The sequence below is a fragment of the Mustelus asterias genome, chromosome 30, assembly GCF_964213995.1.
Source record: "Mustelus asterias chromosome 30, sMusAst1.hap1.1, whole genome shotgun sequence".
Taxonomy (NCBI): domain Eukaryota; kingdom Metazoa; phylum Chordata; class Chondrichthyes; order Carcharhiniformes; family Triakidae; genus Mustelus; species Mustelus asterias.
The window spans coordinates 1390413-1462205 of NC_135830.1; the positions used below are offsets into that span (position 1 = coordinate 1390413).

The 71793-nt window shown below is 45.2% G+C and overlaps 3 protein-coding genes across 11 annotated transcripts; 1 reads left to right on the forward strand and 2 right to left on the reverse strand.

Annotated features, from left to right (window-relative positions):
- Positions 1-9735: 9735 nt before the first annotated feature.
- On the reverse strand, positions 9736-37937 carry LOC144480877 (uncharacterized). 4 transcript variants are annotated; one of them, XM_078200505.1, is made up of 3 exons: positions 37886-37937; positions 15015-15247; positions 9736-11722 (listed from the first exon to the last, which is right to left on the reverse strand). In XM_078200505.1, coding segments are annotated over exons 2-3 (918 nt in total). In that variant the 5' UTR covers positions 15017-15247; positions 37886-37937; the 3' UTR covers positions 9736-10806. The 4 variants fall into 4 exon arrangements, with proteins under 4 accessions (XP_078056631.1, XP_078056630.1, XP_078056633.1 ...); XM_078200504.1 differs by lacking the exons at positions 15015-15247; positions 37886-37937 and adding an exon at positions 12031-12078; XM_078200507.1 differs by lacking the exons at positions 15015-15247; positions 37886-37937 and adding an exon at positions 12025-12072.
- On the reverse strand, positions 21764-47738 carry LOC144480882 (uncharacterized). Its single transcript, XM_078200516.1, has 4 exons — positions 47466-47738; positions 47109-47192; positions 40839-41822; positions 21764-25093 (listed from the first exon to the last, which is right to left on the reverse strand). Exons 3-4 carry the CDS (start codon positions 41699-41701, stop codon positions 24250-24252), a joined length of 1707 nt encoding a protein of 568 aa, XP_078056642.1. The 5' UTR covers positions 41702-41822; positions 47109-47192; positions 47466-47738; the 3' UTR covers positions 21764-24249.
- A 15793-nt stretch (positions 47739-63531) lies between these two features.
- On the forward strand, positions 63532-67640 carry LOC144480880 (uncharacterized). 6 transcript variants are annotated; one of them, XR_013495724.1, is made up of 4 exons: positions 63532-63626; positions 64000-64124; positions 65577-66851; positions 67237-67640. XR_013495724.1 is itself a non-coding variant. In XM_078200513.1 (3 exons), exon 3 carries the CDS (start codon positions 65678-65680, stop codon positions 66461-66463), a length of 786 nt encoding a protein of 261 aa, XP_078056639.1. In that variant the 5' UTR covers positions 63532-63626; positions 64000-64124; positions 65577-65677; the 3' UTR covers positions 66464-67118. The 6 variants fall into 6 exon arrangements, 4 of the variants coding, with proteins under 4 accessions (XP_078056639.1, XP_078056638.1, XP_078056640.1 ...); XR_013495723.1 differs by having other exon boundaries at positions 63538-63626; positions 64000-64275; XM_078200513.1 differs by lacking the exon at positions 67237-67640 and having other exon boundaries at positions 65577-67118.
- The last annotated feature ends 4153 nt before the right edge of the window (positions 67641-71793 follow it).

A 71793-nucleotide genomic window follows, 5' to 3' on the forward strand; every position in this document is an offset into this window, starting at 1 on the left:
TTAGTATCATCCGCAAACTTGCTAATCAGACCAGCTATGTTTTCTTCCAAGTCATTTATATATATTACAAACAGCAGAGGTCCCAGCACTGATCCCTGCAGAACACCACTCGTTACAGACCTCCATTCAGAAAAACACCCTCCACTGCTACCCTTTGTCTTCTATGGCCAAGCCAGTCCTGAATCCATTTTGCTGGTTCACCCCTGATCCCGTGAGATTTAATCTTTTGCACCAGCCTGCTATGAGGGACCTTGTCAAATGCTTCACTAAAGTCCATGTAGATAACATTGATATCCTTACCTCATCAAATATTTTTGTCACCCCCTCAAAAACCTCAATTAAATTAGTGAGACATGACCTCCCACATACAAAACCATGCTGTTTGTTGCGAGCAAGACCATTAAGTTCCAAATGTGTATGGATTCTATTCCTAAGAATTTTCTCAAACAATTTCACCATCACTGACGTCAAGCTCACTGGTCTATAATTACCTGGGTTATCTTTGCTACCCCTCTTAAATAACGGGACAACATAGAAACATAGAAAACAACAGCACAAACAGGCCCTTCGGCCCACAAGTTGTGCCGAACACATCCCTACCTTCTAGACCTACCTATAACCCTCCATCCTATTAAGCTCCATGTACTCATCCAGGAGTCTCTTAAAAGACCCTATTGAGTTTGCCTCCACCACCACTGATGGCAGCCAATTCCACTCGCCCACCACTCTCTGTGTGAAAAACTTACCCCTAACATTTCCCCTGTACCTACCCCCCAGCACCTGAAACCTGTGTCCTCTCGTAGCAGCCATTTCCACCCTGGGAAAAAGCCTCTGAGAGTCCACCCGATCTATGCCTCTCAACATCTTATACACCTCGATTAGGTCTCCTCTCATCCTTCGTCTCTCCAAGGAGAAAAGACCGAGCTTCCTCAGCCTATCCTCATATGGCATGCCACTCAATCCAGGCAACATCCTTGTAAATCTCCTCTGCACCCTTTCAATCTTTTCCACATCCTTCCTATAGTGAGGTGACCAGACCTGAGCACAGTACTCTAAGTGGGATCTGACGAGGGTCTTATATAGCTGCATCATTATCCCCGGACTCCTAAACTCAATCCCTCGATTGATAAAGGCCAGCACATCATACGCCTTCTTAACCACCTCCTCCACCTGCGGGGCCGATTGTAGAGTCCTATGGACCCAGACCCCAAGGTCCTTCTGATCCTCTACCGTACTAAGAGTCTTTCCCTTTATATTGTACTCCTTCATCCCATTTGACCTACCAAAATGGACCACAATGCATTTATCGAGGTTGAAGTCCATCTGCCACTTCTCCGCCCAGTCTTGCATCCTATCTATGTCCCTCTGTAACTTCTGACATCCCTCCAGACTATCCACAACCCCACCAACCTTCGTGTCGTCGGCAAACTTACCAACCCATCCCTCCACTTCCTCATCCAGGTCATTTATGAAAATGACAAAGAGCAAGAGTCCCAGAACAGATCCCTGGGGCGCACCACTGGTGACCGACCTCCATTTAGAAAAAGACTCATCTATACCCACTCTCTGCCTCCTTTGGGCAAGCCAGTTCTGGATCCACCGGGCAGCAGCCCCTTGGATCCCATGCCCTCTCACTTTTTCTAGAAGCCTTGCATGGGGGACCTTATCGAACACCTTGCTAAAATCCATATAAACCACATCTACCGCCTTCCCTTCGTCAATGTGTTTCGTCACATTTTTGAAGAACTCCACCAGACTCGTAAGGCACGATCTGCCCTTGACAAAGCCATGCTGAGTATTCTTGAGCATAGTAAACCTCTCTAAATGCTCATATATCCTGTCCCTCAGGATCTTCTCCATCAGTTTACCAACCACTGAGGTTAGACTCACCGGTCGGTAATTTCCTGGGCTATCCCTATTCCCCTTCTTGAAAATAGGAACCACATCCGCAATCCTCCAATCCTCTGGCACCTCTCCCGTTTCCATCGATGACGCAAAGATCATCGCCAGAGGCTCTGCAATCTCCTCCCTCGCCTCCCACAGTAACCTGGGGTATATCCCATCTGGACCCGGTGACTTATCTATCTTGATGCCATTCAAAGATTCCAGCACAGCTTCTTTCTTAAAGTCCACATACTCAATCCTTTCAGTCCACCGCACGCCCACAGTACATCCACCCAGGTCCTTCTCCTCTGTGAAAACCGAGGCAAAATACTCATTGAGCACCTCTGCCACTTCTACTGGTTCCGTACAGACTTTCCCGCCTTCACCTTTTATAGGCCCTATTCCGTCACGTCTCATCCTTTTACTCTTCACATATTTTTAGAATGCCTTAGGGTTCTCCTTAACCCTACCTGCCAGGGCCTTCTCGTGAACCCTTCTAGCTCTCCTAATTTCTTTCTTTAGTCCCTTCCTACACTCTTCTAAATCCTTATCTTCGCCAAGCTCTCTGAGCCTTTTGTACGCTTTCCTTTTCTTCTTGACTAGGTCCCGCAAAGCTCTCGTGCACCACGGTTCCTTTAACCGACCAACACCTCCCTGTCTGCTCGGAATGTTGTCCTGTCGAACTCTAGACAGACATTCCTTGAAAAACTGCCACCTCCCTTCAGTACATTTCCCCGAGAATACCTCCTTCCAATTTACTCCTCTAATTTGCTGTCTAATGTCTTCATATTTCCCCTTACTCCATATAAACACTTTCCTAGCTTGCCTGATCCTCTCTTTTTCCAATGCAAGCCTAAAGGAGATAGAGTTATGATCGCTATCCCCAAGATGCTCTCCCACTGAGAGATCTGACACCTGTCCATCTTCATTGGTCAGTATCAGATCAAGTACAGCCTCTCCTCTTGTAGGCTTGTCCACATGCTGTGTCAGGAAACCCTCCTGAACACACCTAATGAACTCTTCCCCATCCAATCCCCTTACCCTAGGGATATTCCAATCTATGTTTGGGAAATTAAAGTCTCCCATCACAACAACTCTGCTATTACTGCAACTCTCCAGGATCTGTTTCCCTATCTGCTCCTCCACCTCCCTGTTACTATTGGGCGGCCTATAGAAAACTCCCAGCAAAGTGACCGGTCCCTTCCCACTCTGAACTTCCACCCACAGAGACTCGGTGGACAATCCCTCCACAGCATACACCTTCTCTACAGCTGTGACACTATCCCTGATCAGCAGTGCCACCCCACTCCCTCTCTTGCCTCCCTCCCTGTCCTTCCTGAAACATCTGAATCCCGGCGCCTGGAGTATCCAGTCCTGTCCCTGAGACATCCAAGTCTCCGTAATGGCCACCACATCATACTTCCAGGCATCGATCCACGCTGTGAGCTCATCCCCTTTATTCACTATACTCCTGGCATTAAAGTAAACATATCTCAATCCTTTGGTCTGAGCTCTCCCCTTCTCTATTCCCTGTCCATCCGCCCTCTTGCACTGCCTATAACCCTTCTCTGTTTGCGAGCTACCTTCCTCACTCTCAGTCACCTCATTTTGATCCCCTCCCCCCAACCTATCTAGTTTAAACTCTCCCCAGTAGCCTTAGCCAACCTTCCTGCCAGGATATTGGTCCCCCTGGGATTCAAGTGCCACCCGTTTTTTGTGTACAGGTCACACCTGCCCCTGAAGAGGTCCCAATGGTCCAGGAACCTGAATCCCTGCCGCCTGCACCAGTCCCTCAGCCACACATTCATCCTCCACCTCACTCCATTCCTGTCCTCACATTGGCTATCCTCCAGTTCTCTGGGACCTTAGCAGTGGCCAATGACGAAATGAAGATTTCTGTTAGATGCCTAGAAATTTCATCTCTTTTCTCCCTCAGTAATCTGGGATAGATGCCATCGAGCCCTAGGGAATTGTCTACCTTAATGCTTTTTAATTCACCTAACAATTGCTCATTCGTAAAGATGACTTGTTCTAAAGGGTTTAGACACCCCTCCATGACATGATCAAATTGTTTCCCTCGAAGCCCAGCAATTTCACCTCTTGTCTCCATCAGTGATCTGGGATAGATGCCATCTGGCCCTGGGGATTTATCTACCTTAATGCTTTTTACTTCACCTCGTAATGGTGACTTGTGCTACCCTTCAGAGAAATCATCAATTGATCCCTTTCCTTTGTGAATACCAATGCAAAGTACTCATTAAGGATCTCATCCACTTCCTTTGGTTCCACACATAATTTCCTTCCTTTGTCCTTAAGGGGACCAACTCTTTCTCAAGCTACCCTCTTGTTCCTAATATATGTATAAAATGCCTTGGTATTCTCCCTAATCCTATCAGCCAAGGACATTTTGTGACCTCTTTTTGCCCTCCTAACTCCCTGTTTGAGCTATTTTTTACTTTTCCTGTATTCTTCAAATGCTTCATTTGTTTTTAGTTGCTTAGACCTCGTGTATACATCCTTTTTCTTTTTGACAAGACTCACAATTCCCTTGGTCATCCACGGTTTCTGGATCCTGCCTTTTCTTTCCTTCCTTTTCATTGGCATATGCCTATCCTGCATTCCGATCAACTGCTCCTTAAAAGACTCCCACATGCCAAATATGGATTTTCCCTCAAACAGTCTCTCCCAAACAACAGCCTCCAAATCCTGCCTGATCTGGTTGTAGTTAGCCTTCCCCCAATTTAGCACCTCCACCGTCGGACAATAATTGTCCTTTTCCATCAGTATCCGAAAGCTTATGGAATTGTGGTCACTGTTCACCACATGTTCCCCCACTGCAACTGTGATGACCTGGCCGGGCTCGTTCCCTAGTACGAGGTCTAGTATAGCCCCAACTCTAGTCGGACTATTCACATAACTATTCACAAAACACCTTCCTGGAAACACTTAACAAATTCCTCACCATCCGGATCCCTAGTCCTAAAGGATTTCCAGTCAATATGTGGAAAATTGAAGTCTCCCACTACACCAACCCTATTACTTCTACATCTGTCCAGAATCTGCTTACATAACCGTTCCTCAACTTCCTGTGGCTGTTGGGAGGCCTGTAGTATACCCCCATCATAGTGACTGCCCCCTTCCTGTTTCTGTTCCATCAATGTGTTCACACTGATGAGAAACCATTCAGATGCTCTCACTGTGGGACTGGGTTTAGGTGGTCATCAAACCTCACGGAACACCAGCGCATTCACATTGGGGAGAGTCCGTTTATCTGCTGAGTATGGAAGAGATTCCCTGATTCATCAAGCCTGAGTAGACACCAGCGCATTCACACTGACCACAGACTGGGATGGGAACTTGGAGGTGATGGTGTTCACATACTGGTCCTTCTGCGTGGTGGAGTTTGAGGGTTTGGATGATTCTATCAATGTTCTTGTTGAGTTGTAGATCTATAAGAGCCCTCCTCTTTATCCTTGCCTCTCCCAACTCCTTCTCTATTTTCTCCCAGAGATATTGTAGAGGGATGGATATCAACTAGCTTGTCAGACTAATTTGCTGGAATTTTTTGAGGATATAACAAGTGCAGTTGACAGAGGGGAACCGGTGGATGTGGTGTAATTAGATTTCCAGATAAGGTGCCTCACAAAAGGTTGCTGTATAAGATAAAGGTACATGGAGTTGGGGGTAAAGTGCTAGCGTGGATTGAGGATTGGCTATCTAACAGAAAGCAGAGAGTCGGAATAAATGGGTGCTTTTCCAGTTGGCAATCAGTGACTAGTGGCGTGCCGCTGGGATTGGTGCTGGGTCCTCAACTGTTTACCATATACATAGACGAGGGATATAGAGGGATATGGACCAAATGCCCACATTTGGTCCATATCCCTCTATATCCATCGTATCCATGTAACTGTCTCAATGCTTTTTTAAAAGACAAAATTGTACCTGCCTCTACTACTATCTCTGGCAGCTCGTTCCAGACACTCACCACCCTCTGTGTGAAAAAATTGCCCCTCTGGACACTTTTGTATCTCTCCCCTCTCACCTTAAACCTGTGTTCTCTAGTTTTAGACTCCCCTACCTTTGGGAAAAGATACTGACTATCTATCTTGTCTATGCCCATCATTATTTTATAGACCTCTATAAGATCACCCCTCAGCCTCCTACGCTCCAGAGAAAAAAGTCCCAGTCTATCCAGCCTCTCCTTAGAACTCAATCCATCAAGTCCTGGTGGCATCCCAGTAAATCAATTCTGCACTCTTTCTAGTTTAATAACATGCTTTCTATAATAGGGTGACCAGAACTGCACACAGTATTCCAAGTGTGGCCTTACCAATGTCCCGTACAACTCCAACAAGATGTCCCAACTCCTGTATTCAATGTTCTGACTGATGAAACCAAGCATGCCGAATGCCTTCTTCACCACTCTGTCCACCTGTGACTCCACTTTCAAGGAGCTATGAACATGTACCCGTAGATCCCTTTGTTCTGTAACTCTCCCCAACGCTCTACCATTAACTGAGTACGTCCTGCCCTGGTTCAATCTACCAAAAAGCATCATCTCACATTTGTCTAAATTAAACTCCATCTGCCATTTGTCAGCCTACTGGCCCAATTGATCAAGATCCCGTTGCAATTGGAGATAACTTTCTTCACTGTCCACTATGCCACCAATCTTGGTGTCATCTGCAAACTTCCTAACCATGCCACCTATATACTCATCCAAATCATTAATATAAATGAAAGATAACAGTGGACCCAGCACAGATCCCTGAGGCACACCGCTGGTCACAGGCCTCAGTTTGAAACACAACCCTCTATAACCACCCTCTGGCTTGTCAAGAAGCCAATTTTGTATCCATTTAGATACCTCACCCTGGATCCCCCATGAGATTTAACCTTATGCAACAGTCCGGAAAATGTGCTGGTGAGGTGGATTGGCCATGATAAATTCTCCCTCAGCATACCCGAACAGGCGACAAAGTGTGGCAACTAGGGGATTTTCACAGTAACTTCATTGCAGCGTTAATATAAGCCTACTTGTGACAGATAATTAAACTTTAAACTTTAAAACTAACTTTAAGTGGAAAGACCTATCACTTGTTTATCCTGTCACTCATCTGAATCCGATGAGGTCAGCCCCCATTCCTTGTTGGCATAACCTGCCACATTTGAACAAGTGTTAACAATGTTTAAGTTTGAACTGAGGAATTACTTTACTGTTCCGTGTGTGGATGAGGGTTCAGCCGACCATCTGACCTGTCAAGACATAAACACAGTCGAACTGGTAATGTGGGGACTGTGGGAAAGGATTCAATTACCCAATTGGCATTTTGTAGATTAATTTGCTATTTCCAACAACCTGGCTAAGGAAGTTTACAACATCTTTTAAATATAAAATAAATTGTTCGAAGACCCACTTTTGTTAACAAGTTATCCATGTTTTGGGATTCGAACTTCAGCCTTTCAGCCCGATTCACTGAGCTCGTTGTGAGAAGTCTGTTCAATTGTTAAAGTTAAGCTTTCTCTTCTTACTATTAATTATTGATAATTACTGTTAATTGACACATTGCTTTTGATCTTTCTGACTTGTTAACTTTCTACCTTCAGTGGTTTAATTTATCTTTTGAATTCATCATCTAAAGTGTTCATGCTTTCTTAGTCTTGTTGAATCTGTATTGATTTACAATTTATTGAAAACAATCTTCACCCCATAAATCGACTAAATTGCCATGAAGTGGCAACTGTCACAGAGACCAGTGTCTGTAACAGGTTGGACAGTGAGGGGAATTAGGTTGTATATCATAGAAACCTTACAGTGCAGAAGGAGGCCATTTGGCCCATCGAGTCTGCACCGACCACAATCCCACCCAGGCCCTACCCTCACATATTTTACCCGCTAATCCCTCTAACCTACGCATCTCAGGACTGGGGAAAATGAGCACATTCTTCATCAGAATAATGATCTTTTAATATTCCATGTGAAACAAATTGTATAAGAATCTCAAATCCACCTCTGCATGTCATTGGGTCAGGGAAACTGTTAGTTTTCACACACTATACATGGACACTGCAGAAACTCCTACATCTAATTTAGTATTGATTTTCCTAACACAAGAGTTTTCAAAAGAGAATTGGACAATGATTCGAAAAGGAGAAAACTCAGGATTATTTAGAAACAGAAAGAAGTTGTTACTAACCGTGTAATCATAGAAGAAATCATAGAAACCCTACAGTGCGGAAGGAGGCCATTCGGCCCATCGAGTCTGCACCGACCACAATCCCACCCAGGCCCTACCCCTACATATTTTACCCGCTAATCCCTTTAACCTACGCATCCCAGGACTCTAAGGGGCAATTTGTTTAACCTAGCCAATCAACCTAACCCGCACATCTTTGGACTGTGGGAGGAAACCGGAGCACCCGGAGGAAACCCACGCAGACACGAGGAGAATGTGCAAACTCCACACAGACAGTGACCCGAGCCGGGAATCGAACCCGGGACCCTGGAGCTGTGAAGCAGCAGTGCTAACCACTGTGCTACCGTGTAGATCTTTGATAAAAGCTGGCATGGGAGCGATGGATCGAATGGCCTCTTAATGAGCTGTGTCATTTTACAATTCCATTGTTAGATCAATGTCTCTACAGCATCCTGAAATATCTCAGCCCAATTATAACCATGAGAAAGAAGATCTTGAATTTCAACATGACTACACAGTTCGACAGTTTCTCTGGAAGTCACTTTGACTGCAGTGTAGTATTTTTGTTGTGTGGGGGAAGTGTGACAGCGACTATTCACTTGCTCTGTGTGCGGGAAGAGATTTGGTCATTCCTCCAATTCCTGGAGGCACAAGTGAGTTCACAACTAAGTAATTGTTAGTTGGGTTTTGCTGTTAATCATATCCTGGGCTGAACATTGTTCATTGTGGTCTGTCCTGTTAATATTAGTAAACTGCATCCCAGTTACATGTATTAATATTCAGCCAAAAATTCAAATAAATCAGCTGTGTGTCAGAAATCAGGCTGTCAAGTCTTGTTAATGTCCCTAAAGCATGTTCCTTTTGAAGGTCTCTCCCATCTCCTCCATCCTCACCTCCGACAAGTGTGAGGAGCTCATGGAGCTTCTTTGTCACTAAGATTGAGACAGTCCCAATAGCTGTCTCTGCTGCTTCCCTCCCTTCCGCTAATGCAGCCAGACAAACTGTCTCTAAAGATCCCCCTTGTCTGAGCTCTGAACCCACATCTTTCTCCAGTTTCTCTCCATTTCCCCTGTGCTCACCTTGTCCATGAGCCCCACCGCCTGCTCCATCGATCCCATTCCGGCTAAACTACTGTTCCCCCATTCTGATGGTCACTGATATGTTCATGTTGTTCTCTCTCAACTTCCAATTCTTTGACATCTCCCGTCTTTTCTCCTGTGTCAACCTAATTCATAGATGTCATAGAAACCCTACAGTACAGAAAGAGGCCATTCGGCCCATCGAGTCTGCACCGACCATAAACCCACCCAGGTCCTCCCCCCATATCTCGACATATTTACCCACTAATCCCTCCAACTTATGCATCGCACGACACTAAGGGGCAATTCTTAGCATGGCCAATCAACCTAATCCGCACATCTTTGGACTGTGGGAGGAAACCGGAGCACCCGGAGGAAACCCACGCAGACACAAGGAGAATGTGCAAACTCCACACAGACAGTGACCCAAGCCGGGAATCGAACCCAGGTCCCTGGAGCTGTGAAGCAGCTTGCGGCTGAACATCCTCATTCCTGCCTTTCTCTCTCTGACTATTCCAAAACTATCTGACCCCTCTCACCCTCCAGCCATGGTAAATCCAGAACATATTGCTGTTTTTCAAATTTACCAGGGGATGTGACAAAGGCACGACTTGTTGTCCATCCTGATTGTACTTTGAACTGAGTTTCTTGCTCAGTCATTTCAGAAGGCAGTTGGGAGTCAACCACATTGCTGTAGGTCTGGAGTCACATGTAGGCCAGACCAGGTAAGGACATCCTTCCCTCATATGGATTGGTGAACCAGATGTGTTTTTACAACAATCAAAGTTGGTCAGCATCATTGGAACAAGCTTTCAGTTCCAGATTTATTTGTTGAATGGGTGGCACAGTGGTTAGCACTGCTGCCTCACAGTGCCGGAGACCCGGAATTGATTCCAGACTGACAGAAATACAGGGCATTATAATTCACAGAACACAAGAGTTACACACAATACAATGAATCACTGCACAACAAGCATAAAGACAGCAAGAACAGGGATAGGTGTTTCATAGAAATAATATCTAAAATAATCACTGACTTGTAACACCAAAAGCAGCAAGGAGTGGATCAAGAATATTTTGTAAATTATAAATCATCCACAGAATCTGAAGCTCATTTGGAATATTCCAGAACCTGATCTCATTGCTGTGAAATCCAATGTTCGATGTTTATACAAGAGACCACACTCTGTCAAACACTGAAATACACAATGATAGCATCGCCTACAAAAAGGTAGAGGAAAGTTTCCAGTGAGACAATTAAACTATACATGATACACACATACAAACTATACATTATTAGATAGGAAAGGGCCACCTTCCTCCTGAAACAAATAAAATGACTCCAATGTACATGGTGCAGTCTTTTGTTTAATTCATTCATGGGATGAGGGCATCACTGCTTAGGACAGAATTCGTTGTCCAGCCCCAATCGCCCTTTGAGAAGTGGTGCTGACCTACCTTCTTGAACCGCTGTGATGTATTTTTGATAGTGATTAACAGCAATATCCAGTCACTGTAATTGCTTGTGAACTCAATGGTGTCTCAGTAGCGCAAAATGACTGAGTGAATCCCTGCCCACACACAGGATAGCTGACTGTTCTCTCGGAAGTATGAGCATGATGCTGTCTCAGTAAATTAAACAAACGTTAGGGCAATTGAGCAGCCCTTTCCCGAGTGTGAACTTGCTGGTGTCTCAGCAGGTTGGACGACTGAGTGAAGCCCTTTCCACAAACAGAGCAAGAGAATGGTCTCTCTCCAGTGTGACTGCGCTGGTGTACCAGGAGGTCATTTGATCGTCTGAACCGTGCCTCACAGTGGCGACATCCAAATGGTCTCACATCAGTGTGAATACGTTGATGGGACATCACATCCTGGGAACTTCTATAGGACTTCCCGCAGTTTATACACTGAAACAATCTCTCGGCTGTGTGAACATGCTGGTGTCTCAGTAGGTAGGATGACCTAGTATATCCCTTCCCACACTCGGAGCAGATGAACGGTCGCTCCCCAGTGTGAACTCGCTGGTGTGTCAGCAGGTCAAATGATCGAGTGAATCTCTTCCCACACTTGGAACAGATAAATTGCTTCTCCTGATTGTGGAGTCTCTTGTGTGTCTGCAGGTTTGTTGAACTAATGAACTCCATCCCACATTCGCTGCAGGTGAATGGTCTCTCCCCGGTGTGAACTCTTGTGTGTGTCTGCAGGTTGGTTGAACTAATGAATCCCATCCCACACTCAGAGCAGGTGAACGGTCTCTCGCCAGTATGAATTCGCAGATGTGTTTGGAGAGCAGATGACTGAGTGAATCCCCTCCCACACTTGGGGCAGATGAATGGTCTCTCCCCAGTGTGAGTGCGTTGATGAGTTTCCAGGTCAGAGGGATAATTGAATCCCACCCCACAGTCTGCACATTTCCACGGTTTCTCCACAATATGAACACTGTTTCCTTCCATGTTCAAAATGCAACGATATTCAGGTCCTGATGCATGAGTGACTCTTGTCAGATTTTGAAGTGTAGTTTGGACTGCGCTTCCCATCTGCAAATCCTCTTCCTGAAATATCCTGCATTAAAAAAGATCAATCAGTATCAGTTCAGGATATAAATTGAGAAGCAACGAACATTTATCTTGGGTTGAGTTTTGTGTTTGTAAATGCTCTCCTTCTAAGCCCCTGTAAAAGGAATGAGGACCGCAAAAACATTTTGCGCTTTATATTTATAAATATATTTTACATTATTTTTATATGTAATATATATTATATAATACTTTTATATTATATTCTTGCGCTTTATATTTATACATCCTCACGAAGTCTCTCCGCCCACCCTCCGGACCTATCGCTCCCTCCCACTCGCCGCTATTTACACTCACTGATCACCCATCCCAAAGAGCTCCATCGCCATTATTCACACTGCGCATGCTCCACTCCCAGCCCCGCCTCTTATTCACTGTGACTGGCTGGAGGACCAGCCGCTCCCGATCGGTCCTCCAGCTCCGCCCCCTCTCTTCCTATTGGTCCAGAACAGCCGTCAATCAGCCGAGAGGGTGGCAGCAGCAGCAGAGGCAGCTGGATGGGATTGTCTCGATCTTAGTGACAAAGAAGCTCCATGAGCTCCTCACACTTGATGTTGGGGGTGAGGCGGGGAGAGGGAGAGACCTTCAAAAGGAACTAACTTGTGTTGGAGATATTTGAAAGTAGTAAGAAGTTTAACAACACCAGGTTAAAGTCCAACAGGTTTATTTGGTAGCAAAAGCCACACAAGCTTTCGGAGCTCTTAGCCCCTTCTTCAGGTGAGAAGAAGGGGCTAAGAGCTCCGAAAGCTTGTGTGGCTTTTGCTACCAAATAAACCTGTTGGACTTTAACCTGGTGTTGTTAAACTTCTTACTGTGTTTACCCCAGTCCAACGCCGGCATCTCCACATATTTGAAAGACCAGACCTTCCGTATTAACATAAAGCTGATCTATTTGATTTTATCAACAGCATTAAAACCTATCTTGGGCTGGACTTTAGCAACATCACAGAAGTCCCCATTAAACATGGTTCTGTTCTGAGTGTGATTAGCAGTAAAATCCAATCACTGTAGTTACATGTGAACTCGCTGGTGGGTCAGCAGATTTGATGGATGATTGAGGGCAGTTGAATGTCTTTCCCCAGTGTGAATATGTTGGTGTATCAGCAGGCACAGTGGTCAGCACTGCTACCTCACAGTGCTAGGGACCCGGGTTTGATTCCCGGCTTGGGTCACTGTCTGTGTGGATTCTGCACATTCTCCTCGTGTCTGCGTGGGTTTTCTCACGATTCTAAAAGACATGCTGGTTAGGTGCAATCACCATGCAAAAATTCTCCCTCAGTGTACCCGAACAGGTGCTGGAGTGTGGCGACTAGGGATAACTTCACTGCAGTGTTAAAGTAAGCCTACTTGTGACACGAATGAATAAAATGAAAAAAAAACTTTGGTTGGATGTCTGAGTAAATCCTTCCCACACTCCAAGCAGATTAATCTGACAGAGGCTCATAATAATGTGATCCACCTTAATTAAATTTCACCTCGTCATCCTCTGTTACAAAGAACAGAACCCCAGCCTGTCCAGATTTTCCGCTTGTTCCTATCTCTCTTTCTCACGCCAAAACACATTCACGTGCATCAACATACTCATAGGCACATAGTTATTTACGCTGAAATAAACAAGCATGCTCACAGATTTGTACACTCGCATATCCATGCTAATTCATTAAATATATTCAAAACCGAGTAAGGCAGATTTCTGATTGACAAGGGAATCAAGGGCTAAGGAGGGACAGGGAAGCAAAGATAAGCTCACATTAGATCAGCCATGATCTTATCAACTGTAGGAGCGGCCTCAAGGGACAGAATGGCCGACTACTGTAATCTATTTCTTATGTTCTGCTTGAACTCAGCTTTGCAGGAACACCGCCTGTCACGCTCCATCACAATCGCTTCCTCTCTCTCTCTGCAACTCTCAGCCTATTTCCACCTTTCTCTGAAATTCTCTGTCCATCTCTATCCTCTCTCTGTTACTCTGTCCGGGCACAGTCTTTGCATACTTTTAAGACACTCCTGGATAGATTCTTGATTAATGAGGGGTAAAGGTTATCAGGGGTAGGCAGGAATGTGGGCTGTGGTTACGATCAGAACAGCCAAGATCTTATTGAATGGTGGAGCAGGCTCAAGAGCTGAGTGGCCTACTCATAATTCATATGTTTGTATACAGGGAGGGAATATCGACATTAAAAAGGCAGGACAGTGGAAGAACCACTCATAAGGAACTAACTTGTTTGAGATATTAAAAAGACAGGAAACTCCATTCAACATGAAGCTCATTTATTTTACTTGTATCCAGAACATTAAAACCTATCTTGGTGTAGTATTTATTAACATCACTGGAAACAGACCCCAATAAACATAGTTCTGTGCTGGGTATGATTAACAGCAAAATGCAATCACTGCAGTTACTTGTGAACTCGCTGGTGTTTCACAGATTTGATGGGTGATTCCCATACTCGGAGCAGGTCACGGGTCGCTCCACAGTGTGAATTCGCTGGTGAACAATGAGGTCTGATGATGTCTTGAACCCATTGCCACAGCGAGAGCATCTGAACGGTCTCTCAGTAGTGTGAACAAGTCGATGGGATATTAAGTTCCCAGAACTTTTAAAGCACCTTCCACAGTCTGGGCATTTCATAGAAACCCTACAGTGCAGAAGGAGGCCATTCGGCCCATCGAGTCTGCACCGACCACAATCCCACCCAGACCCTACCCCCATATCCCTACATATTTACCCACTAATCCCTCAAACCTACACATCTCAGGACTCTAAGGGGCAATTTTTAGCATGACCAATCAACCTAACCCGCACATCTTTGGACTGTGGAAGGAAACTGGAGCACCCGGAGGAAACCCATGCAGACATTTAAAAGGTCTCTCCTCAGCGTGAACTCGCTGGTGTCTCTGCATGCTGGAGGAATGACTGAATCTCTTCCCACACTTGGAACAGGTGAGTGGTCTCTCCCTAGTGGGAGTGCGCTGATGGACACTGAGGTCAGATGACCAACTGAACCCAGTCCCACAGTGAGAGCACCTGAAAGGTCTCTCGTCAGCGTGAATAGTTGATGGAGCATCAGCTCCCCGGAACTTTAAAAACACTTCCCACAGTCTGAACATTTAAAAGGTCTCATCAGTATGGATTCACTGGTGTGTCTGCAAGTGGGGTGACTTAGTGAATCCTTTCCCACATGTGGAGCAGGTGAAAGGTCTCTTCCCAGTGTGACTGTGCCAATGAGTTTCCAGCTCAAATGGATATTTGAATCCCTGCCCACAGTCCTCATATTTACATTGTTTCTCCCCAGTGTGACTGTATTTGTGTTTCGACAGCCCAGATGATTGGTTGAATCCTCGTCCACGCACACAACACGTGTACTGTTTCTCCCCACTGTGAATGGTGCTTTTTCCTTCCATGTTCAAAATCCAGTGTTATTCAGGTTACGATAAATTGGGCAACTCCATCAGAACCTGATGTGATGTTCGATTTTGGCTTTGTGACTGCAAATCCTCTGCTTTGAATATCCTTTGAAACAAATTTTAAGTAGAAAAAAGTGAGTGAGAGAGAACCACAAAATCTCAAAGGCAGGTTGTGAAATTGAGTTGAATGAATCTGGTAATTTGTGGGGCCGGCCCAAGGAAACAGTGACCACGAAAGCTGCTGGATTGTCATAAAACCCAACTGTTTCACTAATGTCCTTCAGAGAAGGGAACATGCCACCCAGTCTGGACCTAGACAAGACCGTGGCTGCACTGGGAGGAGTGAGAGTGTGACGGGGGAGTGGCAGAGGTTGAAGGAGAGGGAATTAATATATCTGCATCTCCATCAGAACCATAGAATCCCTACAGTGCTGAAGGAGGCTATTCAGTCCATTGAGTCTGCACCAATTGTCCAAAGGAGCATCCCACTCGTTTTTTTAAATTTGATTTTGATTTGATTTATTATTGTCACAATGTATTAGCATACAGTGAAAAGTATTGTTTCTTGTGCGCTATACAGACAAAGCATACTGTTTATAGAGAAGGAAATGAGAGAGTGCAGAATGTAGTTTCAAAGTCATAGCTAGGGTGTAGAGAAAGATCAACCTAATGAAAGGTAGGTCCATTCAAAAGTCTGATGGCAGCAGGAAAGTAGCTGTTCTTCAGTCTGTTGCTGCGTGACCTGACTTCTGTATCTTTTTCCCGACAGAAGAAGGTGGAAGAGAGAATGTCCGGGGTGAGTGGGGTCCTTAATTATGCTGGCTGCTTTGCTGAGGCAGCGGGAAGTGTAGACAGAGTCAATGGATGGGAGGCTGGTTTGCGTGATGGATTGGGCTACATTCATGACCTTTTGTAGTTTCTTGCGGTCCTGGGCAGAGCAGGAGCCATACAAAACTGTGATACAACCAGAAAGAATGCTTCCTATGGTGCATCTGTAAAAGTTGATGAGAGTTGTAGCTGACATGCCAAATTTCCTTAGTCTTCTGAGAAAGTAGTGGCGTTGGTGGCATTCTTAATTACAGAGTCGGCATGAGGGGACCGGGACAGGTTGTTGGTGATCTGGACACGCTTGAAGCTCTCAACCCTTTCTACTTTGTCCCCGTTGATGTAGACAGGGGCATGTTCTCCTTTATGCTTTCTGAAGTCAATGGCAATCTCCTTCATTTTGTTGAGACTCAGGCCCTTTCCTGTAACCCCATGTATTTACCCGACAAATTCCCCTAACCTATACATCTTGGGACGCTAAGGGGCAATTTAGCAAGGCCAATCCACCTTCCCTTCACATCATGGACTGTGGGAGGAAACCAGAAAGCCGGAAGAAACCCAAGCAGATACAGGGGAATGTACAGACTCCACACAGTCACCCAAGGCCAGAAATGCGAACCCGGATCCCTGGCGCTATGAGTCAGCAGTGCTAACCACTGTGACACCCTTTGATAGAACCTCTGGAACCCTCAACCTCCATTTCCTCGGAGCAGGAGATGTGAACAGCATCAACTCCAAGTTCCACTTCAAGTCGCACACTGTCTCAGGCTGGACCAGGCAGTTCAAACTAATGGGTTCACATTTGATCACAAGACCTGCTTCCAAGCAGATCTCCTCAGCATCATTAAGACCACCTATTTCCACCTCAGTAACATAACCCAACTCCACCTCAGTCTCAACTCACCTGCTGCTGAAACTCTCATCCATTTCTTGGCTACCTCTTCATGTCGCGGCCCTAATGCACACCCAGCCGGCCTCACACATTCAGCCTCCATGTAATCTTGAGGTCATCCAAAACTCTGCAGCCTGTGTGTTTACTTTCACCAAGTCTTATTCACCCATCACCCCTCTGCTCACTGACCTACAAAGATTCCTGGTTAAGAAACACCTGACTTTTGAAATTCTCATCCTTGTTTTCCTCACTGACTGTGACCCTCTCTTACTCTGAAATCTCCCTCAGCCACAAACTCTGAGATCTCTACACTCATCTCATTCCAGCCTCCTGAACATTCCTGATTTCAAACACTGGGTGATCGTTCTTTCATTTGTCTGGGGCACAGGTTCTGGAATTTCCTCCTCAAACCTCTCCACCTCACTTTCTCGATAAAATCTCCCTCTTTGTCCAAGCTTTTGTTCACCTGTCCTAATATCTCCTTCTGTGACTCAGTGTTAACTGTTACTTTGTCACATATCTGTGAAATTAATTGGAAAAAGTTTTATTACGTTGAAGGCACGATATAAATTGTCACTGACCTGGATATGTATCAATGATCTGCCTCATCAATAAGACATTCTAACTCAAAAGGGTGAAGCATTTTGATGGACAAGTTGTTCCCATTCCATCATTAGAACACTACATTCCGCTCTCTCATTTCCTTCTCTATGAACAGTATGCTTTGTCTGTATAGCGCGCAAGTAACAATACTTTTCACTGTATGCTAATACATGTGACAATAATAAATCAAATCAAATCATTGAAAAGATTGAAGCCCTCAGTAAACATGGCAACCACACACACGCTCTGTTGCACATTGTCCATTGGAAACACAACGATGGCTGCCACACATGCGCTCTCTCGCTCATTGCCCCTCACAAATATGGTGGCTGTTAACTCGGACCTGTTTCCTGGTACCAAAAGAGAAAATGCTAGAAAATCTCAGCAGGTCTGGCAGCATTTGTAAGCTCCTGTGGTGAGAATAGAGCACTTTCTGAGCCGCAGCAGATGCTGGGTAAATAATTTGTCATTTTACAAACTCTACCCCGTCTAAACCTTTAACAGTATGCGAGTCCCAATCTATATGTGGAAAATTAAAATCCCCTACTATCACAACTTTGTGTTTCTTGCAGTTGTCAGCTATCTCTCCGCTGATTTGCTCCTCCAATTCTCGCTGACTATTGGGTGGTCTATAATACAAGCCCATTAATGTGGTCATACCTTTCCTGTTTCTCAGCTCCACCCATAGGGCCTCTGTAGACAAGCTCCCTAATCTATCCTGCCTGAGTACCGCTGTAACATTTTCCCTGACCAACAATGCCACCCCCCCACCTTTTATCCCTCTGCCTCTATCCCGCCTGAAACATTGGAACCCTGGAACATTGAGCTGCCAGTCCTGCCCCTCCTGTAGCCAAGTTTCACTAATGGCTATAATGTCATATTTCCACGTGTCTATCCACGCCTTCAGCTCATCTGCCTTCCCTACAATACTCCTGGCATTGAAATAGACACACCTCAAAAAATTATTTCCACCACACTCTACCCTTCCATTTGTGATTTTGCTTGAACTAACCTGTCTTTTTACCCCTGCTCCACTATCTGCTCTGGCACTCTGGTTCCCACCCCCCTGCAAATCTAGTTTAAACTAGATGGAGGTTTGCTCTTTAAAAATTTTCAGCTTTTCAAACGCTGTTAATCTTAGAATTTTCTGATCCTGAGGTCTCATCTGGTTCTGATGATGAGTTTATTTCATCAGAACTAATTTCAGTTTCAGAATGGTAAGCTTCCTTTTTATTTGTATGTTTAATTGTTCTCTGTTTGTTGTTTTCCTGATCTGTATTTTGAAGATTTTGTTCTTTTTCCCTGGACTCTTTTACTAATCGATTTCTTGATGTAGCGGCCAAAACACTAGCAAATCTCCCTGCAAGTATATTGGTCCCCTTGTAGTTTAGGTGTAACCCGTCTCTCTTGTACAGGTCCCACCTGCCCCAGAAGAGGTCCCAATGATCCAAGAATTGGAAACCCTGCCCCCTGCACCAGTTCCTCAGCCACGTGTTTATCCGCCCAAGCATCCTACTCCTGCCCTCACTGGCATGTGGCTCAGGTAGCAATCCTGAGATTACTACCCTCGGGGTCCTGCTTTTTAACTTCCTTCCAAGCTCTTTGTACTCACTCTTTAGGACCTCCTCACTCTTCCTTCCCACGTCATTGGTACCGACATGTACCACAACATCTGGCTGATCACCTTCCCTCTTTCGAACGCTGTGCACGCGATCAGAGACATCGCTGACCTTGGCACCTGGGAGGCAACAAACCATGCGGGAGTCTCTGTCCCGACCACAGAACCTCCGGTCCGTACCTCTGACCATCGAGTCCCCTATCACTACTGCTCTCCTCTTCTTCATCCCACCCTTTTGCGCTGTAGAACCAGACTCAGTATCAGAGTTCCGGCTGTCGCAGGTTGTCCCAGGTAAAGCATCTGCCACAACAGTATCCAATTCAGTATACCTGTTGTGGAGGGGTATGTCCACAGGGGAACCCTGCTCTGCCTGACCTTTCACACTGCCATTTCCTCTCCTTACAGTAACCCAATTTCCTGTGCTCTGCTGCTTAGGTGTAACTATCTCCCTAAAGCTACTGTCTATATACGTCTCATTCTCCCGAATTAGATGGAGGTCATCAAGCTCATTCTCCAGTTCCCTAACACGCTTTGCTAGCAGCTGCAGCTGAATGCATCTTTTGCAGGTGCTGTCGTCAGGGATACCGGAGGTCTCCCTGATCTCCCACATCCTGCAAGAGGAGCATTCCAACATCTTGCCTGGCATATTTTTTTTACTCTGGGGAAATACGGGAAGAAACTTTCTGGAAAAGAAAAAAAATAACCTACTCTCGCCTCTGCCTGTTCTCGCCGAAGCCTGTTTTGAGCCAAAGCCCTTCAGTTCTCACTCTGTCCCCTGCTCACTCTGCTGCCCGCTAACGACGCCGCCCGCTCAAAGGTGCAGCCTACTTTTAAACCCTCCAAAACCTTCCCAGGCTGCTGCTGGGCCTATTTCCTGTTTTGAAAAAAAACCTCTGATTTTTTTCACAAATTTAACTGAAAAATAAATAAATAAATTAGTGCACAAACAAGCTCCCTTACCCTCAGCCTGCTCCTGTGGAACATGCTGAGAATGCAGAAGCATAATTGATGCCAAATAATAAATGGGCTGTTTGCTTTGATTTCAGCTAGTGTAGTGTTTTTGGGCTGACCACTGGGGTTTCAGAGAGGAGGCACTCTCTCTGTCTTGCTCTCTCTTCCTCTTCAGTTCTGGAGGCTTGCGGTCTAGCAGCCCACAGACCAGCACATACATAAGAACATAAGAAATAGGAGCAGGAGTAGGCCATCTAGCCCCTCGAGCCTGCCCCGCCATTCAATAAGATCATGGCTGATCTGACGTGGATCAGTACCACTTACCCGCCTGATCCCCATAACCCTTAATTCCCTTACCGATCAGGAATCCATCCATCCGCGCTTTAAACATATTCAGCGAGGTAGCCTCCACCACCTCAGTGGGCAGAGAATTCCAGAGATTCACCACCCTCTGGGAGAAGAAGTTCCTCCTCAACTCTGTCTTAAACCGACCCCCCTTTATTTTGAGGCTGTGTCCTCTAGTTTTAACTTCCTTACTAAGTGGAAAGAATCTCTCCGCCTCCACCCTATCCAGCCCCCGCATTATCTTATAAGTCTCCATAAGATCCCCCCTCATCCTTCTAAACTCCAACGAGTACAAACCCAATCTCCTCAGCCTCTCCTCATAATCCAAACCCCTCATCTCCGGTATCAACCTGGTGAACCTTCTCTGCACTCCCTCCAATGCCAATATATCCTTCCTCATATAAGGGGACCAATACTGCACACAGTATTCCAGCTGCGGCCTCACCAATGCCCTGTACAGGTGCATCAAGACATCCCTGCTTTTATATTCTATCCCCTTCGCAATATAGGCCAACATCCCATTTGCCTTCTTGATCACCTGTTGTACCTGCAGACTGTTGTACATACGCCTGTTGTTCGCTGATTGATTTTGAAGAGGAGTTGACGTATATGAGGAATATTGCTTAACTTGGAACTAATAGAGGTAGGCTACCAGTTAAGAATTGTATTTCATCATATTCAAGTATTTCAACTGGTAAAAGTTACATTAATTCTTTTTGTTACAATTAAACTGGATTGTTAAATAAAGTTTGCTTTAATAAAAACTTCCTGGTCGGTCAAAGGAGGCACACCTGGAGTGAAACAACTTATGTTGACACTGATGCCAAAATCAAAAATAGTTGGGGTGTAGTCGAACTTCATAATATACCTTGGGGCTTCTAATCTGGTCCGTGCACAGTCAGACAGTTCACTCTTCATTCTCCTCTGATTCTGGTTGCCAAAGAGTTTCGAAAGATTCACAAAGCTGGAAACTGGTTTAGTTCCTTCTCCATTTTCCCCATCTGCCAACTGACAATACTTTCCAAACTCTCCTCTCAATCCCCTGCCTTGCAGCATGTCCAGGAATGAGGAAATGCAGTTTTGTGAAGAGATTATAAAGACCGGGATTGTTCTCTTTAGAGCAACGAAGGCTAAACAGAGATTTCAAGGAGCTGTTCAAGATTATGGGTCTGGGGATGGGTGGTTTGACAGAGCAGATCGGGAAAAACTGTTTCCACTGACAGGGTCAGTAACCAGAGAACATAATTATGGCGCATTTCCCGAGCAGTGGGATTCATAATTAAGTCATTGTGGTAATGTAGGACAAATAGCCTAATTATGCTCCTAAGTCCTATGGTGTATTCCATTGTTCCTTCAAAACTGGACAAATCCCAGCCTCCCACATAATGATGGAAACAAAGCTGATTTATTTGATTCTTACACAGAATTTTAACACATTGTATTGGAGATTACCAGAAGCAGACCCCAATAAATGTGGGTGGCACAGTGGTTAGCACTGGGGCCTCACAGCACCAGGGACCCGGATTCGATTCCCGTCTTGGATCTGTGATGAATGAATACTTTTCTTCAGTGTTCACCAAGGAGAGGGGCCATGTTTTTCAGGAAGAGAAGGTGTTACAGGCTAATAGGCTGGAGGAAATAGATGTTCGGAGGGAGGATGTATTGGCAGTTTTGAATAAACTGAAGGTCGATAAGTCCCCTGGGCCTGATGAAATGTATCCTAGGATTCTTTGGGAGGCGAGGGATGAGATTGCAGAGCCTTTGGCTTTGATCTTTGGGTCCTCGCTGTCCACGGGGATGGTGCCAGAGGACTGGAGAGTGGCAAATGTTGTTCCTCTGTTTAAGAAAGGGAATAGAAATGACCCTGGTAATTATAGACCGGTTAGTCTGACTTCGGTGGTTGGTAAATTGATGGAAAAGGTCCTTAGGGATGGGATTTACGACCATTTAGAAAGATGCGGATTAATCCGGGATAGTCAGCACGGATTTGTGAAGGGCAAATCGTGCCTCACAAATTTGATAGAATTTTTTGAGGAGGTAACTAGGTGTGTTGATGAAGGTAGGGCGGTTGATGTCATATACATGGATTTTAGTAAGGCGTTTGATAAGGTCCCCCATGGTCGGCTTATGATGAAAGTAAGGAGGTGTGGGATAGAGGGAAAGTTGGCCGATTGGATAGGTAACTGGCTATCTGATCGAAGACAGAGGGTGGTGGTGGATGGAAAATTTTCGGACTGGAGGCAGGTTGCTAGCGGAGTGCCGCAGGGATCGGTGCTTGGTCCTCTGCTCTTTGTGATTTTTATTAATGACTTAGAGGAGGGGGCTGAAGGGTGGATCAGTAAATTTGCTGATGACACCAAGATTGGTGGAGTAGTGGATGAGGTGGAGGGCTGTTGTAGGCTGCAAAGAGACATAGATAGGATGCAAAGCTGGGCTGAAAAATGGCAAATGGAGTTTAACCCTGATAAATGTGAGGTGATTCATTTTGGTAGGACTAATTTAAATGTGGATTACAGGGTCAAAGGTAGGGTTCGGAAGACTGTGGAGGAACAGAGAGATCTTGGGGTCCATATCCACAGATCTCTAAAGGTTGCCACTCAAGTGGATAGAGCTGTGAAGAAGGCATATAGTGTGTTAGCTTTTATTAACAGGGGGTTGGAGTTTAAGAGCCGTGGGGTTATGCTGCAACTGTACAGGACCTTGGTGAGACCGCATTTGGAATATTGCGTGCAGTTCTGGTCACCTCACTATAAGAAGGATGTGGAAGCGCTGGAAAGAGTGCAGAGATTTACCAGGATGCTGCCTGGTTTGGAGTGTCGGTCTTATGAGGAAAGGTTGAGGGAGCTGGGGCTGTTCTCTCTGGAGCGGAGGAGATTGAGGGGAGACTTAATAGAGGTTTATAAAATGAGAGAGACGAAGGATGAGAGGTGACCTGATAGAGGTTTACAAGATGTTGAGAGGTCTGGATAGGGTAGACTCTCAGAGGCTATTTCCAAGGGCTGAAATGGTTGCTACGAGAGGACACAGGTTTAAGGTGCTGGGGGGTAGGTACAGAGGAGATGTCAGGGGTAAGTTTTTCACTCAGAGGGTGGTGGGTGAGTGGAATCGGCTGACGTCGGTGGTGGTGGAGGCAAACTCGTTGGGGTCTTTTAAGAGACTTCTGGATGAGTACATGGGATTTAATGGGATTGAGGGCTATAGATAGGCCTAGAGGTGGGGATGTGATCGGCGCAACTTGTGGGCCGAAGGGCCTGTTTGTGCTGTGGCTTTCTATGTTCTATGTTCTATGAAGGGGATAGATCGAGTGAACGTTCAAAGACTATTTCCTCGGGTGGATGGAGCTATTACAAGGGGGCATAACTATAGGGTTCATGGTGGGAGATATAGGAAGGATATCAGAGGTAGGTTCTTCACGCAGAGAGTGGTTGGGGTGTGGAATGGACTGCCTGCAGTGATAGTGGAGTCAGACACTTTAGGAACATTTAAGCGGTTATTGGATAGGTACATGGAGCACACCAGGATGATAGGGAGTGGGATAGCTTGATCTTGGTTTCAGATGAAGGTTGGCACAACATCGTGGGCCGAAGGGCCTGTTCTGTGCTGTAATGTTCTATGTTCTATGTGTGTGGAGTTTTCACATTCTCCCCATGTCCGCGTGGGTTTCCTCCGGGTGCTCCGGTTTCCTCTAACAGTCTGAAAAACATCCTGGTTAGATGCATTGACCCGAACAGGCGCCGAAGTGTGGTGACCAGGTGAATTTCACAGTAACTTCATTGCAGCGTTAATGTAAGCCTTACTTGTGACTAATAAATAAACTTTACTTAAATATTGTTCAGTCCTTGACACAATTAACACCAAAATGCAATCACTGTAGTTACTTGTGAACTCGCTGGTGTTTCAGCAGATGTGATGACCGAGTGAATCCCTTCCCACAGTGAGAGCAGGTGAACGGTCTCTCCCCAGTGTGAACGCGCTGGTGTACAATAAGATGCGATGACCACCTGAATCCAGTCCCACAGTGAGAACATCTGAATGGTCTCTCATCAGTGTGTACACGTTGATGGGACCTCAATTCCCCAGAACTTTTAAAACTCTTCCCACAGTCTGAGCATTTAAATGGTCTCTCATCAGTGTGAACTCGCTGGTGTGTCAGCAGGTGCGAGGATGTAGTGAATCCCTTCCCACACGTAGAGCAGGTGAACGGCCTCTCTCCAGAGTGAACTCGCTGGTGTCTCAGTAGGTCAGATAACTGAATGAATCCCTTCCCACACTTGGAGCAGGTGAATGGTCTCTCCCCAGAGTGAACTCGCTGGTGTATCACCAGGCTGGATAACTGATTGAATCCCTTCCCACACTCAGAACAGCTATATGGCTTCTCCCCGGTGTGAACTCGCTGATGTGTCATTAGGTGGGATGACTGAGTGAATCCCTTCCCGCACACGGAACAGGTGAACGGTCGCTCTCCAGTGTGAACTCGCTGGTGTGTCAGTAGGTGGACTGACTGAGTGAATCCCTTCCCACAGCTGGAGCAGGTGAATGGTCTCTCTCCAGTGTGACACCGGCGATGAATGTCCAGCACTGATAGACAAGTGAATCCTTTCCCACAATCCTCACATTTCCACAATTTCTCTTCATTGCGACTATGCTTATGTTTTGATAGGTCAGATAATCGGCTGAAGCATCGTCCACACACGGAACACGTGTATGGTTTCTCCCCAATGTGAACAGTATTTTTTCCTTCCATGTTCAAAATCTGATGACATTCGGGTTATGGTAAATTAGGTGACTCTGTCAGATCTTGATGTGATGTTTGGTTTCAGTTTCCCGACTGCAAATATTCTCCTTCTCATACCCTGTGAAATTGTTTTAAAATAGAAAAAAAAAAGTGAGAGAGAACCCACAAAAGCGGGTTGTGAAATTCAGCTGAATGAACCTGGTAATTTGTGGGGACGGCGCTAGGAAAAAGTGACCATGAAAATAGCTGGATTGTTGTAAAAATTCAACTGGTTCAGTCATGCCCTCAGGGAAGGGAACCTGCCATCCAGTCCGGGGCTTACACAAGAATCGAGAAGAGAGAGAGTGGGAGCAGGTGGCAGTAGTTGCGGGATGCAGGGAACAAGGTGAGGAATTTTATTTATTTACAACATGATAGAATTTTCCAAACTCACAACCTCCAGTGTCTGAAGGACCAGGATAGCAGGTTTATTTTGACACCATCAGCTCCTTCCAAGTCACACAACGTCCAGACTTGTCTGACATCCAGTAGTGGATACAAAGAACAAAGAAAATTACAGCACAGGAACAGACCCTTTGTCCCACCAAGCCTGCACTGACCATGCTGCCCAACTGAACTAAAATCCCTACTCTTAACGGGACCATATTCTTCTATTCCCATCCTACACCTTTTTTTTCAAGATGCCCCTTTAAAGTCACCATCGTATCTGCTATTTGTATTGTGCTATTTGCAGGGATGAACAGACGTTATCTGCATTTGAATATTGGGAAGACTGACGACATTGTAGTGCGACTGAAGACAATCTCCACTCCATAGACTCTGACCTGATCTCGCTCCCTGGCAAATGTCTGAGGCAGAACACACACTTCACCAATTTGGTTTCATAATTTACCCCAAACTGAGCTTCCAGGCAGGTTTCTGCATTAGTTAGTGGTTCACGAGCAGTGAGAGAGACCTCATCCTGAGTGTGACGCAGTGATCATATTTGGATCAAAGGGGGGGTTCAGTACATAGGTGAAAGAGATGCTCTTTGGCTTTCCATAACTTTTCCTCCCTTCAGAAAGTGGTCCTGCCCTGCTGCAGGGGAAGAGGCTGGTTATCTGGTGAGTTTTTCAGCTGCTGTGAGGCTGCAGTGGGCAAAAGAAAATAACTGTGACATCACAGGAAACTGGGAAGTTGAGAGACTGATAAGTGCTCAGTGCAAGGAGCAGTGTGCAAAAAATTAGCATCCGGAATAAGGGAAAGCTGAGGCCTATATAGTAAGATAATACATTTAATTAAAAATAGAATAGTTAAGACAAGAGAAGTAAAGATAAGACATGGCAGAGCAGCTGAGTATAGTGGAATGCGTGTCCTGTAATATGTACAAAGTCACAGATAATATCAGTGTCCTAGATGAATATAAATGCATCTAATACTGCCAGCTGCCGGCACATGAGCTCCGGGTTTCAGAGATTGACTGGTTGTTGAAGTCCCTGTGATGCATCTGTGATACTGAGAGCAAAGTAGATCGCTCATTCAGAAAGGTGGTCACAGCACAGCCTTAGGGCCCTACGTCCAGTCACCGAATCCCAATCCAATATCTCTCCATATTACTGGCATCTCTGTTGCCGATTTCTTCTTCACCGAGTCCCATTCACTCACCTATCATCCTGTCCTCACTGACCTACACAGGCTCCCGGTGAAACAGCAACTCAGCGTGGAAGATATTAGTGAGACACTAAATCTAAATATTGGTGTAAATTAGCTGCTGATTCAACTATCTTCTCAACAAACTGTGACCAAGTATCTTTTAATTTTTTTTAAAGTTTTAATTTCTCTTTCTGGGTTGTTTCTTTTGTCATCTTTGTGATCTTTCAGGAATCACTGGAGGTAGGGAGGCTAGCAGAGGACTGGAAAGTAGCTAATGTAACACCGCTGTTTAAGAAGGGAGGGAGGCAGCAGACGGGAAATTATAGGCCGGTGTTAGCCTGACTTTGTTCATTGGCAAGATTTTAGAGTCCATTATTAAAGATGACATCGCAAAGTACATGGAAGTGCAGGATAAAGTAGGACTGAGTCAGCACGGCTTTGTCAAGGGGAGGTCATGTCTGACAAATCTGTTAGAGTTCTTTGAGGAGGTAACAAGGAAGTTGGATAAAGGAGAACCAGCAGACGTGATTTATTTAGATTTCCAGAAGGCCTTTGACAAGGTGCCGCATAGGAGACTGTTAAATAAGTTAGGTGACCATGGTATTAAGGGTAAGATCCTGACATGGATAGAGAATTGGCTGACTGGCAGAAGGCAGAGTGGGGATAAAGGGGTCTTTTTCAGGATAGCAGCCGATGGCTAGTGGTGTGCCTCAGGGGTCAGTGCTGGGACCACAAGATACATTAACGATTTGGAGGAAGGAACTGAAGGGACTGTTGCTAAGTATGCAGATGATACAAAGATATGTAGAGAAACAGGCAGTATTGAGGAAGCAGGGGGGCTGCAGAAGGACTTGGACAGGTTGGGAGAGTGGGCAAAGAAGTGGCAGATGGAATAAAATGTGTAAAAGTGTGAGGTTATGCACTTTGGAAGGAGGAATGGAGACAACAAGTATTTTCTAAATGGGAAAATGCTTACGGAATGAGAAGCACAAAGGGACTTGGGAGTCATTGTTCAAGATTCTCTCAAGATTAGAATCGGCAGTTAGGAAGGCAAATGCAATGTTAGCATTCATGTCGAAAGGGCTAGAATACAAGAGCAGGGATGTACTTCTGAGGCTGTATGGGCTCTGGTCAGACCTCATTTGGAGTATTGTGAGCAGTTTTGTGCCCCATATCTAAGGAAGGATGTGTTCGCCTTGGAAAGGATCCAGAGGAGGTTCACAAGGATGATCCCTGGAATGAAGAGCTTGTCGTATGAGGAACGGTTGAGGACTCTGGGTCTGTACTCGTTGAAGTTTAGGAGAATGAGGGGGGAATCTTACTGAAACTTACAAATGTTTCTGCGAGGCCTGGATAGAGTGGACATGGAAAGGATGTTTCCATTCGTAGGAAAAGCTAGAACCAGAGGGCACAACCTCAGGCTAAAGGGACAATCCTTTAAAACAGAGATGAGGAGGAATTTCTTCAGCCAGAGAGTAGTGAATCTGTGGAACACTTTGCCGCAGAAAGCTGGGGAGGCCAGGTCATTGAATGTTTTTAAGACAGAGATAGATAGGTTCTTGATTAATATGGGGATCAGGGGTTATGGGGAAAAGGCAGGAGAATGGGAATGAGAAAAGTATCAGCCATGATTGAATGGCGGAGCAGACTTGATAGGCCGAGTGGCCCAATTCTGCTCCTATGTCTTATGGTTCTTTTCAAATCCTTCCACGATATTACTTTTCCCAGGTTCCAGTCACACACGTTTGAATCTTTTTCAACAGACACATTTAGAATCATAGAATCCCTACAGTGCAAGAAGGGACCATTCGGTTCATTGAGTCTGCAACAGCAAAGGACTATCCCTGTAACCCCACATATTTACCCAGCTAATCCCCCTAACCTACATAGCTTTGGATTAAGGAATGATTTTGCATGGCCAATCAACTCAACCCGCACATCTTTGGACTGTGGGAGGAATCTGGAGCACCCAGAGGAAACTCACGCTGACACAGGGAGAACTTGCAGAGTCCCCACAGACAGTCGCCCAAGGCCGGAATCAAACCCAGATTTCTGGCACTGTGAGGCAGCAGTGCTCACCACTGTGCCACCATGCCACTTGACTTACATTCTTATCCTGATGGATCAAGAGATTGTGTGAGGTTTTGATCTGATGATTGAAATTTCCACCTTTAAATCGTGATCGTCCTTCTTTAAGAAAATTATCACTGTCAGGCCAGAATATAAATTGAGAGACAAAGAGATGTGTGTTGGTTTGAAGTTTGTGTCTGTAAAGGCTCCCCTGTAATCCCCTGGAAAAGCAGTTTCCAAAAGCCATCAGCAAGTGTCCAGGATAGAAATTCACAACATTCTCTCCTCCTGCTGCCTGGAGCAGGATGAGCGCGCATGCGCCCTGCTGCCCATTGTCCCAATAAAGATGGCAGCCGGTAAACTGGTTCATGAATGTCCCTCAGGGAAGTTACCCACGCTGAACCTTAACAAACATTTGTCATCTTTGAGAGCTGAGAGAGAGCTAGCAGTGGCAGATATGCAGGAGAAAGATTGCATACAATGCAACGCAACCAGAAATTTGACAGAACCTCCTGAACCCTCAACCTTCACCACCTAGAAGGTTATGTGAACACCTCATCTCCAAGTTGCCATCAAAGCCACACACGATCCCGACTTGTCTAACATTGTGTAGGGGGTCTGCAGAAAATTACTCCATTTAAATACTAGGCAAACTGAAGCCATTGTCACAGCTACAACTCCAGTCCCAAGACAGTGACATGATGCCTCTAATACTGAATCTGACTGTTCAAAATTTTGGTATCATATTTGAGTATAAAAATTGGCAAGTCATGTTGCAGCTTTCTTGAACTTTAGTTAAGCCGCACTTGGAAGTATAGTGTTCAATTCTGGTCGCCACACTAGCAGAAAGATGTGGAGGCTTTGGAAAGGGTACAGAAAAGATTTACAGAATGTTGCCTGCTATGCAGGGCGGCACGGTAGCACAGTGGTTAGCACTGCTGCTTCACAGCTCCAGGGTCCCGGGTTCGATTCCCAGCTCGGGTCAACTGTCTGTGTGGAGTTTGCACATTCTCCTCGTGTCTGCGTGGGTTTCCTCCGGGTGCTCCGGTTTCCTCCCACAGTCCAAAGATGTGCAGGTTAGGTTGATTGGCCAGGTTAAAAATTGCCCCGTAGAGTCCTGAGATGTGTAGGTTAGAGGGATTAGCGGGTAAAATATGTGGGGGTAGGGTCTGGGTGGGATTGTGGTCGGTGCAGACTCGATGGGCCGAATGGCCTCCTTCTGCACTGTGGGGATTCTATGATTCTATGGAGGGCATTAGCTTGGAGGGTAGATGGGAGAAACTTGGCTTGTTCTCACTGGAACAACGGAGGTTGAGGGGGTGACCTGATAGAAGTCTGCAAGATTATGATGGGCATGGGCAGAGTGGATAGTCAGAAGTGTTTTTTCGGGGGGGGGGGGGGGGGGGGGGGGAGTCAATTTCTAGGAGCATAGGTCTGAGGTGCTAGGGGCGAGGTTTAAGGGATTTGATTTGATCTGATTTATTATTGTCACATGTATTAGCATACAGTGAGAAGTATTGTTTCTTACACGCTATACAGCAAAGCATACCGTTCATAAAGAATGTAGTGTTGCAGTCATAGCTAGGGTGTAGAGAAAGATCAACTTAATGCAAGGTAGGTTCATTTGAAAGTCTGATGGCAGCAGGGAAGAAGCTGTTCTTGAGTCGGTTGGTACGTGACCTCAGACTTCTTCTGTCGGGAAAAAGATACAGAAGGTGGAAGAGAGAATGTCCGGAGTGCGTGGGGCCCTTAATTATGCTAGCTGCTTTGCTGAAGCAGCAGGAAGTGTAGACAGAGTCAATGGATGGGAGACTGGTTTGCATGATGGATTGGGCTACATTCACGACCTTTTGTAGTTTCTTAAGCTCTTGGGCAGAGCAGTCGCCATACCAAGCTGTGATACAACCAGAAGGAATGTTTTCTGTGATGCATCTGTAAAAGTTGGTGAGTCGCAGCTGATATGCCAAATTTCCTTAGACTTCTGAGAAAGTAGAGGCGTCGGTGGGCTTTCTTAACTATCGTATCAGGACAGGTTGTTGGTGATCTGGACACCTAAAAACTTGAAGCACTCGGCCCTTTCTACTTAGTCCCCGTTGATGTAGACAGGGGGATGTTCTCCTCTACGCCTTCTGAAGTCGATGACAATCTCCTTTTTATTGACATCGAGGGAGAGATTATTATCGCGCATCAGTTCACCAGATTCGATATCTCATTGCTGTCCTCCGTCTCGTCGTTGTTTCACTTCTGACCCACTATGTTGGTGTCATCTGCAAACTTGAAAATCGAGTTGGAGGGGAATTTGGCCAGTCATAGGTGTATAAATAGTACAGTAGGGGGCTGAGAACAGTCTTGTGGGGCACTGGTGTTGAGCATTATCGTGGAGATTGTGTTGTTGCCTATCCTTACTGATTGTGGCCTGTGGGTTAAGAAGTTCAGGATCCAGTCGCAGAGGGAGGAGCCGAGGCTCAAGCCACGGAGTTTGGAGATGAGTTTTGTAGGAATAATGCTGTCCAAGGCTGAGCTGTAGTCAATAAATAGCAGTCTTGACATAGGTGTCTTTGCTATCTAGGTGTTCCAGGATTGAGTGCAGAGTCAGGGAGATGATGTCTGCTGTGGGCTCTTGGGGCTGTAGGTGAACTGTAGTGGATCCAGATAGTCCAGGAGGCTGGAATTGATTCATGAGATGTAGAAGGCAAGTTTTTAAAAGGTGGTGGTGGGTGCCTGGAACTTGCTGCCGGGGAGGTAATGGAAGCAGATACAATAGCGACTTTTAAGGGGCGTCTGGACAAAGACATGAATAGGATGGGAATAGAGGGATATGGTCCCCAGAAGGGTAGGGAGTTTTAGTTCATGGTCAGTTTTAATAAATGGTCAGTGCAGGCTTGGAGGGCCAAAGGGTCTGTTCCCGTGCTGTAATTTTCTTTGTTCTTTGATCCCAAGTTGTGCTTCCATCCACATATCAACATCATCACCAAGACAGTTGATTTTCACTGGAGTAACATGAACCGACGCCACCCCAATCTCAGCTCTGCTGCTGAAACCTTCACCCATTCCTTTGTTACCTCCCCCTAACTATCCTAACGCATTCCCACCAGCCTTCCACATTCAACCTCCCTGTAACCTTAAGATCATCCAAAACTCTGCTGACTGTGTGTTTACTCGTACCAAGTCTTATTTACCCAGTAACTCTGTGCGCACTGACCTGCAATTTTTTTCTGGTTAATAACAACCAAAATCTTAATATTCATGTCCTTCTTTTCAAATCCCTCTATAGTCTCACTCCTCTTGATTTGCTCCACATAGCCTCCAAGGTCTCTACTGTCACTTAATTCCTGCATCAGAACATTCCTGATTTTATTTGTTCCGCCATTGGATCTTTCATTTCTGTTGCTCACAAAGAACAGTACAGCACAGAAACAGGCCCTTCGGCCCTCCAAGCCTGCGCCAATCACATTTACCTATCTAGACCAACCACTTATATTCCTCTATTCCCCGTTTGTTCATGTGTCTATCAAGATAAGTCTTAACTGTGGCTAATGTAACTCAACCACCTCACTTGGCAGTGCATTCCAGGCCCCCACCACCCTATGTATAAAAAACTTCCCCCCCCAAATCTCCAATGAACCTTTCCTCACTTATCTTGAACTTGTGCCCCCTTTTAATTATCATTTCTGCCCTGGGGAAAAAGCTTCCAACTGTTCACGCTATTTATACCTCTCATAATTTTATAAACTTCTATTAGGTCGCCACTCAGCCTCTGTCTTTCCAGGGAGAACAATCCCAGTTTATTCAACCTCTCCTCATAGCTGATACCCTCCATACCAGGCAACATCCTGGTAAACCTTTTCTGTACTCTCTCCAAATCCTTCTGGTAGTGTGGTGACCAGAATTGGACACAGAGTTTCAAGTGTGGCCTGACCAACGTTTTAAACAACTGTAACATAATTTGCCAACTTTTATACTCAATGCCCTGTCCGATGAAGGCAAGCATGCCATATGTTTTCTTCACCACCTTTTCCACCTGTTTTGCCACTTTTAAGGATCTGTGGACCCGTACTCCAAGATCTCTGTGTGTTATTTATTTATTTTATAGCTCCCATCTGAATTGGATCCACCAAAATGCATCACCTCGCATTTGTCCGGATTAAATTGTAATTGCCATTTCTCCACCCAATTTTCCAGCCTATCTTTATCCTGCTGTATTCTCTGACAATCTTCATCACTATCCGCAACTCTGCCAATCTTAGTATCATCCGCAAACTTGCTAATCAGACCAGCTACGCTTTCTTCCAAGTCATTTATATATATTACAAACAGCAGAGGTCCAAACACTGATCCCTGCAGAACACCACTAATTGCAGACCTCCATTCCGAAAGTCGCCCTTCTGTGCTTAATGCTCCCTCCACTCACATTGTCTGTATCTTTAAGACCTGGTTGGCTGTAGAGATTCGCATTCTAATCAATATTCTGTAACTTGATTGTGTGTCTCTGTGCCCTGTTTGAGAGCAGATTTCCACTCCATCTGACGAAGGAGCAGCGCTCCAAAAGCTAATGGCATTTGCTACCAAATAAACCTGTTGGACTTTAACCTGGTGTTGTTAAAACTCTTTCTATGGCCAAGCCAGTTTTGAATCCATCTAGTTAATTCACCCCGATCCTGAGAGATTTAATCATCTGACCTTGTCAAATGCTCTGGAAGTTGCTTAAAATTCTCCACCTCAATTGTCCTCCTTTAAGATTCTCCTTAAAACCTCCCTCTTTGACCACGTTTTTGGTCACCTGCCCTAATATTTCCTTATGTGGCTGCATGTTAATTTGCAACATTTCTATGAAATGATTCGGAAAGTTTCATGATGTTAAAATAGAGTCATTGAGGTTTACAGCATGGAAACAGGCCCTTTGGCCCGACTTGTCCATGCCGCCCTTTTGTTAAACTCCTAAGCTCGTCCCAATTGCCCGCATTTGGCCCATATCCCTCTATAGCCATCTTACCCATGTAACTGTCCAAACGCTTTTTAAAAGACAAAATTGTACCCACCTCTACTAACACCTCTGGCAGCTTGTTCCAGACACTCACCACCCTGTGTGCGAAAAAATTGCCTCTCTGGACACTTTTGTATCTCTCTCCTGAAACCTATGCCCTCTAGTTTTAGACTCCCCTATCTTTGGGAAAAGATAACTATCTAGCTGATCTATGCACCTCATTATTTTATAGACCTCTATAAGATCACCCCTCAGCCTTCTACGCTCCAGAGAAAAAAGTCCCAGTCTATCCAGCCTCTCTCCTCATAACTCAAACCATCAAGTCCCGGTAGCATCCTTGTAAATGTCTTCTGCACTCTTTCTAGTTTAATAATATCCTTTCTATAATAGGGTGACCAGAACTGTACACAGTATTCCAAGTGTGGCCGTGCCAATATCTTGTACAACTTCAACACGACGTCCCAACTCCTGTATTCAATGTACTGACCAACAAAACCAGGCATGCTGAATGCCTTCTTCACCATCTGTCCACCTGTGACTCCACTTTCAAGGAGCTTTGAACCTGTACCCCTAGATCTCTTTGTTCTGTAACTCTCTCCAACGCCCTACCATTAACTGAGTAAGTCCTGCCCTGGTTCAATCTACCAAAAAGCATCACCTCACATTTATCTAAATTAAACTCCATCTGCCATTCGTCAGCCCACTGGCCCAATTGATCAAGATCCCGTTGCAATTGGAGATAACCTTCTTCACTGTCCACGATGCCACCAATCTTGGTGTCATCTGCAAACTTACTAACCATGCCTCCTATATTCTCATCCAAATCATTAATATAAACGACAAATAACAGTGGACCCAGCACAGATCCCTGAGGCACACAGCTGGTCACAGGTCTCCAGTTTGAAAAACAACCCTCTCCAACGACCCTCTGGTTTCTCTCATCAAGCCAATTTTGTATCCATTTAGATACCTCACCCTGGATCCCGTGAGATTTAACCTTATGCAACAACCTACCATGCGGTACCTTGTCACGGGTCTTGCTAAAGTCCATGTAAACAACATCAACTGCATTGCCCTCATCTACCTTCTTGGTTACCCCATCAAAAAACTCAATTAAATTTGTGAGACATGATTTTCCACTCACAAAGCCATGCTGACTGTCCCTAATCAGTCCTTGCGTCTCAAAATGCCTGTAGATCCTGTCTCTCAAAATACCTTCCAACAATTTACCCACCACTGATATGAGGCTCACCAGCCTGTAGTTCCCAGGCTTTGCCCTGCAGCCCTTTTTAAACAGAGGGACAACATTTGCAACAAATCTTCAGGCACCTCACCTGTGACTTTCGATGATTCAAATATATGACCCACAATTTCCTCCCTAGCCTCCCACAATGTCGTGGGATACACTTCATCAGGTCCCAGGGAGTTATCTACCTTGATGCGCTTTAAGACTTCCAGCATCTCCTTCTCTGTAATATGTACACTCCTCAAGACATCACTATTTATTTCCCCAAGTTCCCTAACATCCATGTTTTTCTCAAAAGTAAATACTGATGAGAAATATTCATTTAGGATCTCACCCACCTCTTCTGGATCTGCACATAGATGACCTTCTTGATCCTTAAGAGGCCCTACTCTCTCCCTCGTTACTCTTTTAGTCTTTATGTATTTGTAGAAGCTCTTTGGATTCTCCTTTGCCTTATCTGCCAAAACAATCGCGTATCCCCTTTTTGCCCTCCTGATTTCTCTCTTAACTCTACTCCTACACCCCCCTATACCCTTCAAATGATTCACTTGATCCCAGCATTTCATGTGCCTTCTTCTTCTTCTTGACCAGGGCCTCAATATCCCGAGTCATCCAGGATTCCCACTTCTACCAGCCTTGCCCTTCACTCCAAGAGGAATGTGTTTACCCTGAACCCTGGTTAACACACTTTTGAAAGCCTCCCACTTACCAAACGTCCCTTTGTCTTCCCACAGACTCCCCCAATTAATTTTTGAAAGTTCCTGCCTGATACCATCAAAATTGGCCTTGCCCCAATTTAGAATGTTAACTTTTGGGCCAGACCTATCATTCTCCATAGCTATCTTAAAACCAATAGAATTATGGTCACTGGTCCCAAAGTAATCCCTCACTCTGTCACCTGCCCTTCCTTGTTTCCCAAGAGGAGGTCAAGTTTTGCCCCCTCTCCAGTCGGGCCATCCACATACTGAATGAGAAATTCTTCCTGAATACACTCAACAAATTTCTCTCCATCCAACTCTCTAATACTCTGGCTGTCCCAGTCAATGTTGGGAAAGTTAAAATCCCCTACTATTACCACCCTATTTTTCTTGGAGCTATCTGTAATCTCCTTACATATTTGCTCCTCAATTTCCCGCTGACTATTTGGGGGCCTATAGTACAACCCTATCAAAGTGATTTCCCCCTTCTTATTTCTCAGTTCTACCCATATAGACTCAGTGGCTGAACCCTCAGATATAATCCCTCTCAGTACTGCCGTGATGTTTTCTCTAATCAAAAGTGCAACTGCCCCTCCTCCCTTACCTCCTGTTCGATCTTTCCTATAGCATCTGTACCCTGGAACATTGCACTGCCAGTCCTGTCCCTCCCCGAACCATGTTTCAGTAATTGCTATAATATCCCAGTTCCACTTACCCATCCATGCCCTGCGTTCATCTGCCTTGCCCGTCAGGACTCTTTAATCTGGACTTCCCTTGCTCTCTGCTCTGTTTTTGCCTGATCTGTCTGGTACTAGGATTACTGATACTGCCTTTACTACTTAATGTGCTCTCTTTAACCTCTGTGCTGTCCTCAACATTCTGTTCTATCTCTCTATTGCTTTGGGTCCCACCCTCCTGCCAAACTAGTTTAAACGTTCCTGAGTGGTTCGAGCAAATCTCCCCACCAGGATATTAGTCCCCCTCCAGCTGACCCCTCCCACCCCTCTTGGACAGATCATCCCTTCCCCAGAAGAAATCCCAATGATCCAAAAATCTAAATGCCTGCCCCCTGCACCAGCTCTCAAGCCACGCAGTCATCTGCCTAATCTTCCTATTCCTACTCTCACTAGCCATGTGGCACTGGTAGTAGTCCAGAAATTACTACATTCGAGGTCCTGCACTTTAGCCTTCTGCCTAACTCTCTATATTCACACTTCAGGACCTCATTCCTTTTCCTACCTATGTCATTGGTACCAATATGTACAACGAGCTCTGGCTGCTCACCCTCCCCCTTAAGAATGTCCTGCAACCGCTCAGACTAGTCCTTGACCCTGGAACCAGGAAGGCAACACACCATCCTGGAGTCTCGATCGCAGCCATAGAAATGCCTGTGTGTGCCTCTAACTAGTGAGTCCCTATTACTACTACCCTCTTGCTCTTTGCTCGATCCTGATCTACAGCAGAACCAGGTGTGGTGCCACAGGCCTGGCTTCTGCTGGTATCTTCCCCAGACAAGCTATCCCCCTCAACAGTATCCAAAATGGCATATCTGTTTGAAAGGGGAATAGTCACAGGAGACTCCTGCACTACCTGCCTGCCTCTCCTGGCGGTCACCCAACTACCTGACTGAACCTATGGTGTGACAACTTCCCTGTAACTAGTGTCCATCACACACTCTGCCTCCTGTATGCTCCGCAGTGCATCCACCTGCCGCTCCAACCGAACAATGCGGTCTGTGAGGAGCTGCAATTGGACACACTTCCTGCAGACAAAGTTGTCAAGGAGACAAGCACAATATAAACACAGATATAGTCCCTGCCTTACAGAGGGTTGTTCTGTCTCATCAATCAGACATTCTAACTCAAAGTGTAAAGCAGTTTGATGGACAAGTTGTTCCCACATTACTCCCTCCAAAGATGGCCATCACGCATGCGCTCTTCAGCACATTGCCCCCTACAAAGATAGCGGCTCTCAACCCAGGTTTGAAACGGGGAGAAATCGGAGGCCGCGCTCGAAGTAAACGGGAGCACTGACAACTGGGAAATTCTTTTTCAGGGTTTGCTGTTTAGACAACATGTTCGCGAAGCCTCTCCGCCCACCCGCGGGATCGACCGCCCCCTCAGTTTCGTGTTTTTCTCCACTTACTTATTCCGCATCCGACACTGAATCCTCCGCCCATCGCCATTACTCAGACTGCGCACGCTGCACTCCGCCCCTCATTCACTCCGATTGGTTGGAGGACCAGCCGCTCCCACTCGGTCCTCCAGACCCGCCCCCTCCCTTCCTATTGGTCCGGATCTGCCGTCAATCAGCCGGGCATTGCGACGGTTTCAGATGGTGGGAGGGGCCACAGACTCGGGCTGACTTGCTGATTATTGGCAGCATTTTGTGTTTGGGAATTAGAGCTGGAGATGGATGGTCAGTTCCCCTCTGTCCGGGGCTGGGGGATTCACACTCATTTCCCCAGGACACTCATTATCACCGCAACTTCACAGGAGAAAGTCCCCGCTTCAATCCCCACTGCAAACTTTGTGTTTCAAATTGCTACTGGGGAGGAATTAACAGTGAGTTTAGTTTCACATCGAACATGAAAACTAAAACACATACTGGAAACACTCAGCAAGTCAAACAGATTCTATGGAGAGGGAAACAGAGATGATGTTTCAGGTCCCTGACCTTTTGTACAAACTGCAAGAGATTTCAATCGAGAGAGTTTGGGAAAGCGGGGGCGGGAGGAGAGGAAGAAACAACAAACGGTCTTGTGGCACGACAAGGTTGGAATGATTAAATGAAAAAGGGTGTGATGGTGCAAGGGGTTAAGGGCAAGTGGAGAGTAAAAATTCGGAGGTAGTGACACAATGGTATTATCACTGGGCTAGTAATCTGCAGCCCCAGGGTGATGCTGCAAGGATCTGGATTCAAATTCCACCATGAGAGATGGTGAAATTTTAATTAAATCAACTCTGGAATTTCATGTCCATTGTCCACTATGAAAGCATTGCCAATTGTTGTAAAAACCCATCTGCTTAATTTTAGGGAAGGAAATCTGCTGCGCTTACCTGCTTTGGCCTATATGTGATTCCACATACAGAGTGATTGCTGACTCTGAAATAGATAGCATGCCAGTCAGTTCACAGGCATTTGGGATGGATATTAAATGTTGGCCTAGCCAGCGACACCCACATCCCTTGAATGAATAATTAAAAAGAAAACTTGAGATATGTTTTTTAAACTTGCTGGGCTACAGACTGTCATACAGAGTACTGTTTCTCCATTGCCCCTTTCTCCCCCATCATGAGCTTGGGGGAGAGGGAGAGCTCTTCAAAAGGAGTTTGTGTAGAGATATTAAGATAAAGATTAAGAACACACAGTGTGTTTCATTAAAGAAAGTTTGTTAACCATCAACAGCAACAGACTTAAATGATTATTCAGTCCTGAATGTGATTAACAACAAAAATTAATCATGACAGTTACTTGTGAACTCATTGCTGTGTCAGAAAGGGATGACTGAGCGAGTCCCTTCCCACACTGAAAGCAGATGAACAGTCTCTCCCCAGTATGAATTCACTCATGTATAAAATAGGATGGATGAGTCAATGAACCCCTTTGCACACTCAGAGTAGGCGGATGTTCTCTCCCCAGTGTGAAGTTTGCAATGTATCTGATCAAAGATGAGCTGCTGTTTCTCCAGTTTGCATTGAGCTTTATTGGGACAGAGCAGGAAGTTTAATAAATGTTTGCTCTTGCTGCTAAAATTAATTAGTGGTCCTGTGACTCTGTTCTTCCACGTTTTCTAAAAACAAGTACAAGTTACAGTCTTTGGACCCAGGATTCCTGTCCAGTTATAACACCAAATGGGATCATTACAGATGGGACACTGATTGTGGACACAAAGAGTCTGATTGTTCCCACTGCAGACACATCCGGGATATGTCACCGGGAACCAGCTCTCCTGAAACCTGTTTCGTCTCCCTTTGACCCATTCAGTGTCTCGTCTGTTACCAAGGATTCTGATTGTCCCAAAGCTGATTTTAAGTTTGAATTCCTGATGTGCAATAACGAGAATCCTTTCAATGGGTGCGATTTTACAGCCTCATTCAGGCAAGACCATACAATCCCGCTGGAGATCAATGAAGATTTGTGGGACCCTTGCTGATTCCAGGAGGGGCAAAGTGGTAGAGTGTGGGCCAATGTCTCAGATCAGGTAATTTCACTGATAACATCAGAGTCAATGTTCCAGCCTCTTAAAGCAGAGAAAGGTGCCTGGACTGTCTCTGCTCAGTCCGACAGTTCATTCTTCATTCTCCTCTGATTCAGGTTCCCAAAGAGTTTCTAAAGATTCACAAAGCTGGAGACTGGGTTTTCTGGTTTGGTTCCTTCTCCATTTTCCCCACCTTCAACTGACAATATTTTCCAAAATCTCCTCTCAATGCTCTGCGTTGCATCATGTCCAGGGATGAGGAAATTCAGTTTTGTGGAGAGGTTAGAGAGACCAGGAACGTTCCCTTTAGTGCAAAGGAGATTAAACAGACATTTCATGGAGCTGTTCAGAATTATGCAGGGTCGCGATGCACAGTTTAATAAAACAGATCAGAAGAGAATTCCACTGACGAGGGCCAGTAACTAGAGGACTGGGATTGAAGATAATTAAAGACAGATTTGTATTTATATAGCACCTTTTCCAACCAGCAGGAGTCATAATGAAGTCATTGTTATAATGTGGGCCAAATGGCTGACTTCTGTTCCTGCGTCTATTCCTTAGTTCCCCTGAAACGAGGCTAATCCCACATCAAAAATGAAAACCAAGTAGATCGGTTTGATTTTTACTAACAGCTAAAACTGTGCTGGAGATTAGTATCGTCAGCAGAAACAGACAAAATAAACATAGTCCAGTCCTGGATGTGATTAAGAGCAAAGTCCAATCTCTGTATTTACTTGTGAACTTGCTGGTACGTCAGCAGATGTGACCTACTGAACACCTTCCCACACTGGGAGCAGGTGAATAGTTCCTCCCGTGTGAATTCGCTGGTGTTTCAGTGAGAATAGATGATCGCCTGAACTCACTCCCACAGTGAGAGCACTTGAAAGTCACTCGTCAGTGTGAACAAGTTGATGGGATATGAGTTCCTCTGAACTTTTAAAGCACTTCCCACAAACTGGGCATTTAAAAGGTCTCTCAGTGTGAATTTGTTGATGAGATTTCATATCCTTGGAACGTTTAAAGCATTTCCCGCAGTCTGGACATTTAAAAGGTCTCTCATCAGTGTGAACTCGTTGATGTGACATCACATCCTTGGTGCTTTTAAAGCACTTCCCACAGTCTGGGCATTTAAAAGGTCTCTCATCACTGTGAACTCTCTTGTGGTTCAGCAGGTTGGAGGAGGAAGTGAATTTCTTCCCACATTTGGAGCAGGTGAATGGGTTATCCTCAGTGTGAACTCGCTGGTGTGTCAGCAGTTCTGTTGATGTAATGAATGCCTTCTCACACTCTGAGCAGATGAATGGTCTCTCTCCAGAGTGAATTCGCTGGTGAATCAGAAGGTGAAATGACCGGCTGAATGTCTTCCCACACTCGGAGCAAGTGAATGGTCTCTCCCCAGTGTGAACTCGCTGGTGTGACATCAGGTGGGATGATGCAGTGAATCCCATCTTGCACTCGGAGCAGGTGAACGGTCTCTCTCCAGTGTGAATTCGCTGGTGTCTCACCAGGTTGCCTAACTGAGTGAATCCCTTCCCACACTTGGAGCAGATGAAAGGTTGTTCTCCAGTGTGACACCGCCGATGAATATTCAGCTCAGACGGGGTAATGAATCCCTTCCCACAGTCCCCACATTTCCATGGTTTGTTTCCAGTGTGGACGCGCATGTGCCTGGACAGGTCAGATGATCTGCTGAAGCCTCGTCCACACACAGAACACATGTATGGTTTCTCCCCACTGTGAACAGTGCTTTGTCCTTCCATGTTCAAAATCCGATAATATTCAGGTTACGATAAATTGGGGCGACTCTGTCAGATCCTGATGTGATATTTGGTTTCAGTTTCCCGACTGCAAATCCTCCCCTTATAATATCCTGTGAAATTGCTTAAAACAGAAAAAAAACAAAGTGAGAGAGAATTCACAAAACCACAAAGGCAGCTTGTGAAATTGAGCTGAATGAATCTGGTAATTGGTGGGGCCGGTACTAGGACAAAGTGACCATGAAAGCTGTTGTAAAACCCAACTTGACACCGATATCCTTCAGGGAAGGGAAGCTGTCACACAGTGTGGGGCTACACAAGGCTGGGACTTCGATGTGTTGAGAGGGGCGGGTGTTAAGAGAGTTGGGAGGAGAAGAGGCGAAGCAGGGGAAGTTTCTGTATCTAAAACCAGACAGAAACTCCTAAATCCTCAACCTCCACCATCTAAAAGACCAGGTTTGGGTGTGTACGTGAAGAGCATCAGCTCCAAGTTACACACCATCCTGACTGGACAGAGTTCCAGACCTGGATTAAGAGAAATTTCATTTAAAATGTATACAGTACACACTGCAAACTCCACCACACGGACACTGACACCAGCCCACTCCCTGGTAACTGTCTGAGGCTGAATCAGAATGTTCACAACCATGGTGAAATATTTATTTTTAAAATTCAACTTTGCAGGGTCAATGGGCTTTGTTTGCCGGTGTCGTTTCTGGTGGCTCTGGCCCGCCCTGTTTCAGCCCTTTTTATTGACTTGGCAGGAGTTCGATACAACTAAGTGGCTTGCTCTGTCATTCCAAAAGGCATTGCTGTCGGTCTGGAGTCACATGTGGGCCAGACTAGGTGAGGATGGCAGTGTTTTTCCTTAAACAGTATTAATGAACCAGATGGGTGTTTATGACAATCAATAAGGGTTACTTGCTCATCAATAGACTTCCAATTTCATACATTTGTTCACATGAAAATAACACCACCTGCCACGGTAGGATTAGAACCTGGGTCAATAAGGGTTCCTTGCTCATCACTGCACTGAGTGCTGCCAGGCTAAATGAGAGTGCTTTTGGAGTTGGGTGGAAACAGGGAGTTAAGTAAAACAGGCAGCAGAGGTTACAAGGGAGAGTGCTGATTGGTAAGTAGTGGGTCAGGTCAGTAAGTCTTTACAACTTTTATCACTTTTTATATAGTTTGAGACTACATATTGTGGTTTAAATCAGTAAGGCCTGGAATTGGCTGGACAAGGACAAGGAAAGAAGTGCTTAATTAGTGCTAAATTTAATAACTATTTATCTTGAAGTGATTGATTAATTAACATTAGAAATGTCAGTGAACGGGGTGCAGTGCTCTAACTGTGAGATGTCGGAGGTCCATGACATTTCCAGCATTTTGGATGGCTACATCTGCAGGAAATGCATCCAATGACAGCTCCTCACAGACCGCGTGGTTCGGTTGCAGCAGTTGGATGCACTTAGAAGCATGCGGGTGTGGCAAAGCGTCATAGACAGGAGTTACAGAGACGCGGTCACACCCAAAGTGCAGGCAGATAGATGGGTGACCGCCAGAGAGGGCAGGCAGTCAGTGCAGGAATCCCCGTGGCTGTCCACCTCTCTAACAGGTACATCGCTTTGGGTACTGTTGGAGTGGATGGCCTATCGGGGGAAACAAAAGCAGCGCCAGTGCATTGGCACCACAGCTGGCTCTGTTGTTCAGAAGGGAGGGTCAAAGTGCAGAAGAGCAATAGTTGTAGGGGACTCCACAGTCAGGGGCGCAGGTGCTTCTGTGGTAATGAAAGAGAATCCAGGATGGTGTGTTGCCTCCTTGGTGCCAGGGTCCAGGATGTTACTGAACGGCTGCAGGACATCATGACGGGGGAGGATGATAAGGCAGAGGTCATGGTACATACTGGTACCAATGACATAGGTAGAAAGAAGGATGAGGTCTTGCACCAAGAATTCAGGGGGTTAGGCAATGGACGAAGGAGCAAGACTTCTCGGGTTGTAATCTCTGGATTAATCCCAGTGCCACGAGCTAGTGAGTACAAAAATAAGAGAACAGATGAATGCGTGGTTTAAAGAGTTGGTGCAGGAGGGAGGGTTTTAGATTCCTGGACCACTGGGACAGTTTTTGGGGAAGGTAGGACCTGTACAAGTGGGACGGTCTAATCTGAACCAGTGCGGGACTAACATCATTGCTGGTGGGTTTGCTAGTGCTGTTGGGAAGAGTTAAAATTAGTCTGGTAGTGGGAGGGGACTCAGACTGTCAGCAGAATAGGGACACAGTAGAACATAGAAAAACAATTAGGTTAGAAGGAATACAGTGGTAGTAAGTTTCAAGGGAGTAAGGGAAGGCTGGAGGGCCTCTACTTTAATGCCAGGAGTATTAAAGGTAAAACGGATGAGTTAAGGGCGAGAATTGACGCATGTAATTATGATACAACAGCCATCACAGAGACGTGGTTGAGTGAGGGGCAGGATTGGCAGCTCAAGGACACGGGATATAGAATCTTCAGGCGAGACAGAGGAGGGGGTAAAAGAGGACAAGGCATTGCATTATTAGCCAAGGAGGCAGTTACTGCAGTCAGGTATCTTGGAGGGGGCATCAAATAAAGTTTGGTAGGTAGAGCTTAGGAATAAAAAAGGGGCAGCCACATTGCTAGATGTTTATTCTCGACCCCCAGATAGTCAGCAGGAAATTGAAGAGCAAATATATGCGCAATTCACAGAGGGCTGTAAAAATAAGAGTGCAATTATATTAGTGATTTCAACTTGTCTAACATTAATTGGGATAGCCATCATGTTAACAGCTTAGATGGAGTAGAGTTCTTAAAATGTATACAAGAAAACTTCTCAGGTCAATACATGGAGGGTCCAACAAGGGAAGGAGCTGTATTGGACCTAATTCTGGGGAATGAAGCTGGACAGGTGCTTGGTGGGGGAGCATTTTGGTGATAGTGACCACAACACGGCGGCACGGTAGCACAGTGGTTAACACTGCTGTTTCACAGCACCAGGGACCTGGGTTCGTTTCCCGGCTTGGGTCACTGTCTGTGTGAAGTTTGCACATTCTCCTCGTGTCTGCGTGGGTTTCCTCCGGGTGCTCCGGTTTCCTCCCACAGTCCAAAGATGTGCAGGTTAGGTTGATTAGCCATGCTAAAAATTGCCCCTTAGTGTCCTGAGATGCGTAGGTCAGAGGGATTAGTGGGTAAATATGTAGGGATATGGGGGTAGGGCCTGGGTGGGACTGTGGTCGGTGCAGACTCGATGGGCCGAATGGCCTCTTTCTGTACTGTAGGGTTTCTATGATTCTATGAACATGGCTCAAGTTTGCCGATGACATAAAGATTGGCTGGGTGGTTAACAATGACATTGAGCGGCACGGTAGCACAGTGGTTAGCACTGCTGCTTCACAGCGCCAGGGTCCCGGGTTCGATTCCCGGCTCGGGTCACTGTCTGTGTGGAGTTTGCACATTCTCCTCGTGTCTGTGTGGGTTTTCTCCGGGTGCTCCGGTTTCCTCCCACAGTCCAAAGATGTGTGGGTTAGGTTGATTGGCCAGGTTAAAAATTGCCCCTTAGAATCCTGAGATGTGTAGGTTAGAGGGATTAGCGGGTAAATATGTGGGGGTAGGTCCTGGGTGGGATTGTGGTCGGTGCAGACTCGATGGGCCGAATGGCCTCCTTCTGCACTGTAGGGTTTCTATGATGACTTCTTTCTATGATGAGTGTCTTAGGTTACAGGAAGATATAGACGAGATGGTGAAATGGACAGATGAGTGGCAGATAGAATTTAACCCTGAAAGTGTGAGGTGATGCACTATGGAAGGAGTAATTTGACAAGGAAGTATACTGTGAAAGATCTGATGCTGGGAAGTTCCGAAGAACAAAGGGACCTTGGCATATTTGTCCATAGATCTTGAAGGTGGAAATGCAGGTCAATAGGGTGGTGAAAATGGCATATGGCATACTCGCCTTTATCAATCGGGGTATAGATTACAAAAGCAGAGAGGTCACGATGGAGTTATTTAGAACTTTGGTGAGACCACAGCTGGAGTACTGTGTGCAGTTCTGGTTGCCACATTATAGGAAGGATGTGAACGCACTGGAGGGGATGCAGAGAAGATTTACCAGGATGCTGCCTGAGATGGAACATTTAAGTTATAAGGAGAGGTTGGCTAGGCCTGGGTTGTTTTTGTTGGAGCAGAGAAGACTGAAGGGCAACCTGACTGAAGTGTTCAAGATCATGAGGGGAATGGACAGAGTGGATAAGGAGCAGCTGTTCCCCTTAGTTGAAGGGTCAGTTACGAGGGGGCACAAGTTAAAAGTGAGGGGTGGGAGGTTGAGGGAGGGGATTTGAGGAAAAACCTTTTCAGCCAGAGGTTGGTGACGGTCTGGAATGCACTGCCTGGGAGGGTGGTGGGTGCGGGATGCCTCGCATCCTTTAAAAAGTACCTGGCATGCCATAACATTCAAGGCTATGGGCTAAGTGCTGGCAAGTGGGATTAGGTGGGCAGGTCAGGGCATTTCATGTGTCGGTGCAGACTCGATGGGCCAAAGGGCCTGTTCTGCACTGTAGTATTCTGTGATTCTATGATCAATAGACTTTCAATTTCATACATTTGTTAACATGAAATTACACAACCTGCTGTGGTGAGATTAGAACCTGGGTCCCCAGAGCATTACCTTGGGTCTCACCCAAAGATGACCTACCAACCACACAAAAAAAACTAGAAGCAGGAGTAAGCCATTCAGCCCTTCAAGCCTGTTCTGCCACTCATTTTAATCAAGACTGATCATCGAATTCAATATCCCGATCTCCCTCTCCCCATATCCCTGATTCCTTTAGCCTCTGGAGCTATATCTAATTTCTTCTTGAAATGGGACGTTTTAGCATCAACTACATGCTGTGGCAATGAATTCAACACATTCACCACTCTCTGGGTGAAAACATTTCCCCTCACCTCAATTACGAAAAGTTTACCCCCGAACCTCAAACTACGACCCCTATTTCTGGACTCCCCCACCATTGGGAACATGATTTCTGAATCTCCCCACCTCTGCCATCTCCAAGAATAGGTTTCCATCTGTGAGGAGATTGAGACCTTAACTTAAAATTATTCATAAAACACATATTGATATCCTCATGGATATCTCTAAAATTTTAAAAACAAGACGAAGACCTTTGTCAGTGTCAGCCAGTTTCACACATTCAACCCATGATAATCTTGAGTTTCACTGAGCCCTCTGCACTAAGTCCCATTCACTCACCCGTCACTTTGTCCTCACTGACCTACACCTGATTAAACTGCAATTCAATTAAAAATTCACATCCTTCTTTTCAAATCCCTCCACGTCATTTGCTCTTCCCTATTTCCAGCCACACAGATGTTTGAATCTTTTTCCACAGACAAACTTACATTCAGGTTCTGATGAAGCAAGTCAGGTTCTGATCTGGATTCTTAGTTTGAGTTTCCACCTTCAAATATCGATCTTCAAATATCCTGCAAAAAAAGACATCACTGTCAGTCCTGGATAGAAATTGAGAAAGAAATAAACACTTCCCAGTTTGTTGTGTGCAAATGCCCCCCTTCTAATCCCCTGTAAAAAGCCATCAGTGTAAGTCCAGGATAGAAATGCCCAAAGGAAAATCTCAGCAGGTCTGGCAGCATCTGTAAGGAGATGCTGCCACACCTGTTGAGATTTTCCAGCATTTTCTCTTTTAGTTTCAGATTCCAGCATCCGCAGTAATTTGCTTTTATGTAGAAATGCCCAACCTTCTCGCCTCCAACTGCCTGGAGCATGCGCATTGCTGCTATCAAAATGGCGGTCCGTAACTCAGGGCCTCCAACTCAGGCAACGACTGCCGTAGATCCCGATTGAACGCCGCACCGAGCGGTTCTTATTCGTGTTTTGCGGCCTCCACTGAGTGTTCATGAAGCCTCTCCACCCACTCCACCACCTCCTTTGCCCTTCCACAATCGCCTGTTTAACTCCAGTTACGGAGCCCAAACACTCCACCTTCTGCAGCAGACACCCACACTACGCATGTGCCACACCGGACACATTCTGCGCATGCCCCGCTTCAGAGCCCCGTGCGTCTGCACTGAGGCTCTTGTTATGAGAATGGGGAACTTATTTTGATTTACTGGGAATGCTGGGGAAGACATCCATATCATCACAAAATCGTCATAAAATCCCTACAGTGCAGAAGGAGGCCATTCGGCCCATAGAGTCTGCACCGATAAGCAATCCCACCCTATCCCCGTAACCCCACATATTTACCCCACTAATCCCTCTAACCTATGCATCCCAGGACACTAAGGGGCAATTTAGCATGGCCAATCTGCTTAACCCGCACATCTTTGAACTGTGGGAGGAAACCGGAGCACCAGGAGGAAACCCACACAGACATGGGGAGGATGTGCAAACTCCCTTTCCCCTTTCAGCTGGTGAGCATTGTTGTCATGGTGAGAATTTGTCACCGTGTTTCCAACTTATTCATGGAACTCAATCCCTCTCGAAATGGGTTCCACATTCATAATACTCTCCAGGTAAATAAAAATGAAATAGAATCATAAAAACCCTACAATGCAGAAAGAGGCCATCTGGCCCATCAAGTCTGCACTGACCACAATCCCACCCAGGTCCTACCCCCATATCCCTACACATTTGCCCGCTAATCTCTCTCACCTACGCATCTCAGTTCACTAAGGGGCAATTTTAGCATGGCCAATCAACCTAACCCACACATCTTTGGACTGTGGGAGGAAACCAGAGCACCCGGAGGAAACCCACGCAGACACAAGGAGAATGTGCAAACTCCACACAGACAGTGACCCAAGCCGGGAATCGAACCCAGGTCCCTGGAGCTGTGAAGCAGCAGTACTAACCACTGTGCTACCGTGCTGCCCAAATACTGCAGATCCTGGACATCTGAAATAACAATAGGAAATGCCATAAATGCTCAGCAGATCTGATGGTGTGTGTAGAGACAGAGAAACACACTGCCTTATACTTTTGACTTTCATTCACAAGTGGAAATACCTTTCACTTGTTGATCCTGTCACCCATCTGAAAGGCCGCAATCAGATCAGGATTTCCCTCGTTCCCCAGCGAAAACATGTTCAGCCTGTTCAATCCTTCCTTGATGGCCATGTGTGAGATGACCTTGGTCCTCACTATGCTACAGAAACACTGCACTGCAAAGAGAACCAACACATTTTCAAAACAAAAGGGAAAGTTTGTGATTGAAAACAAGGCAGGATTAACTGACATAAGGAGTGCTAGACAAGGCAACATTGAGCTGGTGATGGCGGAGCCCGGGTGTCCAGTGGTGTAGTGTCAATGCTTTCATGACCATGGACTCGACAGCAGGTAGAATTAAATCAAGTATATTTCATGGGAAAACTGCCAATTGTGTAATGGAACAGAAGGAAGGCAATGGCTGAAGTGATGATGATCCGCTGATTGACAAAGTCATGTCAGCTTCCGTGCTGGTCTAGTGGTTAGGATTCAATGCTTTCATCACTGTCGCTTGGATTCAATCACTGGCCAGAAAGTAACTCTTTCCTACTGCTGCATGAACTGACACAATAAAACTGAATTCCTCATTGAATTAAATCCGATCAGGCAGCGTTTGTGGAATGAGAAATAGAATGAATCTTCCAGCTGGATGTTCATTCATTAGAGCTAGAAAAGTCAGAAATGGAACAGGTGGAAGCAACTCCTTGGGTGTTTCTAAGATATAGAAAGATATTCGAGAGTAGTTCGGCTAAGAGGCCGAGGGTTCTGGATTTAGGCTCCTTGTATCTGTGAAGGCGTGGGTTCAACTCCCAACTGTGCTGTATGTTCCATGAGGAGTCTCTCTGTGCATCAATCACTGTTTGCTCTTTGCTCCTTCTACTTTCTCGCTGTCTGTGTGTAAACAAGGACGACTGGATTTATTCCTGTGATGAGGCTGTTGTCCTAGGAGGAGCGATTCAGTTGGACTAGTATTTTCTCTCTGAAGTTTAGAATGAGAGGCAATCCCGTTGAGAAGTCTGAAATTGGGAGAAAGTTTGAAAAAACACTGACGTTGCAGGTCCCAGAAGCTCAGCAATGTGCATTGTAATAGCCGTTGAACTGGCTGACAAATTGTCCTCTCCATTCGTACTTTGTAAGAAATTTAGATGAAATGTCAGTCAGTAAATCAATCATAAGCAAAGAAAAACAAGGTTCCACAGAAATTTGAACTCGGATCACTGGATTCAGAGTCCAGAATGCTCACCATTACACCACAGAACCCATAACGTACGAAGAGGCGGCAAATGTTCAATCAAAGCATTTGACCTCTTTCATTCAATGTGGCAGAAACAGCAAGCGTGACAATGTGTTGTTATGCAGCACCATTGAGGGAATCAAAGGAAATTTGGCAAATGTATCCAGCATTGTCTGATTGGCAGGGAGCAGACGGTGATGGTCGAGGGCAGTTTTTCAGACTGTGTGTGTGTGAATCCAGCAATTCGGGTTCGAATCTCAGAGGAACTACTATTCCTCTCCCAACTCTTGTATAAATTGGGACAGGTGAGTGCATGAATGACACCTGTAGCTGGGTCCCCTGTCATATGTGGCTTCTTGCCACTCTGCATGCTATGTATTTTTTTAGCAAACGCCCTCTGGGGCTGGTGCAATGACGCCAGGAGAGTCATTCACTGAATCGTCTTCAATGTGATTGCAGTGGAATTTGCTGAAATTTCCTCAGTGTTTAAAAATCCACTTGCTCAGAAATTTAAATAAAATGTCCTTCAGCACATCAGTAATCAGCTTATTCACACTTTGATTTTACCCATCAGTTTTCAGCTCAGAGGGGGGATCTCAGAGCTTTCTTTGCAAGTAAGTACCACATTCCGAAAACTAACCAGTTAAACAAAAGCATCATGCCGCAGATGCTTGACATCTGCAATAAAACAAAACAATCTGGAATTTTGAGCCAATCTGATGGCATCTGTGAAGAGTGAAATATTGTTTATTTTTCTAATCTATGAGCTTTCACCGGAAATGCACTGTGTCTGTGCACAAATCGATTCAATTTGTTTATCTATCCATTGAGACTGTCAGTGAAAACTGCCGTCTACTTCACTGGGAGTAAGCAGCACATGTTTTACAGTGCAGCTGAACAAATATTACTTTATGGAATCTACTATATCCACCTGACAGGGCAGATAGGGTCTCAGTTTAAAACTTCAAATTAAGGGCAGCACATCCGCCAATGCAACAATCTGTCAGTGCTCAGCGGGAATGTTGAGCTAGATTGTTGTGCTCAAGTCTTAGTAATGAGATTTGACTTCATAACCTTCCAACATAAAAATTGTTACCAACAGTCACAGTGAAACAAACTATTCAATGTAACAGAACTAATGGCAGGATTTGAGGGAAGTTGTGGAGTAATTCACTTCACCCAGAGGCTGGGGTATAGAACTCACTATCTGAGCTGTGTTGAGACAGAAACCTGCATTGGATTAAAAAAGAACACTTGAAAAAAGAAACAGTTGAGCTCCCACAACCTACAGGGATACAGAGAAATAGATAGACTGTGGGATTAGACTGGATACCTCATCCCTGAAGGCATAGACAAGATAGGTCGAATGGCCTCCTATTGGGATAATGTTTTTCCATATTTCATCATTTCAATGGTTAAAAATGATTAGATTTTTCCTGTGTGGGATATGAGTTTGTTTAAAGAAAGGTTTGTGAAAGGAAATGTGGAGAAGGGTTGACAATTTTCAGTAAGATAAAAGCAAAATATTGCAGATGCTGGAATCTGAAGCACAAATAGAAAATGTTGGAAAATCTCAGCATGTCTGCCAGCCGCTATGGAGAGAGAATGGAGCCAACCCAAAGCTTTAGCTCTGTTTCCTCTCCACAGCTAACATCAGGTCTGCTGAGATTTTCCAATATTTTCTGTTTGTGTGTTGTTGAGAATTTTCAACATGGGACACAAGTGAAATGGGTCAACAGAGCAAAACATTCCCAATCAGAGCAGAAACAGATGACAGATACAGAGTGACTCACCTTTAGTTTCTTAACTTCTTCAATTCCCACCACACTCCTCTTTCATCCTCATCCCTATTGTTATTTAATCTGTTCTGCCTTCCACATGACCACAAACCTTCTCTTCCTTTCGTACCATTCCCCCAGTCCCTGTCTGTGAACTTTATTAAAACCTGGAACATCTCTAACTTCTTTCCAGTTCTGATAAAAGTTCAATGACCTGAACAGTTCACTATTGCTCCTGCTATAGATTGGATCTGACCCACCGAGGATTCACAACATTATTCTGTATTTGAATGAGAGCAAGGGATTTCGTTAATTCCCCTCTACCCAGACTGTCAGACACTGATTTCCAGGTGAAATTACCTGGTTTGATTCCACATGGAGGATTTACACTTACATTCTTCCGGGAAGATGGTAACATGGTGGTAAAATCAGCGGAGTATTAATCCCGAGGCCCAGGAACACAGGTCCTGATCCCACCCCAGCCTAGAGCTGAAACTGAAGTGAAAGCTGGGGTCACTAATGAAGCTTTTTTGTGATTGTTATGAAAACTCATCTGGTCCCTGACAGAAGGAAACCTGGTTTCACATTTCCACTCCATCTGACGAAGGAGCAGCGCTCCGAAAGCTTATGGTATTTGCGACCAAATAAACCTGTTGGACTTTAACCTGGTGTTGTGAGACTTCTTACTGTGTTCACCCCAGTCCAACGCCGGCATCTCCACAGAAGGAAACCTGCCATCCTTACCGAGTCTGGCCTACATGAGTGTCCAGATCCACAACAATGTTATTGACTGTTAACTATGCTATGAAATGGCCCAGCAAAACACTCAGTTCAATGGGAAATAAATATGGCCAATGTATGCTGGCATTGATGACAAATTATATATCGCATTCATAATATTTCATGAAATGATTAATTCTCATTTTGTTTCCTTTCATATCAAACAGGGTCACATACCCTGATGTCTTATTTTTAAAACCTCAGCCCTTTAACTATTTAAACAGGTAAGGTTCAGTCAGAGAAAATTGATCCACTGTGACCCCAAAACAAGATACAGCAGTTGCTGCAAATCCCACCTCAAAACTGAAAATGTTGGAAACCTCAGCCGGTTAAATAGCTTCTATGGGAAGGGAAACAGGGTGAATGTTTCAAGATCACTAATCTTTTATCCAAACTGGAAGAATTTAAAGATTTAATGGTTTACGAACAAATACAGAGTCAAGGTAAAGAGAGAGGAAATTATTGGGGAGGATTCTTTGAGAGAGGATTGACTCCCACTTGGAAATAATTGGACGTATTAGTGAGAGGCAACATGGTTTGTGAAGGGGAGGTCGTGTCTCACTAACTTGATCGAGTTTTTCGAGGAAGTGACGAAGACGATTGATGAGGGTAAATTGGTGGATGTTGTCTACATGGATTTCAGTAAGGCCTTTGACAAGGTCTCTCATGGCAAACTGGTGCAGAAGGTGAAGTCGCATGGGATCAGAGGTGAGCTGGCAAGGTGGATACAGAACTGGCTCGGTCATAGAAGACAGAGGGTAGCAGTGGAAGGGTGCGTTTCTGAATGGAGGACCTTGAAACATTCAAGTGGAAGTCAGGAGAGAATAAATGAGGGTAACAGAGAATCACAAACTGATTAACCACAGAATGATGCAATTCTGAAGTTCTTTGCAGGACTCACGTGTCTTGTGAATAAAGTGGAAGCTGTGGATGTACTGTACATAGATTATACTGAAGCCACAGTGATGAAGCTGGTGGGCCCCTGTGGCCACAGAGGAAATAAAAATTTGGATCAGAGCCCCTGCAATTTCCTACCTTGCCCACCTCCCCCCCCCCCCCCCCCCCCCCCCCGCCCCCCCTCCGCCACAACAGCCTGGGACACAATTCATCCAGACCTGGAGATTTGTCCAATTTTAAGCCCGCCAGTACCTCCAATACCTTGGCATTCCCATGACAATTTGCTCTAGAACCTCAGAGACCCTCTCGCCAAGTTCCATAACTAATTCCTCGTTCTCGTGGGTGAAGGCAGATGTGAATTATTCGTTTAACACCCTACTAATGTCCTTTGCCTCCACCCACGGATTTCCCCCTTGGTCCTCAGCGGGCCCTACTCTTTCCCTGGTTATCCTCTTCCCGTTGATATACTGTTGTGAAGTTAGTGTTTGTAAAATTATAAACAATATAAATACTGGCAAGGTGCTAAGTTTTGTAAAAATTGTCTCTTTAAAAGGTAGTTATTTTTGTCGGTGTGCTGGGGAGCTGCAAGTGCAAGAATCCAGGACAGATTTAAACATTGTATTGAGAGGCAAAAGAACAGATTTGCTGTGGTAACAGGCTTTAGCTTTTGAATCGCAACATATTTCTGAATGTTCATGAATCAATTTAAAATAAACATTTGAATCACATCAGCCAATCGGATTTGAATTTGGTGCTCCGATAACCTGTAAACCAATCCTATTGTGTGAATTTTGCTGTCATTGAGAGTATAAAGGCCACCGCTCCCAGCTCCAAACTGCGGGAAGCCACAAGAAGACCGCCTGCCAGCAGCCTGCCACAGCTAACAGCTAAACAGAGAGACACTGACAGATAACTCTCAGCCAGTGTAAAAGCCGCCTTTAACCTCAGAAGGACACAAGAACAGAAGCACAGAAGAAAGAAGATTCCAGGAAGACAACAAAGCATTTTGGGTGTGACTAAGAAATTCTCATTTTTTATTTGTTTATAAGTGGGAATTGTAACTATCTAAACAGCATTCCTTTAGAATCGTATTTTATTCAGTTTGTTAATAGTTTAGTTAACCTGTTCACTGTTGGTTAGAAAATAAAGTGTTACTTGTTTCTTTTGAAGAGAGAGTCTCTTATTTTTGATTTAACCACTAAAAATTGCTGCAGGTAGATTGTACCATTTCTCATACACTTTTTAAAAGATCCTGAAAGGAAGGTACTTTTAGTCGTTGAGTGTTAGGTCTCAGAGAGATTACTCTCCCCTTTGTAACGATACTTATAGATTATCTTACCAGCCACAGGATCATCTTACCAGCCACAGCCTTCAATGATCCACAGGTCCTTAAAGGTGGTCAAGAAGGCATATGGCATGCTTGCCTCTATTGGACGGGGCATAGAATATAAAAGTTGGCATATGATGTTGCAGCTGTATAGAACGATGGTTAGGCCACATTTGGAATACTGCGTCCAGTTCTGGTCGCCACACTACCAGAAGGACGTGGAGGCTTTGGAGAGAGTACAGAAAAGGTTTACCAGGATGTTGCCTGGAATGGAGGGTCTTAGCTATGAGGAGAGATTGGGTAAACTGGGGTTGTTCTCCCTGGAAAGACGGAGGATGAGGGGCGACCTAATAGAGGTGTATAAAATTATGAAGGGCATAGATAGGGTAAACAGTGGGAAGCTTTTTCCCAGGTCGGAGGTGACGAACACAAGCGGTCACAGGTTCAAGGTGAGGGGGGCAAGGTTCAACACCGATGTCAGGGGGACGTATTTTACACAGAGGGTGGTGGGGGCCTGGAATGCACTGCCAAGCAAGGTGATTGAGCCGGACATGCTGGGATCGTTTAAGACTTATCAACATGAACAGACTGGGAATAGAGGGGTACAAACGAATGGTCTAGTTGGGCACATGAGCGGCACAGGCTTGGAGGGCCGAAGGGCCTGTTCCTGTGCTGTATTGTTCTTTGTTTTGTTCTTTGTTCAGCCAAAGTTTTCTCATATCTCCTCTTTGCTCTCCTAATTGATTTCCTAAGCTCCATCCTGCACTTACTGTACTCCATCCTATACTTCTGTAGGACAGAGATAAGGAGACATTCATTCCCTCAAAGGCTTGTGAATCTTTGATATTCTCTAGCCCCGGGGTCTGCAGATGCTCAGTCGATGAGGATATTGAAGACTGAGATGGAGAGAGGTTTGGGCTTTAAGGAAGTGAAGGGCTATCGGGATTGGGTGGGGAATTGATGTTGAGGCTGGGCATCTGCCAACTTCTTATTATGTGGTGGAGGAGGCTCAATGGGACATTTGACCCATTCCTATTCCATTGATTCTGTTCACTAGCAATATGGCAGCAACTGCTTGCACTGTTAACATTGATAAGAAATTTAATGCATTGAATTCAGGGGAATGATATTTGTGGAGAAATTGGATCAAATATCCATTTGACTTTAAATGTTATGGAATACATTTGGTCGAACATGTGAGAACTAAAACTTAATGCAGCAGCATGTATCTTTGTTCATTTTGAAAGGATGAGCCAGCAGAGACAATGTAAATATAAACTGCTATGGGTAAGTGACGGGCTTGTGTACCCAGTTTACTTGCTCTTCCGGAAAACCGCACTGCTTCCCCTTTGTGCCTCGCTGTGTTTCTGTAGTGTAGTGATTATCATGTTCACCTCACATGTGAAAGGTCTCTGGTTCGAAACCGGGTAGAAACATTTCCAAATCTTTCATTTCAAAATGATTCCGATTTCAGAATTATTCACGTTTGTCGCTGAACGTTAAGTAACCTGCTTCGTATTTGCACCATTTTCTGATTACAAAGTCAGGAGTAGCTCAGTATAAAGAGCAAAAGGGAAGATCTGTGATAGAAAGCAAGGCAGGATGGATGAAGAATGATGGATGGACTAGGCAACATTGAGCTGGTGATGTTGGAGCCCAGGTAGTCTTGTGGTTCAGAGACAATGCTTTCACTGCCAGGGCCCAGGATTGACTGCTCACTAAACAGAACATTTCAAAGGTGGAATTTGCTCAGTCACAGGAGGTGCAAGGATCTGAAAACACTGGGGGAAGACGTATTTTGCTGTAATTGTGTATAATAGCTCAGTGGAAGTTACATGAAGTTAAGGTGAAATGATCTGAACACAAGGGAAGAAGACATATTTACCCTATTTGTCTCTCTCCAACACATATTTTGTTGCAATTGGTTATAAGATGATCAAATGACTGTGTGACTATGTCTGGAGTGAAAGTTACCTGAAATAAAGCAATGGGGAGAGAGATGATGATCAACTGATTGCAAATCTCGCAGGTCAGCTCCCCTGGTGTCTCGTGGTCAGGATTCGGCACCATGGCCTGGGTTTGATTCCCAGCCACAAAGTGAATAACTTTTTTAATTTAATTCTTCATCGAACGACAATATGCCTCACTGCATCTGTGAAAGGAGAGACAATATTCATCTTGCAGCTGGATGAACTTGTATCAGAGCTGGAAAAGTCAGATGAAAGATCAGCAATAATCATAGAATCATACAGTCCATCAAGTCTGCACCAGGACGTGAGAAACACCCAAACTCCCCCTAATCCCATTTACCAGCACTTAGCCCTTAGCCTTGAATGTTATGATGTGTCAAGTGCTAATGCAGATACTGTTTTTTTAAAGGTTGTGAGGCAATTCGCCTCTACCACCTTCCCTGGCAGTGCACTCCAGACTGGAGTCTTATATCAGGTTTTGTAGGAATAGAATTGGTATCGACTTAGCAGGAGAACGAACTGAGACCCTGATTTCGCGTGGCCTCGTGGTGTTGGTCTAATCCAGAAATTCAATTAATGTTCTTGGATTCCAGGTTCAAATCCTGTCATGGCAGGAGGTAGAATCTGAATTCAATAAACAGTATCTGGAATTATGAATCTACTGATGACCATGAATCCTTTGCCAATTGTTCTAAAAAACCCATCTGGTTCACAAATGTCCTTTTGGGAAGGAAATCTGCCATCTTTACCTGGTCTGGCTTATATGTGACTCCAGATCCACAGCAATGCGGTTGACTCTCAACTGCCCTCGGGCAATTAGAGATGGTCAATAAATGTTGGCCAGCCAGCGACACCCACGTGCCATGAATGAATAGGAAACTCAATCTCTGTGGCACAGTTGATCACAGTAAGAAGTCTCACAACACCAGGTTGAAGTCCAACAGGTTTATTTGATAGCACAAGCCACTAACTTTCGGAGCGCTGTTCCTTCATCAGGTAAGTGGAAGTTCTGTTCACAAACAGGGCATATAAAGACACAAACTCAATTTAGAAAATAATGGTAATAAAATAAAGGTAATCCAGCCTTAAAGCTACAGGCAATGTGAATGGAGAGAGGGTTAAGCACAGGTTAAAGAGATGTGTATTGTCTCCAGCCAGGACAGTTAGTGAGATTTTGCAAGCCCAGGTAAGTCGTGGGGGTTACAGATAGTGTGACATGAACCCAAGATCCCGGTTGAGGCCGTCGTCATGTGTGCGGAACCTGGCTATCAGTCTCTGCTCAGCGATTCTGCGTTATCGTATGTCGTGAAGGCCTCCTTGGAGAACGCTTACCCGAAGATTAGAGGCCGAATGCCCGTGACCGCTGAAGTGCTCCCCAACAGGAAGAGAACAGTCTTGCCTGGTGATTGTCGAGCGATGTTCATTCATCCGTTGTCATAGCGTCTGCATGGTCTCCCCAGTGTACCATGCCTCGGGACATCCTTTCCTGCAGCATATCAGGTAGACAACGTTGGCCGAGTTGCAAGTGTATGTACCATGTACCCGGTGGATGGTGTTCTCACGTGAGATGATGGCATCCGTGTCGATGATCCAGCACGGTTGCTGATCCGGTTACCATCGGCACAATTGATCAGCCGGTTCCAAAGGTTGAAGACCATCCAGAGTTGGAACTTTTCTTTCCATCAGAATTCACTATCACACAGCTGCGGGTTGTCATAAGGTCCTTGGGTAACATTGAAAATGTCCCTCTAATGCAACCTGCTCTACTATTAAGCAGAGTTACCAACATTATTCATTCAATTAATATTCACCTGAAGCACATTAAATGTAATAATATACACATTTAAAATGCAACATTAAACTGAATGAATGATCTCGAAAACCTAACTTTTTTCTGACCTTGGGGGATTAGTGGGGTAAATGCATGGGATTACAGTGTGGGGTAGGCCTGAGTAAGATGCTCCGTCACACAGTCAGTGCAGACTCAATGGGCCAAATGGTTTTGAGAGAGATTTTAGCATAGTGGCAATGTCACAGATGACTAGAAATCAAGCCAACAGCTAATCCTCTGGGTTCACGGTTTCAAATCCCACCATGGCAGGTAATTCTGGTCATCAAAGATAGTCTTAGTATTGGTGACCATGAACGCATTATCAAATGTTGCTAAAAGTCATCTTGTCCTTTGGGAAGGAAATCTGTCCTCATTAACTGGTCAAGTGACAAGAGGCCTTCATAGCCTCAGATGACCATAGGCTACTGGCCCTACGAGGGGGAGAGCTGACTGGTGGTGATTTAACCTGAGGATCACCACACTTCAGGTGAAGGGCAAGGTTGAGAAGTCAGGGCATTTATGAATAATCTCTGCTAGTACGCGAATTGAACCCACACTGTTGTACTACTCTGCATCATGGACCAGCCATCCAGCCAAGTGAGCAAATCAAAGACCCACAGAAATGTGGTTGTTCCTTGAAATGGATTGAATTGGCTCAGAAGCCCACTCAGTTCAAGGACAATTAGGGATGAGCAAATAATTCTGATCTTGTCAGTGACACAGACAACCCATGGAAGCACAATTGACTTGTTGTTCACAGTGAGATTTCCACGAATTTCTGAACTATTAATGCTGCAGCTTTAAATATTCAAAGGATTTAATCCAGAATTCTTACCGGCAAGACATGTATAGGGTGTACCCCAGCTGCTGACAATCCAAGAAGTTCACATCTAACTCAAGGGGGTTGTTTTGTTGTTAATTGCATCCGGATGCATGTGATGTATGGTGCATGGCTGTATAGTGTAATTAGAGAGAGGTGGATATTTAGAACGACTTTGGTATGGTCGTGCAGCAGTCACTGAAAGTAAACACACAGGTACAACAGGCAGTAAAGAAAACAAATGGTATGTTGGCCTTCAGACCAAGAGGATTTGAGTTGAGGAATGGGGATATTTTACTGTAATTTTACAGGATGTTGGTGAGACCACACCTCGAGTATTATATGCGGTTTTGGTGTCCCTATCTGAGGAAGGACGCCTTTGCCTCTGAGGGAATACGGCAAAGATTTACGAGGCTGATTCCTGGAATGACAAGTCTGTCATTTGAGGGGAGACTAAGTCGGTTTGGATTTTATTCATTGGAGTTTAAAAGAGTGAGAGGGGAGGACTTAGAAACTTATAAAATTCTAACATGATTAGACAGGGTAGATTCAAAAACTATGTTCCCGATAGTGGGGAATCCAGAACTAGATTATTTGAGGATAAGGGGATTTGAGGACTGAGTTAAGGAAAAATGTCTTCACCCAGAGAGTGGTGAATCAGTGGAAGTCCCTACCACAGGAATTAGTGGAATTAGCCAAAACCTTGTGTGATTTCAAGAAGAAATTAGATAAAGCTCTTGAGGCTAATTGGATCAAGGAATATGGGGGGGGGGGGGGCGGGGGGGGGGGGGGGGGGGGGAGTCAGGATCAGGATGTTGAATTTGATGATCAGCTATGATCAAAATGAATGGCGGAGCAGGCTCGAAGGGGTGAATGGCCTAATTCCTGGTTCTATTTTCTATGTTCCCCTGTGCACTTTGGTTGCTGTATTAGTTATTATAATAATTGTACATCTTTTCCCTATGGCTTCAATTGTAATTGGATAAGAAAAGCCACAATTCTCTATTCAATAAATTCAGCTGTCTATTGCGGGGCTGCTACCCAACATTCTGCGCGAATAGAGATAGGCTCGAGCCTCAGAACAGGTGTCCAGTACGCAGGCGCAGCAATAAGTGGCGAATGAAGCATGCGCATTGCGGATTCCGGTTGCGGCATGCGCAGTCTGTGCTGAAGAGAGAAGTCGTCACCTTGGCTCCAAAACCCAGAGAAAAAGATTCGCTTTTGTGCAAAGGGTAGCAGGGCGCATGCGTGCTCATCCTGCTCCAGGCAACAGGAGGAGAGGAAGTGCTAAAGTAAAATACTGCAGATCATAGAATCCCACCATGCTGAAGGAGGCCATTCGGCCCATCTAGCCTGCACCGATCACATCCCACTCAGGCCCTGATCCCCATAACCCCATGCATTTACCCGAGCTAATTCCCCTGACATGAAGGGGCAATTTAACATGGCCAATCCACCTAACTTGCACACCTTTGGACTGTGGGAGGAAACGGAAGCACTGGAGGAAACCCATGCAGACACGGGGAGAATGTGCAAACACTACCCAAGCTGGCATCGAACTCAGGTCCCTGGCGCTGTGAGGCAGCAGTGCTAACCAACTGTGCTGCCCCCACACTGGAATCTGAAACAAAAACAAAATGCTGGGAAATGTCAGCAGGTCTGACAATTTTACACACTCATTTTACAGTGATTTAGAAGGGAGGATTTACCCACAAAACTCAAGCCAAGATACATTTTGTTTCTTCTCAGTTTCTGTCCGTGGCTGACAATGATGGATCTTGTAAACAGAACCAAACATCACATCAAAGTCTGGCAGTCCCCCGATTCATCAGGACCGGAATATGATTGGCCTTTCAATGTAAGTATTCAGTTCCAAATTATTAACATTCACCGTGTATAATTTCTTACCCACTTTCCTCCAGCACACCCTATCACTGGTCCAAAATCTCACATGTCTTTGCTGTAATCCTTTTCACGATCAGCAATTGGGAACAGCTTTATTATTGTCCTTATCTAAAACCATCACCCGTTTGCACACTTCCATTAAATCTCCTCTCAATCTACTTTTCTCCAGGGAGTACAATCTCAGATTCTCAAACCTAACCTGACAATTAAAATCCCTCGTCCCCGCAGTTAAGTAGGCAAGTTATGGAACTTTTGCTTTTATCAGTTGTGGCATAGAGTATAAGCAAAGAAGTAATGTTGGAGTTGTACAGAGCTTTGGTCAGGCCACAGCCGGAGTACTGTGTTCAGTTCTAATCACCTCACATCCATTCCCTACAGTGATAGCACTAGAGTGGTACAGAGGAGTTTCACCAGGATGTTTCCTGTGATGGAGCATTTGAGCTATAAAGAGAGATGAGGTAGGCGAAGATTATTTTCATTACAGCAGAGAAAACTGAGCGGGACATGATTGATCTGTATAAGATTATGAGGGTTAAGGGCAGGGTGAGCATCTGTTCCTCTTAGTTGAGGGTCAATCATGAGGGGGCATCGTTATAAGGTAAGGGGCAGGAGATTCAGTCTGCATGTGAGAAAAAAAAATCACTGAGGGTGGCGGGAATCTGGAATGCATGACCAGGAAGGTATCGGAGGCCAGAAACCTTACAACCTTTAAAAATATTTGGATGAGCGCTTGAAATTTCATAACATTAAAGGATATAGGACACGTGCAGGAAAATGGGATTACCACGCCTTTAGTGGTAGATATTGTCGGTGCAGACTCGATCCCACCATCAGACTCACCATGGACTACTCTCCGGAATCGGTTGCATTCTTGGACACACGCATCTCCATTAAGGACGGTCACCTCAGCACCTCACTGTACCGCAAGCCCACGGATAACCTCACGATGCGCCACTTCTCCAGCTTCCACCCTAAACACGTTAAAGAAGCCATCCCCTACGGACAAGCCCTCCGAATACACAGGATCTGCTCGGATGAGGAGGATCGCAACAGACACCTCCAGACGCTGAAAGATGCCTTCATAAGAACAGGATATGGCGCTCGACTCATCAATCAACAGTTCCGATGCGCCACAGCGAAAAATCGCACCGACCTCCTCAGAAGACAAACACGGGACACGGTGGACAGAGTACCCTTCGTCGTCCAGTACTTCCCCGGAGCGGAGAAGCTACGGCATCTCCTCCGGAGCCTTCAACATGTCATTGATGAAGGCGAACATCTCGCCAAGGCCATCCCCACACCCCCACTTCTTGCCTTCAAACAACCACGCAACCTCAAACAGACCATTGTCCGCAGCAAACTCCCCAGCCTTCAGGAGAACAGTGACCACGACATCACACAACCCTGCCACAGCAACCGCTGCAAGACGTGCCAGATCATCGACATGGATGTCATCATCTACCATCTACCAGGTACACAGTACCTACTCTTGCAACTCGGCCAACATTGTCTACCTGATACGCTGCAGGAAAGGATGGCCCGAGGCATGGTACATTGGGGAAACCATGCAGACGCTACGACAACGGATGAATGAACACCGTTCAACAATTACCAGGCAAAACTGTTCTCTTCTTGTGGGGGAGCACTTCAGCAGTCACGGGCATTCAGCCTTGGATCTTCAGGTAAGCGTTCTCCAAGGCGGCCTTCACGACACACGACAGCGCAGAGTCGCTGAGCAGAAACTGATAGCCAAGTTCCGCACACATGAGGACGGCCTAAACCGGGATGTTGGGTTTATGTCACACTATCAGTAACCCCCACAGCTTGCCTCCTGGGCTTGCAGAATCTCACTAGCTGTTCTGTCTGGAGACAATACACATCTCTTTAACCTGTGCTTAATGCTCCCTCCACCCACATTGTCTGTATCTTTAAGACCTGGCTGGCTTTAGGGATTTGCATTCTAATCAGTATTCTGTAACTTGATTTTGTGTCTGTTTGCACTGTTTGAGAGCACATTTCCACTCCATCTGACGAAGGAGCAGCGCTCCGAAAACTTATGGTATTTGCTACCAAATAACCCTGTTGGACTTTAACCTGGTGTTGTTAAACTTCTTACTGTGTTCACCCCAGTCCAACGCCGGCATCTCCACATCTTTACTGTCAATGGCAGGGTTCTTACCCAACATTCAAGGCGAATGGAAATCAGTTCTGTCCTGGCTCCGTGGAGACTCGCGCAGGCGCCGTAAGGAGAGAAGAATGGCGCATGCGCAATCTGGAGTCCGAGCGGCGCATGCGCCATTGCAGAATTCCAGATGGCGGTTGACAATCACTTGGGCTCCGACCTTGGAGAGAAACTGCGCATTTGGGAAGGTAACAGAGACAGCGGAGCGGGTGGAGAGGTTTCATTAATACCCAGTGGAGGGATAGAAACAGTAACAAGTACCGATGGGCCCCGCGTTAGCGTCAAACGGGACGCGGCGGCGGCGGCTTCAGACCCGGGTTAACGGCCGCAATCTTTATCGGAGCAATGGGCAGCAGGGCGCATGCGTTCATCCTGCTCCAGGCAGCAGGAGAGAAGGTCGTGAATTTCTACCCTGGACTCACTGATGGCTTTTGGAAACTCCTTTTACAGGGGACTCGAAGGGGAGCGTTTACTCGCACAAAAGTCAAGCCAACGCAAATGTTTGTGTCTTGTCGATTTCTATTTTGGCCTAACAGTGAATTCTATAAACTTCTTTTGCAGGATATTAGAAGAAAATAGACAAGAAACTCACAAACCTCACATCAAAACCTGAAAGAGTCATTCGATGCGTCAACACCTGGATATTATCGGTCATTTGAGTGCAAGTTCCAGAAAATTTTCGCTGTGTGTGTAAAAATTTTCTCTTCATAAGCCCACTTGCATTGCCAAAAATCTTAAATCAGTGACTCTCTTAATGATCATCCAATGGGAGCAACTTTTCTTGTCTACCTTCTCTGAGGGAGGACGTTCTAATGTTGAGAGCTTTGACTCACTAAGGTGTGACCAACAAAGGTGGAACAGTTAAAATCAAGGAAATTCAGGAGAAAGAAGGATGAAAATTTTAACATTTAGGTGTTTCTTAACCAGCCGCTTTTGTAGGTCAGTGAGCACAGGGGTGATGGGTGAACAAGGCTTGGAGTGAGTAAGCACATGGGCAGCAGTTTTGGATGACACCAAGATCTCAGGGGCTTTGAATGTGGGAGGCCAGCCAGGAGTGTGTTCGGATAATTAATTCTCGAGGTAACAAAAGAGTGGATGAGAGTTTCAACAACAGAAGGGCGGCACGGTAGCACTGTGATTAGCACTGTTCCCTCACAGCGCCAGGGATCTGGGTTCAATTCCCGGCTTGGGTCACTGTCTGTGTGGAGTTTGTACGTTCTCCCCATGTCTGCATGGGCTTCCTCTGGGTGTTATGATTTCCTCCCGCAGTCTGAAGGATGTGCTGGTTAGGTATATTGATGATGTGGAGATGCCGGCGTTGGACTGGGGTAAACATTGTCTCAATACACATCTTTTTAGCCTGTCTTGATGCTCTCTCCACTCCCATTTTGTTTCTTAAAGACTTGATTAGTTGTAAGTATTCGCATTCCAACCATTATTCATGTAAATTGAGTCTGTGTCTTTATAAGCTCTGTTTGTGAACAGAATTCCCACTCACCTGAAGAAGGGGCTTAGAGCTTCGAAAGCTTGTGTGGCTTTTGCTACCAAATAAACCTGTTGGACTTTAACCTGGTGTTGTTAAACTTCTTACTAGGTATATTGACCCAAACAGGCACCGGACTGTGGCGACTAGGGGAATTTCACAGTAACTTCATTGCAGTATTAATGTAAGCCTTACTTGTGACTAATAAATAAACTTTTACTTTTTAACTTTACAGATGATCTGAGACAGGATTGGAGCTGGGGAATGTTACTGAGATGGAAATAGGTGGTCTTGGTAATGATGTGGATATATGGTTTGCAGTTGATCTTGGGTTTAGTATTTTCACTGTGGTTGTGAACAGTCTGGTTTAGCCTCAGATAGTTGTCAGGGAGCGGGATGCAATTGGTGTCCATGGGGATGGAGATTGTAGCGGGGACTGAAGACGATGGCTTCAGTCTTCTCTGTTTAAAAGAAAGAACTTTTTGTTTATCCAGTACTAGATGTCAGACAGGACGGTGTGTGACTTGGAGGGGAACTGAGAGGTGATGGTGTGTCACAGATTACCAGTTTCATTCAGCTCAATCTCACAACCTGCCTTTGTGGTTTTGTGGATGTTCTCTCACTCCTTTTTTTCTGTTTTAAATCAATTTCACAGGATTTAGAAGGGGAAGATCGCATTGAGAAACTGAAACCAAACATCACTATCTGACAGATTCACCCAATTTATCGTAACCTGGATCTCGTTGGATTTTGAACATGGAAGGAGAAAGCATCGTTCACAGTGGGGAGAAACCGTACTTGTGCTCTGTGTGTGGACAAGGTTTCAGCCAATCATCTGGCCTGTGGAAACACAAGCGCAGACACACCGGGGAGAAACTGTGGAAATGTGGGGACTGTGGGAAAGGATTTTATGACCAGTTCAGGCTGGTAACCCATCGGCACACTCACACTGGAGAGAAACCATTCACCTGCTCCGTGTGTGGGAAGGGATTCATTACTTCATCCCACCTACTGGAACACCAGAGAATTCACACTGCGGAGAGTCCATTTATCTGCTCTGAGTGTGGGAAGGGATTCACTCAGTCATCCCGGCTGCTGCAACACCAGCGAGTCCACACTGATGAGAAACCTTTCAAATGTCCAAACTGTGGGAAATGTTTTAAAAGTCCTGGGGAACTAACACGCCATCAGCATGTTCACTCTGATGAGAGACCGTTCAAGTGCTCTCACTGCGGGACTGGTTTGAAGACATCATATGACCTCACTGTTCACTGGCGCAGTCACACTGGAGAGAGGCCATTCACCTGCTCAGAGTGTGGGAAGGGATTTATTACTGCATCTCACCTTCTGGCACACCAGCGCACGCATACTGGGGAGAGGCCATTTACCTGCTCTGAATGTGGGAAAAGATTTGCTCATTCATCCACACTGCTAAGACACCAGCGATTTCACACCGGGGAGAAGCCTTTCACCTGCCCTGAATGTGGAAAGGGTTTTGTTACCATGTACAACTTGCTGAAACACCAGAGAATTCACAAGTAACTGCAGTATTTGGATTTTGCTGTCAATCACATTGTGGTCTGTTTCTGCTGATAAACTCCAGCCCAGTTACAGGTGCTAATGTTATGGATTAAGTCAAGTAAATCGGCACTGTGTAATATATCGTGTGTGTCGAGTCTTATTAATGTCTCTTAACAGAAGTCAGCTCTTTTTGAAGGGTTTTCCCTCTCCCTGTCTCCTCCATCCTCATCTCCCGCAACAAGTGTGAGGAGCTCATGGAGCTTCTTTGTCACTAAGCTTGAGACAATCCCACCAGCTGCTTGTGCTGCTTCCTCCCTTCCACTAGCCCACCGAGACAAACTGCCTCTCAAGATCCCCCTTCTCTGGCCTCCTTTTGCTGATGAAGGAGCAGCAAGCGCTCCGAAAGCTTGTGTGGATTTTGCTACCAAATAAACCTGTTGGACTTTAACCTGGTGTTGTAAGACTTCTTACTCCATTTGCACTGTAGGAATTTTATGATTGTTTGTTCAGAGCTCCCCCACATGGAACAGAAGTCCCTTTACAACTGTGTTCAGATCAGGAAGCCCAATATTAAATGTTGGAAATGTGTTGTGAAATCAGAGATTGGTGTCACACCTTGATCTGTTCCTGCCTGAAAGTGAAATGATGTGGAGATGCCGGCGTTGGACTGGGGTAAACACAGTAAGAAGTTTAACAACACCAGGTTAAAGTCCAACAGGTTTATTTAGAAGCAAAAGCCACACAAGCTTTCGGAGCTCCAAGCCCCTTCTTCACGTGAGTTGGAGCTCCGAAAGCTTGTGTGGCTTTTGCTACCAAATAAACCTGTTGAACTTTAACCTGGTGTTGTTAAACTTCTTACTGTGGAAGTGAAATGGCAGGTTTGTTTCCACTATGGAAATGACTGCAATGCTTACTCTTTTTAAAAAAAAAATGTGTTTGTGTGACAGTCCTGAGTTTTAAGGCACGGCTAACTCACTTAAAAAAAAAAACTTTAACTGATATATTTTAAAGTCAGCATTAAAAAAGCAGATACTTAGGTATTGTGTAAATGCTGCTCCGAGATTTAGTTAGTGGGATGTAACCTACCTGAGTATTGAGTCTGTGCCCGATGTATTGGGAGGTTTGACCCGAGTTGGAGCGTGTTGTGTTCCAGGGATGGGCAGTAAAAAATGTTCAACAATGAAACTAAATTTATTAATCTTTTGTCTCACCAATAGATGTATGATTGGAGTAAATGAAAATAGGGATGATGCTATGAGCCAAAATGACAATGTGCTGTATGTGAGGTGGTATAGCTCAATGGTCGAGCATTTAACTGCAGATCAAGAGGTCCGTGGTTCAAATCCATGTGCCCCTTTTGGTTATTGGATGCTGATTATGACAACAACTCTTTATTGCTGGAAAGCCCATTCCAATGTTCACTGGTTGGCAAAGATGCAATGTAAATGTGAGTCTGCCTTTATTTAATTATCTTGGAATCCCAGTCCTCTTGTCTCTGACCACCATGAGTGGAATACTTTCTCTCTACCTTCTCTATCACACCACTAATTCACACCCCCATAATCTTGAACAGCTCCATGAAATGAAATCGCCATTTAAACTTATTCACCCTCCAGAGAACAATCCTGGTCTCTTTCATCTCTCCAGAAAACTGAATTTTCCCATCCTCAACATGATGCAAGGTGGAGGACTGAGAGGGGATTTTGGAAAATATTGCCAGTTGGCAGGTGGGAAAATGGAGAAGGAACCAAACCAAAAAAAAACAGTCTCTAGCTTTGTGAAACTTTAGCAACTCTTTGGGAACTGGAATCAGAGGAGAATGAAGGGTGAACTGTTCAACTGAGGAGAGACAGTCAAGACGCCTTCCTCTTTAACATGCTGGAACATTGATTCTGATGTTTTCAGTGAAATTAACTGATCTGAGATCCTGAACGGATTCTTGTTACTGCACGTCAGGAATTCAAACCTAATATCAGCTTCAGGACAATCAGACCCCACTGAATTCGTGTCTAATGAGTGTTTGACCTGACGTGAATGATAGCCAGCTCAGAATTAGTGTGGAGGCCAGGGCAATTTGCTTGGTACAACAATTTTCTATCCTGGTGCTAAGACCACCTTATTCTCATTATGTGACATAGGTTTCCATTCCACAATATTGCTTTCAATAGTGGGGTGATCACCCAGCATTTGACAGAGACTCACAGAGACTGAGGGAGTGAAAGAGATCGAGGCAGCTATACAGAGACAGATAGAGACAGGGAATGGGGTAGACACTGAAAGGAACAAATATATTTAGTCTTTCAAAATTATTGTTAACGTATAGAAGAGAATCCCTGCAGTGCAGAAACTTGGAAGTATCTGGCCATTCGGCCAATTGAGTCTGCATTGACCACAATCTCACCCCGGCCCTATCCCCGTAACCCCACATAATGTCCTGACATGAGGGTCAATTTGCCATGGCCAATCAACCCATACATCATTGGACTGTGGGAGAAAATCTAAGCACACGGAGGGAACACATGCTGACTGAGGAAGAATGTGCAAACTCCACACAGTGACCTGAGGCCAGAATTGAACCCAGTTCGCTGGCGTCGTAAGGCGTCAGTGATAGATAGAAAGAAAAGAAGGAATTACATTTAAAGAGAGCCTTTCACCAACCCAGAACAATGGAAGGAATTTCAGAGCCAATCAAATATTTTGAAGCAAAGTCACTGGTGTCATCGAATGACCGAGAGAAATTAACATTTCCGATCTGTGAACTGAAGCAGTGAAGTTCTGATGAAATGTAATAGCTCAGAAGTAAAAAAATGAAGCTTCTCTCTCCATAGATGCTGTCACGTCTGCTGAAAATTCCAGAAATTTCTGCTTATGAAAAATAACTATTTCTAAGAATGTGGAACCCATTGTTGAAGAATTTGAGACCATGTCTGAGCTGAAAATGTATCGGGTAAACTCGCACTGTAAACAGATTGTTCACCAGCTGAAAATTAAAAGGGATTTACTCCATCAACCCGATAACTGAGACAGCAGTACCTTCTCACTGGTGTGAGACCATTCAGATACGTAAAGTTTGAGGGGATTTATTCAATTTGCATGTCAAAACACTCCAAATTTAAAATTTGAAAGGATTGTTCCACAATTGCTGTTGGCAAGATAAGGTTTAGATGCCACATCTGTGAGGTAAAATATCACTCGGTCACCCCCATCTGCTGAGACTCCACTTAGTCCAGATCTAACTATTTGCTCTACAGTTCATTACATCCAGGAGAGAATTATGTTGCAGAACAGAGCAAATTGGTCCATGTGTCAATTGAATCAAACGTTTTATATCTTGGTCCAATTGCACCCATCGCATTATCATTTACAAGACATAGGTTTCTAAACTATAATATTGCTTCCAATGGTAGAGTGCTCACCCAGCATTGAACGCAGCTGAGAATGTGCCCTATCCCCACAACGGCACCGCCCTGAACATGCACAATACAGACTGAGCCTGGAGCATACGCACTGCTGCTTTGTGACTGAATCTGGTCAAAGCAGGTGAGTGAATGTCGAATGGAGAAAAGTAAGAGTTAGTGGGTGGGTGAGGAGGAATAGAGCCAGCGGAATGGGCAGGGAGGCGTCATAAAGACACAGCACAGGCCGCACACCCCAAAGAACAAGTTCCGCTCTTGTGATTGTAGAGAACGGGCGGGAAATTCTGGATTTCTCCCTTCGCCAGACCCGGGTTATCGGTTGCCATCTTTATCGGGATATGGAATTGTTGGTGTTGGACTGGGGTAGGCACAGTAAGTTGTCTCACAACATCAGGTTAAAGTCCAACAGGTTTATTTGATAGCACCAGTTTTCAGAGACTACCCCTTCTTCAGGTGAGCGCAGGATTTGGTTTGGTTCACAAACAGGGCACATATACACACAAACTCAATTACAAGATAATGGTTAGAATGCGAGTCTTTACAGGTGTTCAAGTCTTAAAGGTACAGACACTGTGAGTGGAGAGAGGGTTAAGCACAGGTTAAAGAGGTGTGAATTGTCTCCAGCCAGGATAGTTAGTGAGATTTTGCAAGCCCAGGCAAATCGTTGGGGTTACAAATAGTGTGACATGAACCCAAGTTCCCGGTTGAGGCTGTCCTCATCTGTGCGGAACTTGGCTATCAGTTTCTGCTCAGCAATTCTGCGTTGTGTGTCGTGAAGGCCACCTTGGCGAACGCGTACCCGAAGATCAGAGGCTGAACACCCGTGACTGCTGAAGTGTTCCCCGACAGGAAGAGAACACTCCTGCCTGGTGATTGTTGAGCAGTGTTCATTCATCTGTTGTCGTAGCGTCTGCATGGTCTCGCCAATGTACCATGCTTCGGGACATCCTTTCCTGCAGCGTATCAGGTAGACAACATTGGCCGAGTCACAAGAGTATGTACCGTGTACCTGGTGGATGGTGTTCTCATGTGAGATGATGGCATCCATGCCTATGATCCAGCATGTCTTACAGAGGTTGCTGTGACAGGGTTGTGTCGTGTCGTGGTCACTCTTTTCCTGAAGGCTGGGTAGTTTGCTGCGTACAATGGTCTGTTTGAGGTTACGCGGTTGTTTGAAGGCAAGTAGTGGGGCTGTGGAGATAGTTTTGGCGAGATGTTCGTCTTCATTGATGACATGTTGAAGCTCCGGAGAAGATGTCATAGCTTCTCCGCTCTGGGGAAGTACTGGACGACGAAGGGTACTCTGTCCGCTGTGTCCCGTGTTTGTCTTCTGAGGAGGTCGGTGTGGTTTTTCACTTTGGCATGTCAGAACTGTTCGACGAGTTGAGCGTCATATCATGTTCTTACAAAGGTGTCTTTCAGCATTTGTAGGCGCCTGTTGTGATCCTCCAGTTCGGAGCAAAGTGTGCAGAGGACTCTGAAAGTCTGCAAAGGGATATAGATAGTCTAAGTGAGTGGGTGAGGGTCTGGCAGATGGAGTACAACGTTGGTAAATGTGAGGTCATCCATTTTGGTAGGAATAACAGCAAGATGGACTATTATTTAAATGGTAAAAAATTGCAGCATGCTGCTGTGCAGAGGGACCTGGGTGTCCTTGTGCAAGAATCACAAGGAGTTGGTTTGCAGGTGCAGCAGGTAATTAAGAAGGCAAATGGAATTTTGTCCTTCATTGCGAGAGGGATGGAGTTTAAAAACCCCTTCTACACTAGTGATTTTATGATGAAAATATAACTATTTCTTATTTCTGAAGGAGCATCCAAAATTTAAACGTTTGCAAATATAAGAACTGTATGTGTATCAAATATTAAAGTAAATGTTAAAAGCATGATTTTTTTTCCATTCAGAACAGTTCAATTAGTCTGAGAATTGAATGAA

Coding starts and splice junctions, on each gene's coding strand:
- LOC144480880 (XM_078200513.1), top strand. CDS start 65,678: ATGGAAGGAGAAAGCATCGTTCACAGTGGGGAGAAACCGTACTTGTGC.
- LOC144480882 (XM_078200516.1), bottom strand. CDS start 41,701: ATGGAAGGACAAAGCACTGTTCACAGTGGGGAGAAACCATACATGTGT. Junction 25,094..40,838: donor TCCCATCAACTTGTTCACAC/TGACGAGTGACT, acceptor TACTGTTCACAT/TGGGGAGAAACCATACACGT.
- LOC144480877 (XM_078200504.1), bottom strand. CDS start 12,062: ATGGCGATGGAGCTCTTTGGGATGGGTGATCA. Junction 11,723..12,030: donor CTCTTTGGGATGGGTGATCA/GTGAGTGTAAAT, acceptor TTTTTAATGCAG/GATATTTCAGGAAGAGGATT.